This window comes from Amblyomma mixtum, chromosome 7, assembly GCF_055824585.1.
Source record: "Amblyomma mixtum isolate Tamu chromosome 7, ASM5582458v1, whole genome shotgun sequence".
Taxonomy (NCBI): Eukaryota; Metazoa; Arthropoda; class Arachnida; order Ixodida; family Ixodidae; genus Amblyomma; species Amblyomma mixtum.
This window is the reverse complement of record NC_143018.1, coordinates 110,546,675-110,618,763: the sequence shown is the minus strand read 5'-3', so window position 1 is coordinate 110,618,763 and position 72,089 is coordinate 110,546,675. Positions and strand designations below refer to the sequence as shown.

Below are 72,089 nucleotides of genomic sequence, written 5' to 3'. Positions count from 1 at the left end.
CGTTGCCTTGTTGAACAGCTGTGTAAACTAGCCGGAGAGCTGCGCACTTCTGCGTAGATGCTGCAACTGTGCCTGCTGTAAGCGGAGGTTCTGGCAGTGCTTCGAACATCAGAACGTCTCCTGGTGGAAATGGTTCGTCAACAGTTGCGTCTAGTGGCAGACGGCTTAGCGCATCGGCGTTTTGATGTTTACTCCCATTGCGGTAGACCAGAGCGTAGTCGTACGCTGAGAGTTTGATGGAATGCTGCGTCGGCTCGATGACACCTTGCTGCTCCAGTTCGTCCAACTCTTTTTCAACTGAATCTCGGAGAGCAAACGGCACCGGCCTGGCCTTCAGAAATTTGGGTTGCGCGTTGTCCAACAACTCCAGTGTGACCGGGGGCCCTTCGTTTCCTGGAATCTCTTCCGAGAATACTCTTTCGTATTTCTCTTGCAGTTGCTCAACCATGTTCTGGCTCGGCGTCTGGTGTATGCCGCATATCATCACGCCTAGTGGAGAAAACCAGTTTCTCCCTAGAAGGCTTGATCCTGTGCCCTTCACAACAAGCAGAGGTAGCGTATGGGTCTGGCCGTTGTAGTTAACCTGCACGTTGGCAGAGCCCAATAGTGGCAGATTCTGTCCTGACCACGTTCGCAGGTGCGTGTCGTCTTGTTGCAGGGCGGGTGCGTCAGATGGCCATGAAGTTCGGAACGTGTCCTCACTGATCAGAGTACAGGCTGCGCCGGAGTCCACCTCGAACTTAATCAGCTGGTGATGTACGCTTACTTCTGTAAAAATCTTCGGTCGCGTGCCGAGATTCATGGTGTTCAGGTCGTACAACACAGATGGTGTTGCTGATGTTGTTCCATGGAGATCAGATAGCGGCGTATTCTCTGAGGCGTTGACGCTGTGATTAGGCTGGGAAGGTGACTTTATCTTGGCAAGTCTCCGTTTCGTAATGCATGCTCTTTCGATATGCCCTCGCTTGTGGCAAAAATTACACGTGGCTGACTGGAATCGACATCCCTGGGGGTTGTGTTGGTCGTCACACCGCCAGCAGCGTTGTGCCTTTTTGACCGATTTTACAACAACAGAAGGCTTGCGCACCTGGTTGCTTGTCTGGTGTACCGGCTCGGTGTTCCGGCGAATCCCTCTCTGCTGGTGACCGGCGCTCTCCGCTCGAACGGCGATGTCGTAAGCTTTGCTGAATGTGAGGTCCTTCTCAGCGAACAGGCGCTGCTGCAGTGACTCGTCACTCAGTCCGCACACAAATCTGTCGCGTAACATCACGTCCAAGGGAAGCATGGTGGTGTTAGCAGAAGAAGCTGCGTCTCCCTCCTGCCCGGTAGCTGTTGTCGACAGCGTTCCAAAATTGCAGTCGGCAGCGAGCTTCTTGAGCGCGGCTACGTAGGCGCTCACAGTTTCTCCTCCCAGTTGATCTCGTCGTTGGAAGCGAGCCCGGCTGTAGACCTCGGATGGCCTTGGGTCGTAGTGCTTTTGCAGCGCTTTTACGATGTCGTCGTAAGACACTGCCGCTGGTGTGCTTGGCTGAATAAGGGCGCAGACAGTATCGTAGGTCTGCTCCCCGCACAGCGTCAGCAGGTTGGCCCTCTTCAAGGCTGGGTCTGTGATGTTGTTAGCTTCAAAGTAGAACTGAAGGCGTCCAACCCACGATGACCACGATGAGCCGTTGAACTCTGGTATCTGATTGGGAAACCCTCGCGTAGCCATGGCTTGTCAATAGCGTTGCGTAGCGCGGGTCGAATCCACTTTCTCGTCGCCACTGTCGTGTCCGGTCGCTGTGTTGAATGCAGCGAAAGACGCACACGGTACCTTTAGACTTCGTTTATTTAAAGCCGATGAGGGTGCGACCAGCGTCGACCGAGGCAGGAGCCGAACTGGCCGCCCGAAGAAAGGAGGGAGTGGAGAAGCGTCCACGGCAGGGAGTGGGTTCCCAGAACAGGAGGAGGGTGCGGGGGCGCACCGTGGGGGGGCATCCGGCGACAGCGTGCGACGAGGGGCAAGCGGTCGTTAGGAGGAGGATGCGAGTGGTCGTTAGGAGGAGGATTGAGTGGTCGTTAGGAGGAGGATGCGAACTGTCGTTAGGAGGAGGACGCGGGGGCGCACACACACAAAAGCAATAAGGGGACACAACAAAAACTAAAAAAACATACTGCGCATGCCCAGCATAGTCGAGTCATGACATCTTTTGCAACGAAATACGAAGACTATATTCCATAGTAGACAGCAATTCCCTATCTTCTGGACCTCACACAGTTGCCAAGAAAGCCTGACTCCTTCTCTACAAATTGACGGATGGTGAAGCAACACGCCCATCTGCTTCCTTCCTGGTCATAAAGGCCTCCACCATGTCCCTACAAATTCGATCTGGGTGAATAAGCAGGAGACTTGTCTTTCTAAATGGGCAAGCAATGAGCATTTGTTCGAACATCACAGATGGGTGAAAAAGTAGCGGTGTCGTACAACTTGGCTTTGCATTGCAGCGAGTGCAACGATTGCTTACCCCGTGGATAAGACAATTGTCGTGTTAATAACCCTGTTTGCATAAGTAGGGAGTTGGTCGAGGCCAATGGGATCAGGAAAGAAGCCAATGAGTGTGTTGCTTCACCATCTATAAATTTGGTAGATACGGAGTCAGGCTTTCTTGGCAACCGTGTGAGGTCCAGGAGATAGCGGATTGCTGTCTATTATGGAAGATAGTTTTAGAATTTCGTTGAAAAAAAACGTCATGACTCAACTGCGGTGTGCATGCGCAGTATGGTTTTTAAGTTTTAACCTTTGTTCTTCTGTTTTTAGGGTTGTTCCTTGAGTCCTGCGCCTTTATATACTTTTCCCAGAATAAAATAACCAGCTGTTAGTCAGCGCTCGTATCGTCTCCCGGCTTTCTTTTGTCGTGTTTACTGCGTTAATTAAACATGAAAAATTGTTTAATGCGAGATGTTCTCCCTTTACCCATTTTACTTATTGTCCGCAGCAAAGACAAATTTACGGCAAGAGCCGTAAAATGAAATGAATTCGAAATTGATGAAAATCGGCTATGTATACTCTATAATCCACCTTATGAGGTGTAAGGCGAAAAGCCGGTGGATTTAAATCTACAAGACCCTCCTGCTTGAGCAATTTGGGAGACCCCGTTGCGCGAGTAATAGGTCTCTTTTGAAGCTTGAGTCAGTTGGGACTTTCTCGTACGCAGTGTAATTACTGGGCCCCAAGATTGCCGAAGCACGCGCGCTCTACGTTCCCGCGCACTACTGAGAAAAGAAACTGCCATGTATCGGTACCTACACACAGACGGACACCTTTCCGTCGCCCGAAACCGACTTGCCAGTCACCCCTCCTTTACTAAATGGTAAGAAAATGTGCGAGAATCCCTCCATCGCCCATCTGTCGCCCAACGAGAGCCTCGTGGGAGTACAGGCTCTCCCTAACTTGCAGAACTTACCAAACATTTTATTTAAATCACCTATTCGACATTACCTTTGTGACTCACGTTATATATCCCGAACCCATATAGCTCAGTATCTTCAAAAACACAGCTAATCGTGGCTTCTCACTATAGTACAGTAAGAAATTACGACATTGGCTTATTATGATGACGTCAACCTCCTCTCTTCTGATAAAAATAGTATCATAAAGAACGCACGCTTGGATGGGTTGAGAACGCTTCGTTTTTGCACGGACACAAAATGTCAACAGCCCCGCCGCGATGGCTCAGTGGTTACGGCACTCGGCTCCTGACCCGAAAGACATGGGTTCGATCTCGGCCGCGGCGGACGAATTTCGATGAAGGCGAAATTCTAGAGGCTTGTGTACTGTGCGATGTCAGTGCACGTTAAAGAACCCCAGGTGGTTGAAATTCCCGCAGCACTTCACTACGGCGTCTCTCATTGCCTGAGTCGCTTTTGGACGTTAAAATCCAATAAACCAAACCAAACCAAACCAAACCAAAGAAATTGGCAACATGTTTGTTGCGACGTTGAGCTGCAGCATTTTTGCAAGTGCAGCATTGTGCGAGGAAGGAGATATACTTGCACTACATTGAATGTTTGAGACTTTTCCTGGGGCGCTATCAAAGGGAACCTTTGCGTCAACAGAATTTTTTGCGCCCTTGATGGAGTGATAAAGAGTGGTTAATCTGGCGTGCACCATTTGTCCACCAATTTGTTTCACGCATTTATTTTCAAAACTACAAACAACCCCTTTCTGGCAGCTATGCTTTCTGGGCGTGATCACTAACGCATGCCAGCGAGCGCATATATTTCCGCATTGCCCTTTTGATTATCCGGTATTTAATTTTTTTTTCTTATTAGTGCATCTCCACCGTTGCCAAGGACCCGCCTTTCGTTGCTTATTTCCGTCGCTGCAAACAAGAATATGTGGATTCCAAAAAAAAAGAAGCTGCACCAATTTATACATCCTCCGTTTGGTAATACTAGTAGTAATATCGCAGGTTTAACGTGTCGAGTAGACATTGAGGCTATAGGATAGACGGTGTAGTGGAGGGCTCCAAATTAACGGAGATCAGCTGGGGATTTTCGGCACGCTGGTTTTTGTATGTTTAGAATCAGCAGCCGAGCTCCACGTCATTGAGCCATTTTTTTCTTTCTTGCCCTGCATCGTGAGGGGTTTTATTTAGAACCTGCTGTCTGAGACAATGAGCGCCTACAAAAGTATATGTTGCACTACCCACTGCGGTGGCTCAGTGGTTACGGCGCTCGGTTACTTATTCGGTGTATCCGGGTTCGAACCTGGCCCCGGGGGACACGTTTCGACGGAGGCGAAGCGCAAAAGGCACCGTGTGCTGCGCGATGTCAGTGCACATTAAAGGGCAACTGCGCCACTTTTTAAGAATATCGAGATACTCAAGGATTCAAATCTATACAGGCTGCAGGTAAAACATGCTAAGTTTTTTTGCACTACCATTTAAAATAGTGAAGTAATCGACGATTAAATTTTGCACTTTTCAAAACAATGGAGGAGCACGGGGAGTTTAGTGTGACGTCATGGAAGGTATGATTTCGAATTACCGCTGCCGTCAGCCACGCCCTGCCGTGCCTCGTTGGACGCGGCCAAACAACGTTCGGCGGGCTTTGCCTTCGGTGGCATTGGTTTTTTTCCTTCAAAGCAGGCGTTTATGCGTTGGAAATGTAGCGATACCTCCGATGACGTCATCATGTGTCCCCCACTTAGCGGTACGCTGCGGAGAAGCTTGAAGGCCGTCCCAATTTTAATTGGTGATTACGTCAGCGTTTCAAATGCTAGGCGAAAAGGACTTCGCATACTTTACCTGGAAATTTCACACATTCGACCCTTTTTAGCTCGTCGATTCCTAAAACCTATGCAGTTGCTCTTTATTAAGGATCCCCAGCTGGTAGAAATTATTCCGGAGGCCTCCCCTACTGCACCTGTTTCTCTTTTTTCTTTCACTCCCACCTTCCTCCCACTCTTACGGCACGGCTGTGGTGTCCATCAAGAATTGAGACAGGTACTGCGCCATTTCCTTTCCTCAAAAACCACCATCACAACGTTGTTGAATCCTCGCTCTAATATTTCATCTATTTGTGAGAAATGACGCAAATAAAAGGAAGGCATTCTCAATTGGTGCTTAAATGACTATGATGATGATGAAAACGTTTATTTAAGCCACAATGCCTTAGTTGAAGGGAAGGCTGATCGGGTCCCTAGTCCGGCTCTGGCAGCCTGCAGAAGTTTGCAGCCTGCGAAGGTGACATTCCTCTGATTTACTGAGGCCCTTAGCGGGCCTCGGGAGACACCCAGTTTTATTGCGTGTTTCACCTTTCAAATGACGCCATAGATATTAGAACACATGGATCACCGTGGTATTCGCCTACTGCCACTAAATAATCTAGAAACTAATTTTTTCTTCTATGCTGTCCCTGTTTCATCAACCGAATGATGGCTGTGATGTGAATAAAGCTAAGAAAGGCTGTGATACGAAGGCTGTGAAGAAAGGCTGTGATACGAAGAAAGCTAAAAACTGCCCCAGTACACATGAAAAAATCGGCTTACGAAACTTGTGTGCGGTCTTTACTTGAATATGCTTCAGTCGTGTGGGACCCGTACACGAAAAAGGACATAATGGTCCTTGAAAAAGTCAATAGGAAAGCGGTTAGGTTTATATGCGGAAAATACAAAAGGGAAGACTCTCCCTCGCAGTTAATGATGTCAAATAACACTCCTACACTAGCAATCCGCCGAAAGATCAATAGATTGGTATTTTTGTTTAATAGTTTAACAGGTAAAAATAAACTGAAGCTTCCAGAGTGCATTAAGCGTCCTCTAGTGAGAAGGACTCGGAACGTTCATGAACATTCACTTACTCCCCTTTTCGCCAAAACTCACAGTTTTAAATACAGTTTTTTCCCTAGAACAGCGCAAGATTGGAATTCGGTACTGGAATCTGTTTATTCCTTGGAAAATTTTTCTGATGCGTTAAATCGTCTACTTACCTGCTAATATTGCTTATATGTATGTTTTGTATCCGTGTGCTGCTAATATTGTATAAGTTTATTCTTTTGGTTTTATTCTTTTGGTATCCGTGCGCTGCTAACATTGAATAATTTTATTCTTTTGGTTATGTAACAATGTAAGTTCACTCCTTCTTGGGCCAAGCAGTGGCCTGCAGTATTCTGAAATAAATAAATAAATAAATAAATAAATAAATAAATAAATAAATAAATAAATAAATAAATAAATAAATAGATAAATAAATCAACACTAGGTCACGTGAGGCACGGGAAAACTAATACAAACACTGATGCGTTGTTTTGACTCACTCTAGCACTTAAATCAGCTGGCTTCAAGGCCTATAATCACAACGAACGACGTATCAGCGGTTGTATTGCCATTTTATTGCACCTCACGCGACCTAATTTCCTGTACACGTCACAGCCATCATTATGTTGGTGAAACCGAAACAGGGTCAAGAAGAAATTCAAATATAAATTATTTATTACCTGTTGGTGAAATACCACGCGGTGCTCCGTGTACACCAATGTCTAACGCATCGTTTGAAAGAAGAAAGCACGCAAGCAAAAATTTGGTGTCTATAGTCCTTCATTGAGTTAGAGCAGTGCTAACAATTTGATTAAAGATTTGCGCAAATATGTAAAAGGGGAGAAATAATAGTTCAAGATTTCACATAAACCTGAAGTACAAAGAATTGGCGGTAGTACATTACAAAAGCGTCAATTAGGCATCTTCCCAGGCCCGAGACTTCCTGTAAGTTTGCTGTCGCATATAATGGGTACCATTATCGCACTTCCCAGCGCAGACAGCTACGGGTGGTTAAATCTATGCGCCAGATCATCTCATTTTGTCCGGAAACAAGAAGTATGCCGAGATGCAAAAAAAAAATGGGGCTGAACCGGGTACCGAACCGGTTCGGAACGGTTCCTTTGAATCGTTCCGGTTCGGGTTCAGTTCCAAGATGGCGAAAAAATTATGGGTTCGGTTCGGTTCCGGTTCCGGGCGAAAATTCGGGTTCGGTTCCGGTTTAGGGTTCGGGTTCAGTTCCGGTTCGACACCCTGCTCTTGGTGCACACATGTGGTCATTACCAAGGCGTGGTGTTCTCTCAACCGCTTTTGGGCTAGTTCTGTTCCTTAGCGCTTGCGTCTGGCGATTTGCTCCATAATTACTGCCTGATAACGGTTGTCTTGCAGTTATTAACTGGCTTTGAGAGCTGTGCAAGTTCCATTTTACCTATGTAATAGGAACTTTTTTCTTTGGCGCTCCTCAATCAAGCTCTTGTCTGCTGAGACAGCTTGCCTCTATTCTGTTCAGCCACCCTGCACCCTACTTCAATTGGGCACTCTAATATTATTCGCGAGGTAATGATTCACCTTCAAAATATCAAGGTAATCGTCCTCCGTTAAGGCGGAGTACCTGCGCTAACGCGAGAGCTTGAATTAATTCACTTCCGTCTAACTGTGACTAAAGCATTTTACTTCTCATTCATTATTAGGGCAGTTTAACGCCTCACGATTCAATGCTCGTTATAGCACTTCATAGCCAGCACCTCCGTATTGTCGTCAATGAGTGGGGTGGCGCACAGTCCGAAGCCTGTGTTATTTTTCTCACCCTCCGTGCTCTTACACGTTACCTTCTGTTTGTACCGCTGGCGGAAGTCAGTATTCATTATCGCTAACTATTTTGCTATTCTAAGGGCACTAATAACGCCTGATGCGACTACTGCAAGATAGGCCACAGTCCCCAATCGCATGGTTTCCTGCATGCTTCTTCTCTAACCTCGCATTAAGTCTGGCGCCGTTACTGTCCACTCCGCTACGCGGCACGATACGCAATGAAAGCACGCCATGATTGGTCATGGGCCAAATCTGTCTGTGTCTTCTTTCTTCGTCCCGTGTAAGCGCGCTGTTTTACGGTGTGACCACGAGCCAAGTCAACAAACCGAGAGTTTGCAAGGAAAGGCTTTGCATTGGATGGCTTGCCTTGGCTCGGTGCCTTAGCGGATTGGTGAAAACTAACCATTTCCAGTGCGACAGACAGTACAGAGAATAATAAGGACTAAGAAAAGGAGACAAGGAAGACCAAGGAAGATTTATAGCACGGAAGAAGCGAATAACAGCAAGAAGAATGAAGTAAACGTGCACAAGACTGAGATAATAGCATAGCCAAGAGAGATAAATGAAGACGGAAAGCAGAATGTAAAGTAGAAAGACTGAGCGCAGAAAAAAGAAGCTAAGCCAAGAGTGAAAAGAAAAAAAAAACAAGAGGAGAGCAACCAGGAAGCAGACCAGTCTAACCACAAAGAAGACGAGCGAGAAGAAAGCTAAAGAAGAAAAAAGAAAGGAAGAGAAAGAAAAAAGCGGAAATCAGAGGAATAGAAGGGTAGAACATCGAGAGAAAAACAGCCTACGTCATGTGTTCCAAATAAGCCTTAAGCTTATTTAGCGTGCCAAGTGTTTCAAATAACTCTTAAGCTTATTTAGCGTGCCATTTTCAATTTACTGATTTCCTTACCACTTCACAGCACCTCTCTAGTATATCGCTACTCTAAGTGAATGTAGGTGCTTGGGCCGGCCCAGTTCAGTTCCTCATATGCGGCTTATTACCATACCTGTAACGACGCTATTCACGCTTTAAAATTTATCTACGGCGCCAGGTAAGCCGTATTGACCTAAACTCTCACACTTCAATCTCATCAATGAGTTAAACCCCGACAGTGTTGTACGTGCCTGCCCCTTACCACTGTATTAGATTCGCATGGCTTCATAACTTCACCAAGCCCTATAGCATCCCATTATTATCCGCTAGTACCTTGCACAGCACCGCTAGGCCAGTCACCATAAGCAATTCTCAAGCAATAAACGTCGCATGTTTCCTTTTCCATTGAAGCTCTGTCCAGAACTGAAGGTTTTTTGAAAGAATAAAATACTTTAGACTTTTTAAGGATACAGGTCATGATCAAGGAAACAGAGAAACCAGCAAAACATTCTCAGGCTGCAAGTTCTGCCATTATCTTGTATACAAAATTCTTCTGGCGATATATGAACGTCCCGTTATCAGACACTGAAGTGCTTTCTTTTAATTCAAGGTGGGTTTATTTTCTTCTAAGAGAGTGCTATAAACCGGGAAAAAAATGCCTGGCGGTTAAGCATTAGAGTTGAAATCTGGGTTAGTTGGTACATTATACTGAAGAAAAACCAGCCAAAAAGACGGGGACAAAGGAGAGACGAGGCACACACAACGACTGGACTATCAACTGTAATTTATTGAAAAACAGCCAGTCTCCGAGAAAACCCAACAGAGCATGCGCAGCTCAACGGCACCGCAAAACCAGCACAAAAAACAACAGCGAGCTCGTAAGATAGTCAAGCTGCAGTGTCAACGGGACAAGTAACCTAATTCTTTCTGCATCAACGTGATAGAAGCCGTGCTAACACAGTTATCTCAATGATTGCAAATGTGAAATGCTTCGAGGATTTCCCGCTCAACCTTACCCTTGCCTCTACCGAGAAAAGTGACATTGGAAAACAACGGGTAGCACCCGCAATCGCGGCAATGGCGAGGCAAGTTTGCTCCGTCAGCCGGAGTCAGAGAGTTATGGTGCTGTGACGATTCCCCAAGTCAGCGGACGCGAAGTACACCGCAGGCGCCGTCTCAGCGGCACCCCCAGCTGCACGGGGAAGAAGGGAAAGGGAAATAAACGCTCCCTCGCTTTTCAAGGAGAGGAGCCAGCTTGACTCCCGCCAGCAACGTGTACTGTCGCTTTACGGGCGCCCCTTCCCGCGCCCTCCTCAGGGCACGTCGGTGACCCGTTTCGGCATGCGCTTCCAAGCTCGCCCACTTACAATACTATAAGAATTCTGGCGACGAGGTAAAAGTTTCCCGGCATCGCATCATCTGCAACCATGCCGACCTACGGAGCATTGGAGCCATTCCACGGGGAAGGAGGAGCCTGGACGGAGTATTTGGAGCGAGTCAAGCTCTTCTTCGACGCCAACAGTGTTCCAGAGGAGAAGAAAAGGTCCGTGTTCCTGACATGCTGCGGGTCCAGCACCTACTCCTTACTACGGAGCCTGCTGACGCCTAAGACTCCAGATCAAGTCTCCATCGACGAGATATTCACCGTGCTTTCGGGCCACTACATTCCTAAGCCTTCCGTGGTGGTCTGCCGCTTCAGATTCAACAGTCGCTCTCGCCAACCGGATGAATCTGTCAGCGACTACATCGCATCACTGAAAAAGCTTTCAGCAAACTGTGAGTACGGCACCTTCCTTTCTGACATGCTGCGGGACAGACTCGTTTGCGGCATTAATGACGCGCCAATGCAACGGCGACGCGCTGAGCCGGCTACCGCTTCCTACACAGCCCTGCACAGTACCCAAGCCTGCTGACATCTTCATGCTTGAACGTTCATATCCTCGACTTCTTTCTCCATCCGCCATTGCCAAAGCTACAGATCGTGATCCTGTTATGTCACGCCTACGCCAGGCGCTCCTTAGTGGTGACGAGCTGCCAAGAGGAAATGATTGGACACTATTTCACAAAAATCGTACAGAGCTGAGTGTTCATGAGAACTGCATCCTGCGAGGAACACGAGTCGTCGTTCCTAAAGAACTACAAGCAGAAGTTCTTGATCTGCTCCATGAAACTCACCCAAGTGTTGAAAAAATGAAAGCAGTCGCACGGAGCCACATTTGGTGGGAAGGACTCGACAGTAGCATCGCTCAGAAAGTGCAGCTTTGCGAAATCTGCCAAGAACACCAGAGAATGGGACGGAAAGCACAGTCTAATCCTTGGCCGTTTCCGAAGAAACCATGGTCTAGACTGCATGTCGACTTTGGTGGTCCATTTCAAGGACACTACTTTTTCGTCCTAGTCGATGCCTACTCTAAATGGGTAGAGGTGGTTCCCGTTCATGCACCTTCAGCGGATGCCACAATTCGATGCCTGCGAAGCATATTTTCCACACATGGCATTCCAGACATAATTGTCTCCGACAACGGCACCGCATTCACCAGCGAGAAGTACGCTGACTTCTTGAGCAAGAACGGCATACGGCGTATTCTTATCCCGCCATACCACCCGGCATCGAACGGAGCAGCGGAACGCGTCGTGCAGACAATTAAGGGGAAGCTCAAGAAGGCAGCGCCTGGAGATTTCCAAACAAACATCGACAGGATCCTGCTTTCCTACAGAACAACGCCGCACGCGTTTACTGGGTCCCCTCCCGCTGAGCTCTTTATGGGCAGGCAACTGCAAACGCCCATTCAACGAGTGCACCCCGGCCTAAGGGCGCATGTGGACTTCAAGCAATTGAAGCAAAAGATGCGCTGCGATAGCAACGCACGCAAAAGCTCTTTGCCTTTGTCCGGCGAGCCGGTCTTTGTTCGAAACTTCCGACCAGGCTCAGCTTGGATTGCCGGAACGGTTCGCCATCCCACAAGTTCTTCGTCGCTTCAAATACAGCTCGAAGACGGAACGCTGTGGAACAGACACGCGGACCATGTGCGACCGCGAAGGACCCCCGGCGTTCTCTCCGACGACGAGGAGCCTCTTCCTGCACTGGCAGCGACAACGGACACGGAACAGCTGTGCCCACCTCGCTGCTCATTAAGCACCGAGCCGTCTACAACAGCCTCGGCGCCGCAACAACAGTCAAGTGCGGCTCCTTTGCACCCCCAGCTTCGTCGGTCTTCCCGGGTCCGGAAGCCTGTTATCTACTACGGACTATAGAGGCGTAAACAAGCGCCGCTCGATGCTAGTGGCGTGCAGCAGGCTTCATAACAAAGGGAGGAGTGTGACGATTCCCCAAGTCAGCGGACGCGAAGTACACCGCAGGCGCCGTCTCAGCGGCACCCCCAGCTGCACGGGGAAGAAGGGAAAGGGAAATAAACGCTCCCTCGCTTTTCAAGGAGAGGAGCCAGTTTGACTCCCGCCAGCAACGTGTACTGTCGCTTTACGGGCGCCCCTTCCCGCGCCCTCCTCAGGGCACGTCGGTGACCCGTTTCGGCATGCGCTTCCAAGCTCGCCCACTTACAATACTATAACAGGTGCTCTCGTAGCCTTTCATTTATACACCGGCCAGTTTGGCCGATGTAAACTTTTTCGCATGTCAGCGGAATCTTATAAACCACCCGTGTCGCACAAGGAAAATAGCAGTTTTGATGCCGCGTCGAACAAACAGGTGGTCTAGTTCTGCCACGCGCGACACGTGAACAAAGGCTTGAAAGTTTGCAAGGAGCAGAAAAGACAAAATTGACACCTTGTCTTGCAGCAACTTTTTTGATGTTGTGGGAAGCCCCATGCAGATAAGGCATCACCTCAAATTTTCTTCTTTCAGCCCTAGTAGGGTCAGCCACCTTTTTGTCACGGCTCTTAATTCTTTGCAGCAACGACTCTGCCACAGCATTCAAAAGCGGTTTTGGGAAACCGGCCTCTTGCAAACGCTTAACCTGGTTGTCGAAACTTGACTTCATGCTATGGTGGCAACTCTTCTGCAGAGCATTGCGAAAGCAGCTCATGGCAATCCCTCTCTTGACGACTTTTGAGTGTGCAGACGAGTACGGTAATAAAGCCTTCTTACTCCTAGGTAAAAAACACCAGCATACATGGCCATCGTCACGAAAAGTTAGTTGAAGTTCTAAAAAACGAATCGACTGGTTAGCGGGTAGTTCAAAGGTAAAAGAAAGGGAGCTTGAGCAAGCTTTAAAATCTTCTAAGACATTTTCTACAACCTCATGCAAGGAGTCAGTCGGTGAAAGATTTAACATTATCAAGAAATCGTCAACATATCTAAAAACTTTGCACACTCGTTTGTCCAGAAAAGAGCCTAAAAGTGTGTTGTCAAACTTCGCTAAAAAAATTTGGCACAAGATAGGAGCTACGCTAGCACCAATACAGATTCCTTTTTTCTGTATGAACAGACCGCCCTTAAAATCTACAAGGGTAGATGAAAGATAAGTAGTTAACAGTTCTAAGAACGCATCGATGGAGATGCCACAAGCATTTTGGAAGGCAACTAGGCCGTTCTATTCAATCAGTTCACGCACTGCAACAAATAGTTCGTCATGAGGGATGCTGTAAAACAAGTCTTCGATGTCAATAGAAAACCCAGCGTTGGCTCCGGGAATGCCGTCGCTGAGTACTTCAACCACAGCAGCTGCGCTTGCAACGTAGCAGGGGTCCTGCACATCAAGGTGTCGCTGCAAATACTGGCCCAGTAACTTTTGCCAGGTGTCAGCCTCGGTCACAATGGCCCTCAAAGGGCAGTCCTCAAAGGGCAAAAACGCACAAGACGGACTGCCCTTTGAGGGCCATTGTGACCGAGGCTGACACCTGGCAAAAGTTACTGGGCCAGTATTTGCAGCGACACCTGCAGTCCCTTGATGTGCAGGACCCCTGCTACGTTGCAAGCGCAGCTGCTGTGGTTGAAGTACTCAGCGACGGCATTCCCGGAGCCAACGCTGGGTTTTCTATTGACATCGAAGACTTGTTTTACAGCATCCCTCATGACGAACTATTTGTTGCAGTGCGTGAAGTGATTGAACAGAACGGCCTAGTTGCCTTCCAAAATGCTTGTGGCATCTCCATCGATGCGTTCTTAGAACTGTTAACTACTTATCTTTCATCTACCCTTGTAGATTTTAAGGGCGGTCTGTTCATACAGAAAAAAGGAATCTGTATTGGTGCTAGCGTAGCTCCTATCTTGTGCCAAATTTTTTTAGCGAAGTTTGACAACACACTTTGAGGCTCTTTTCCTGACAAACGAGTGTGCAAAGTTTTTAGATATGTTGACGATTTCTTGATAATGTTAAATCTTTCACCGACTGACTCCTTGCATGAGGTTGTAGAAAATGTCTTAGAAGATTTTAAAGCTTGCTCAAGCTCCCTTTCTTTTACCTTTGAACTACCCGCTAACCAGTCGATTCGTTTTTTAGAACTTCAACTAACTTTTCGTGACGATGGCCATGTATGCTGGTGTTTTTTACCTAGGAGTAAGAAGGCTTTATTACCGTACTCGTCTGCACACTCAAAAGTCGTCAAGAGAGGGATTGCCATGAGCTGCTTTCGCAATGCTCTGCAGAAGAGTTGCCACCATAGCATGAAGTCAAGTTTCGACAACCAGGTTAAGCGTTTGCAAGAGGCCGGTTTCCCAAAACCGCTTTTGAATGCTGTGGCAGAGTCGTTGCTGCAAAGAATTAAGAGCCGTGACAAAAAGGTGGCTGACCCTACTAGGGCTGAAAGAAGAAAATTTGAGGTGATGCCTTATCTGCATGGGGCTTCCCACAACATCAAAAAAGTTGCTGCAAGACAAGGTGTCAATGTTGTCTTTTCTGCTCCTTGCAAACTTTCAAACCTTTGTTCACGTGTCGCGCGTGGCAGAACTAGACCACCTGTTTGTTCGACGCGGCATCAAAACTGCTATGTTCCTTGTGCGACACGGGTGGTTTATAAGATTCCGCTGACATGCGAAAAAGTTTACATCGGCCAAACTGGCCGGTGTATAAATGAAAGGCTACGAGAGCACCATAACTCTCTGACTCCGGCTGACGGAGCAAACTTGCCTCGCCATTGCCGCGATTGCGGGTGCTACCCGTTGTTTTCCAATGTCACTTTTCTCGGTAGAGGCAAGGGTAAGGTTGAGCGGGAAATCCTCGAAGCATTTCACATTTGCAATCATGGAGATAACTGTGTTAGCACGGCTTCTATCACGTTGATGCAGAAAGAATTAGGTTACTTGTCCCGTTGACACTGCAGCTTGACTATCTTACGAGCTCGCTGTTGTTGTTTTTTGTGCTGGTTTTGCGGTGCCGTTGAGCTGCGCATGCTCTATTGGGTTTTCTCGGAGACTGGCTGTTTTTCAATAAAGCACAGTTGATATGGTTTGGTTTATGGGGTTTAACGTCCCAAAGCGACTAAGGCTATGAGAGACGCCGTAGTGGAGGGCTCCGGAAATTTCGACCACCTGGGGTTCTTTAACGTGCACTGACATCGCACAGTACACGGGCCTCTAGAATTTCTCCTCCAAAGAAATTCCAGCCGCCGCGGCCGGGATCGAACCCGCGTCTTTTGGGTCAGCAGCCGAGCACCATAGCCACTGAGCCACCGCGGCGGCGAGCACAGTTGATGGTCCAGTCGTTGTGTGTGCCTCGTCTCTCCTTTGTCCCCGTCTTTTTGGCTGGTTTTTGTTAAGGTTAAGCATTATTAAGCGCAAAATATTAAGCGAAAGCACAGTTGCTTGCAGCTGGACACCACCCCCCGGAACATGAAATCGCGATTACGAAGTTCAGTAACCCACGGAGCCAGCTATACACGTCTCCAAATTTTTCGTCGTCAGTGCCAATATACCCAATATACCCAGGCGGCCTGTGACCCAGTGCCGCGTTTCTCCAGGAATGTTGTCAACACCAACGCGTATTGCTCTAGTGCCATGCTTCCGCCAAAACGTGGGCCACGCCAACGCATGCAACGTACATTTCTCAAAGAATAGCCGAACACAGCTCAAAGCGAGAATATAAGTTTTATAGTAGTATCAGTTAATGAACAACACGATGTGCATGGGACAGCGCGAGAGGGTTTTGCAGTTTAACACAGGGCGCGCTCGGCTAAGGCGACAGCCTAGTGCTGTCGCGGAGTGGCCAGGAAAACTGACCTCTTCCTGGCGCCACGGGTTTGACTCCCAGTCGCGTATATTTGCTTCATTTTGTTTATTTCTTTCACCTCGCGCGAATATACAAACATCGCAAACCAACAAACATCACAAGACCTTTCTGGGGTTTACCCATTAGAACAGTGTTTTCGCACTTATACTGACAGCGACATGTTCATGGAAGCTGCATGGGTGAATGAGTACAACACGTATAATCTGCACGGCAGAAATCCGGATAGCGGGACGTAAAATAAATTCTTAACAACATTCAGCTGCATCATGACAGAAATTGGGAAGGCTTGGTGAAAACAGTATTTTAGCTAGTGTGCTGACAGCTATTGGTCTCTTCCTCTCTGTAAATCTTAGCTTAACGAATAAAGCAAATTATCTGCATTAATTTTTTTAATCGGCTCGTCTGGTGCCCGGAGAAACTGCTTTTTACCAAACCCTACTTCAGGCGTTTGCAGAATTGAGCTTCTTCAGTGCGCTATCAATAACACTTCCAGTATTTAAAAAAACCCGCGGTATATTTGACTGCCTGAAGCCAGCTAAACCTGGAGACAAAAAATTAATAGGGCTACTCAGCAATTCTTAAGTGCAAATGCAAGATCAAATGTGACTGGCTCACTGGTTCAGTGCTCTGGCGTCCAACTACAAATTGGTGTAGTTATGCGCCTTACCAGCAGATTGTTTAGACTCCGCTGATTTTGAGGAAAGGAAAGCCACATAACCGCCTCCCTTGGTTAGTGGACACCTCAGTCGTGGTTTGAAATAGCTAGAAGCGGGGACGCCACCGGCCCATTACTCCAGAAAAGGTGACGTCATCTGTGCGCCGACTTTCGGCCACGGGTTTCTGATGCAGGCGATGATTTCGCGTTATAATGGCCGTGACTGTGCCAAACCCGGGTTTAGAATCCGTGGCTTCTAGAACAGGTCGGCAGTCACTGCAAAAGCGCAGTATGCTATCACCGCAGCTCATCACCCCTAGTGTTTAACTGTCATTCTCTCACGCTCTGCATTACATGCCATCGTCTTCATCAACTTCCATCAGCAGTGGATCCAGAACACACCGCTAACGCATTGCAGTCTTAATGTGCATTTAGAGGTCCCACATTTTTATGGGGCGCAAACACTAAGGTCCCCCACCATCGGTTCCGCTTATCTTTCCCTGAAGCCCAATTTTGAACAAAAAAATCGAAAGTAGCCGTGAACGAAAAAATCGAAATGACACACCAAGTGGCTAGCGTACATAATTCGCATTTGACCAAGTAAGGAAAATCGGCCGTAATTTTTTTTAAGTTATACCTCTCTCAGCATTATGGGTAAAGTGCATGATGTGCATCGCGCATAAATATGTAACGCATATTTCCAAACTCTTTTGTTAGTTTGGTTTGGTCCCAAAGTGACTCAGGCTGTGAGGGACGCCGTATTGAAGGTCTCCGGAAATTTCGACCACCTGGGGTTCAACATGCACTGACATCGCACGGTACATGGGCCTCTAGAATTTATTACAAAAAAGTACTAGACAAAGAGCGAAGCGTGCGAATAACGAAGTGACCAAATCAACCCAGAGCAAGGACTCCAATAGCGGCTGCAGAGTTATAAAGAGAGGAGAAAGGCAGTAGTTAAAAAAAGACAGTTATAACTCTGCCTTCAGTGTAGGACGGATAGCGTAGTCGGTTAGGCTTTCCATTCTGGGTAGTTGGACACCTTCGAACACGTTTTTCATTTTTTTCTGTTGTTTCAAATAGCGAATTGTTCCATTACATACGGTAAAATTTCTTGATTTCCATCATCAAGCACTGGCTATTCATTATGAGCAATTTCACCCTTTGAACACCGTTTTTACAATTTTTAATTTCTTTAAATATTCAGTTAATTGCAATGAATTCATTAACTCGTCATCGTCTATCAGACAACAGTCATTCAATTACTTGAACTACAAATTAACGTAATATGATTTTTTACGCAGCCCCTCATTATAGGCCGCCGATTCGAATCCCTGAAGTGAGATAGACTTTGACTTAACTAGTTGTTTTATGCTGCACGAAACGATGAATTGTATGACATCATCCGGAACATTCTGTGGCAAACGGTGGGCATGATAGCATTTGTTCTATGCAGCCCCCGATTACTTTCAACAAGCGGTGACGACTGCGCCGACGGCTTTTCGACCGAACGAGCTGTATACGCTTTCGCGTAAAATTAGTCTAGGACAAAGACTGACAAATGTATAGTTACGGCTTACGGATATCTGCATTATGCGTTGCGTTGTATAGTGTAGTGGAAGGAAATTGCACTTGGCAGGAAGCGTATTTTATCGACAATCTTTGTTGTTTCCTTCCAGTCGTTTATCCACGATTTAAGACACCTGTGGCGCCACACGTGATAGCTGGCAAGCAATACAGCTCCGCGGTTAAGCTATAGAAATTGGACATTGCGAAATGTAAACGTAAGACAAGAAAGCATAAGAAAAAATGAAGCACACTAATGAGCCCCTAATCCCTTGGGCAGCGTGGCGGCACGAAAGAGGATCCTAAGCCGCCATTATGTGGCATAAAGTTTTATGAGGTTTAAGATTTGAGATTAAACTAAACCTTAGCAGGCTGCAAGCCTCGGCTCCTCGGTTTTTGAATAACTCCTAACCTCCCCTACATTTTCAAAATGAATTTTGCTTCAACCAGCACCCCTGAACTGATTTTAAAATCTACTATGGCTTGACGGACCCATGCAGAAGGCAAATTGCATGCAGTGGCTTTAGACGTGTGAACATAAGGCTGTAACAGGTGGCAGCAAACACTTACCCAATCTATAGGGGCTGCCAGACGAGCGACTGCAATCTGTTGTCCCGGAAAATATGCTAGAATCAGCGACTGAGCCGCTGTCCGCGCACTCCACGCTGGACGCTATACTGTGCCGCCTCCCTGCACTCGCGCTCTCCGTGGCGGGCCTGGCGCCGCTGGTCCCGAACTGGCCGGCCCTGTAGGCGGCGATAGGGCGGCTGACGTAGGGTACGTCTCCTGCCACGTAGGAAGCACGCCAGCTGCTCATCTTGACACGTCCGTGAACGCTAGGAGGGAAGCCTAGCGCTGCGGAACGCAATGATGATGATGATGATGATGATGTCCTCGGGCTGAATGGCACATACCCACGGCTGGGGATTGGCCAGGGTGCATAGCGGATAGTGCCAGCTGGCGGCGCGCGCTCTTCTTCTTTTCTTTGCGGAGGTGGCCAGATGCAGCCACACAACGACCACATGGGTGGCGGATGAAAAATAACAAATCAATTATAAATATCCATGTGCTTGCGTACGCCTGTGATACAACCTTGTGGTACGCTCACCCAGATGCGTACATCCATCAGTCGGCCCTGCAGCAAGCGCTAGATGTCTTGACATCTCGCCTCCCTCCTCTGGGTCTAGCCCTCCCGCTTACTAAATAATGTTTGATTCGCATTGGTAATAAAGCCGGCTTACGGAAAGCTCCCCCTTCAAAGTTTACGATAGATGCTTCTCCGATTCCTAAGGTAGAAAGTGTTCGTATTCTTGGCCAGGTACTTCCGCTACTCCACAGGTAGAAAGTGTTCGTATTCGAGGCCTTGTCCTTCATACATCCGGGACTAGCACCCGTGGCTGCTCGAGGTCTGATTCGTCGTAAAGCGTAGAACCCGAATGCCGGAAATGAAGTCAAGTCACGATAATTTTACAGCATAGCTCTACTCACCGGGGTAAAACTTAAGCTGGCCCACTAACTTATATTCCCAATTCCCATTCATGCGTCTTCAATGGCAGGCATGCTGCTATATTAAGATAACATATAAGCTGATGACTATCACGCATCTTACTAAACCACTTATGCCAAGAGCATGCTATAAGATAAAGTCCTTTCCTTAGTGCTCACCTTAAAGAGTTCGAGCAACCGGGTCCAGGTGATCGTAATTATTCCTGAGCCTTCCATGGAAATATTATTCCGGAGCCCTCCACTTTAACGTGCACTGAAAGCGCACAGTACATGAGCCTCTGAAATTCTGCCTCCATCGAAATTCGACCGTCACGGCTGGGATCGAACCCTCGTATTTCGGGCCAGCAGCCGAGCGTCATAACCACTGAGCCACCGCAGCGACCCCAGGTGAGGGCAGCAGTTTGCGGAAAAAAAAACGAAGCGGGCTTCGGTAGTTGATAGCAGCTCCCTCTTTGAAACGGGTAGTCCACTGACCTCAACTGTGGGGCTGGATGACATGTCTGTCGCATGAAAGTGAAGTCACCGGAAGTAAGTCGACTCGTCCGAGAAGTAAGCCTTTCGCAGTGCACAAAAACGGACACACGGTTTTTCAGCTCCAGCTTCGGTTTTGCACTTGGTAATTCGCTTATTTTTCGTTCAGGTCTTTTTCCACGACAATGCCTAGCTGCAGCGCCGTCTACTGCATGGGAAGCTCAGCAAAGTCTTCGGAATAGAGGTGTTAAGAAACGGCTCCTTTGCATCTCAATAGGATGATACTACAGACGACAGGACAAACAATACGTAAATAAAAAGTAAGGTGCATTGCCTGCTCAGGTTTGTATATATTGTGACTTTGCGCTGTCGTCGCCAACGCGGTCCTTTATTGTGATGCCCGTCACCAAGCTCTGATCACCGGTTATATTAGCAATGGGGCATGAATTTTACTCCGAATAGCTACAAGCCTAATTTTCGGTGACCATTTTACCAAGTTATGTTTCGATCGGGTGGACCCATACCACAGTTACTACCTGATGGGGTGCCGTCGGTGTTCCGAGTGCAACTGTCGTGGTTAGCCGGTCCATTGTGTCGGTGGCTCCGGCTTCTGGCACGTTCTTGCAGAACTTTGCGCAATTTTCTCATCTCGACATCCCGTCCACGAGCATGTAGGGGCCCGGAACCATTTGCCGCTCGCGCTTCACGGGAAAGATGCCCCGAATTTTTACGCGCTCGTCGCCTGTGTTCGAAACGATGATAGCGAAGGCTTTTCGGATAACACCTTCTAGTTATTTATATACTAAGAAATGGTGGACACGAGGAGTTATCTATACGCTAAGAGATGTTGGACACAGGGATTCGGGACAAAACCCACGCACCCTCATTTACAACTTGCTTTAATTCTATAGCTTTATAAACACTTCATCAATTACTCAGCTGAGGTCAGTGCGCATAAACCCATATCGTGTCCAAAATATTGAATAATTGTCTTCAGTGCTGCGTTAAAATTCACCATTACTTGCGGAAGCAACGCGTGCTGCACCTTCGCTGTGACACGCTTTCACGTCCACATTCAGAGTAACGCCCCATAACGGACTTCAACAGAAGGAAGTTAATGATGAACTTTGCATTATGGTTTTTGGTGTTCTGTGAAGAGTGAGATTATTGTTTTCTTCGTATTTCTTATTTCAAGCTGTTTCTAAAGTCATTCATAAGCTTTCATTGAAAGCAGCGTAAAATGAAAGACGACAGCAATGTTTTGAAGCAGTTTTCTGTGTCGTTTATTCGTTGCTTATCTCCTATGGTTAGTCGCTAAACAAGGGGGTATGATGCATACGACGCAATACCGCACATGTTATTCTTGTCGCGGGCCAGCATCGCATAACCGTTGTTTCCCCAGTTCGGGCCCCAACTGCAAGCGAGAAATATATGTTGTTAGGGGCCACAAGAAATGTAGCAAATATTGCATTGGAAGACGACACCAATGCCCGATAAAGTTGCTTTAGAAGGCCCTGGCGCCACCCTAATTAAATCATGATGCCAGGGACGATAAATAGGACTCAATGAGAGGAAAACGTCTCAGCGGTTAAATAGCGATCCTTGGATTTAACGAAAAACATGAGCAATTCGCCCTGCATGTGACTGCAACAAGGAAATTTCTCTTTGCCTTTGGAAAAGCTATAATAGTAGCTGTGACATGAATAATATTTTTCGAGTTTAAAATGCTTGAACATAGGCGACTTTCATTCGCTAATTTTTTAAAATCCAAAACAAACCGAGGGGCTACTCGAAGACAGTGGCTAGCTCTTCCAAATTCAATTCTGCTATCCCTTTGTAGGTAAAGTTCGGGCTGTATAGTTTGAAAGCACTTCGAGCACATGTCTTTTACATTGCCTGAAAGAGCAGAGAAAACATTACCGTTGTGGGGTTTCTAGCATAGTTTGGACCCTGGGCTTAGGGTCAACAGCACTCCACTAGCTCGAACCCCAGCTCTAGGGGAGCGTTCCTGTCTCAGACCGCATTAGAGGCCCACACCTGTCCCAACAATTCAAACTATTGTCTAGGCTTAACTAAGATTAAAAAGGCCGCCGCGGCGGCTCAGTGGTTATGGTGCTCGGCTGCTGACCCGAAAGACGCGGGTTCGATCCCGGCCGCGGCGGTTGAATTTCTTTGGAGGAGCAATTCTAGAGGTCTGTCTACTGTGCGATGTAAGTGCACGTTAAAGAACCCCAGGTGGTCGAAATTTCCGGAGCCCTCCACTACGGCGTCTCTCATAGCCTTAGTTGTTTTGGGACGTTAAACCCCTTAAACCAAACCAAACCACTAAGATTAAAACTATTACCATATCATTCGTTTGGTAAATTGCGCGGATTAGAGAGGACGAGGAGGAGAAAAAATTTATTGCAACACTGTACTGAGCTGGGAAAGAGAGGCGGGAATTGTCGTTGAGCTGGGTGGCAGTCCGTACGCCGGTACGCCATTGGCCGCCGCCTCTGCCAGCTGGGATGCGGCCTTGTCCAGCTCGGACTTGGAGGCCCAGCGCGCCTTGGTCCAGAGAGCGGCTTTGAGAATAACTTGGGAGGTTCCTTAACGCTTCCAGTTTGTAAAAGTGACTATGAGAGGCCATTTCGTGAGGTCAGGCCAAGGCAATATCCTTCTTTCATTCCCATCTTCTTCCCTTCCCTTACGGTGCAAGTTAGGTGTGCACCGAGATGGCGAGACAGATACTGCGTCATTTTCTTTCCTCAAAAACCAATCTTACCAATATTTTCTCTGGCTACCGAGGTAACGCGCCCGTTAAAGGCATGACTAGCCCACTGTGCGCTAACAGCTGTGAAGGCTAGCGGCAGCCTCAGTGCACGCTTTCTTCAAGAACTGCAGCCCCTTAAAATGCTGCGTTCCGACCGCAGGCGTCACAATTGTATCGGCCTTTATTGGCAACTGATGACTGGTTGTTAAGGCCGGTTAGAGCGGGCAAGGGCAGGTCCGGTCCCAGAACAGTTGATGCTTTTGCCGCGCGTCAGTTCTGCTGCTTCAGCTGCCGATCGTCTTCTTCTCGCCTCGCGCCGCGCATCGGTTCTGTTGCTCCGACTGCTAAGCTTCTTCCTCTTTACATTTGCCCCCGGGGGAAAAAGAGCCATTTTGGCGGTTTAGGGAGTCGGTTCGTAATAGAATCCCCCGCCGTGGGTATGTGCCATTCAGCCCGAGGACATCATCATCGTAATACAGCTTCAAACGCGAAACGTGAACGGTCTCGCGCCCACGTCGTCGGAGATCGGGTGATGGCGTCACGGGCTCAACGATGTAAGTGACGGGAGAAGTGTGCTCAAGGACACGGTAGGGTCCGTGGTAGTTTGGCAGCAATTTGGTAGAGAGACCTGGTGCAGCAGAAGGCACACGGAGCCAAACAAGGGATTGCGGCTGAAAGGTGTCTGTGCCATGGGAGTGGTCGAAGCGGTATTTCTGGCGCCCTTGGTCGTCAGACGTGAATGACCGGGCGAGCTGGTGGCACTCTTCAGCGTGTCTGGAGGCTTCAGATACTGTTGTGGATTCCGACGAATCAGGATGGTACGGAAGAATAGTGTCGAGCGGCGAGGGTGGTTCACGGCCGTATAGAAGGAAGTATGGTGAGAAACCAGTAGTGCTCTGCGTAGCGGTGTTGTAGGCATATGTGACGAAGGGGAGGACGACGTCCCAGTTAGAATGGTCTGCCGCCACGTACATTGACAACATGTCACCTAATGTTCGATTGAAACGTTCTGTCACGCCGTTCGTCTGGGGATGATAGGCAGTAGTGGGGCGGCGAGTAATGTTGCATTCCTGCAGAAGAGATGAAACTACGTCTGACATAAACACCCGCCCACTGTCGCTCAACAGTTCACGCGGGGCTCCGTGCCGAAGTATGAAATGGTGCAAGAGGAAGGCCGCAACATCCCGCGCCGTAGCAGCTGGGAGGGCGGCAGTTTCGGCGTACCGTGTCAGGTGATCTACGGCGACGATGACCCAGCGGTTTCCTGCAGCAGTGTAGGGAAGTGGTCCGTACAGGTCTTCTCGCCTCGCGCGCGCATCGGTTCTGTTGTTGTTGTTGTTGTAGCCTTTGACAGAATGGCACATACCCACACTGGGGGATCGGCCAAGAATCGGGAGGTAAAGGTTGGTATGTTGCTCCGACTGCTAAGCGTCTTCCTCTTTACATAATGAATAGTGATGGTGAACATGAAAAATGGTTTATGTTTTATAGGGGTTTAGCGTCCCTAAGCGACTCGGGCTATGAGGGACGCCGTAGGGAAGGTCTCCGAGAATTTTGACCATCTGGGCTTCTTTAACATGCACTGATATCACACAGTACACGGCCTACAGAATTTTGCCTCAACCGAAATTCGACTGCCGCGGGAGGGATCAAACCCTCATCTTTTGGGTAAGCAGCTGAGCGCCATAGCCACTGAGCCACCACGGCGGCCTGTACTGTGAAAAATGCAACTGTTCAGTTGTCATGGGATATAAAGCACCTTGATAATGAAGAAGGAGAGATGGTGAAGATTGAAGTTTATGAAAAGCTATGAAATTTCTTAATTCCTTATAGATTGCTTGATATGCTGGGGATAAAGGAAAAACGGCTCCTTTCACTCCTCTGTACCTTTTGCTGCCGGAAGAAGATGCTTTTCATTCCTGATATCTAGGTTATGTCACATAATCCCAGGAAAGAAACACTTAATATACGGCTTACAGGGCAAAACGCTTGTAAAGAACGCGTTATCTGCGTGCTCTGGACGTCACTCTGGACATATATAAATAGCGTCCTGTTAGAGACAGGCCGGGAATGAGCACGTACGGCAACATTGACGGGATGGCCACATTTCTTCTCCCTTCGATGACATCCGCGGTTAGTGCAGCTTCTTTTGTAGCCGGTCGAGCAACAAAAACGGAGCCGTAGAGAGCGAAGTGCAGTATTTTTTGTTTCCGCCTCAAAGAGCTCTTGCCTCCAGAATGGCCCCCAGGCTCCCAGACGCTAGCGGACGTCATACGGCTTCAGCCAGGTGATGTGAACAACTTCAAAGCTCGGCCGTTTAGAGGAGCAATTTGTTTCTTGGAGCCGAACTTAACTTCGTAGGCGACCTCACTTAGTAGGCGGATCACCTCGCAAGGGCCAAAATATCGGCGTAGAAGCTTCTCAGAGCACCCTCGCATGCGGGTCGGGCTCCACATTAAGACTTGACTGACGGGATGGTAGCACGCGTCTCTGTGGCGGATGTTATAGCGGCGAGCGTTGTAGGCTTCGTGGTACCAGATGCCCCCTCGAGCGAGTTGGCAGGCGGCCTCAGCTTAATGAATTCTACAGCACCTATCACAAAGCAGGTAGCACTAGCTGGAAGAAGCATTGCTTCCAGCATGGTCGCTGCTTCGCGACCGTGCACTGAACAAAATGGAGTGAAGCACGTCGTTTCCTGGACCGCCGTATTATAGGCAAATGTGACATAAGAAAGTATGGCATCCCAGTTCGTGTGGTCTGCGTCAAAATACATGAAAATTGAGTCGGCGATCGTCTTGTTGAGCTGTTCAGTGAGGGCGTTCGTTTGACGGCGGTAAGCCGTTGTTTTGCGGTGACTGGTCCCGCTCAGGCGCATAACCTCCTGCGTAAGGGTCGAGATGAACGCTGTTCTCCTGTCAGCACGATGGTGGATGCACCGTAGCGAAGCAAAATGCTTTGAATAAAAAGTTCGCAATTTCGTCCGCGGTACCACTGGGAAGAGCTTTAGTCGTAGATTATCGGCTGAGGTAGACGGTCGCGACCACCATGTTGCGGTTGTCCAGCGAGGACTCAGGAAATGGACCACGTAAGTTCATGGCGACTTGATGGAAGGGGGCCTGCGACGGATCAATAGGCTGCAGTAGGCTAGCTGGCTTAGTTGTCGGTGTCTTACGACGTTAGCACTCGCGGCATATTCTGACGTAACCCTTCACAACTGCAGCAACCCTGTACCGTATGCATGCTAAAGTTCGGCAGAAACCCATTAAACGTGACCACAAGATGGGTCATCATTGCAAGCCTGCAGGACTTCGTAGCGAAAGGCCGTAGGCACGAAGAGTAGATAACTTGCGTCGGTCTGTAGTTTTTCTTATATAGAACGCCGTTGCATAAACAGAACGACGTCAGTCAGCGCGAGAAGATTCTTGGTGGAGACTTAGCGCCTCCTCCCAAAAACTCGATGAGGGGCTATAGTTCACTGTCGTCTGTTTGGTGCTTTTCTCATCAGACGGGCGGTTCTGGTCCACGTCACTTTATATGAGAGTAGTTGGTGCTTCCACTGATCCACTGATTTCAGGTCTTCGGACAAAGCGAGGTGTCCCGCGCATTTTCTCAGTTCTTCAACATATGCAATAGTAGTTTTGCAAGACAAAAGCTGATGTTGACACCAAAATTGGCCAGCAAAAGCTTAACTCGCCCATTGTTCAGTTCAATAATTCCGCGAGCAACACAGACTTGCCGACCAAAGAGCGGTGACATGGTTTCAGCGATTCCACGAGTTCCGAGGCTGTTATCGCACCCTATGGTAACAAAGATGCTGGCTCTTGACGAGATGAGTACGTGGTTGTCACAGGTGGTGTGACATGAGTACGTGGTTCGTCCTGCGTGACTCGGTATTGTCGTCAACAGAGAGATGCGTGCTAAATGACACGACTAGCTCACGAAAGTTGATGATGGCACCGTACTCCCGTAGGAAATGCAAACCGAGTATCAGGTCTTTGGAGCACTCGGGCAGCACAGCAAAGCAACAAGGGAAAGTAGCACCGCGGATCTGCATTTGTAAAGTGCAGACGCCAATCGGTGTAACCACATGGACACCGGCGATGAGGATCTTCGGTCCAGACCAAGGGGTCAGAAACTTTCTGAGGACCGTGGCTAGCCGACTCCTCATTAGTGAAAAATTAGCGCCGGTATCCACAAGTGCAGTCACGTCGCGGTTGTCGGCGGCTACTTTGATTTCGGCAGAAAGCAGTCGATCGCAGCACGTCTTTGTCGCTGAGGGCATTTGGTACGGTCGCCGTCGGTCGGATCCCCGCAGCGAATTGTCGATTTCGATGGCAGAGCTAAATTCACAGCGCCAGTGCTCTAATGAGGCGGTGGTCCCGTGTTCGAACCCCGAACGAGGAAAAATTTTTCATCAACTACAAAGTTTCGGTAGCGCTTGTGCCGTCGTACTCCTTTGTCAATATTTTGCCACGCTGTTCTTTAAAGATCTGCTACCAAGGAGCCCGCTCTTCAGTCCTCACGAATTTCTGTCAAAGCTACAGAGCTTTCTTTTCTAGCCCTATGGCTGTGCGTGTGTGCATGGCAATGAAAAATTGCTCCCTTATTACACATATACTCCACCTTTGGGGCTTCCATCATAAATTGGACCGATACCATCCAGTAAAGGATTAGTTCGCCCAGAGGCTGGGATTTGTGACCGCTGTTTATATCGTTTCCTTCTAGCAAAGAAAATCTACAAGCATCACACGAAGCCTTGGGTTAGTCAAGCTTTTATGCAAGCGAAAAGAAAACAGAAGTGTCTAAGAAAGTATTCCCTGTACATGAGTGCGTTTGTATCCGCTATGCACCCTGGCCAATACCCCGCCGTGGGTATGTGCCATTAAGCCTGAGGACATCATCTTCAGCAGCACAAAGCTTCTACACTACACTTCATTCAATTGAATGGGATTTATTATAGAATATTAAAGACGCAAGAAACAACTTCCCAATAACATTCGCAGAGTTTATTGTGCCTTACCTCCCAAATTTTTGGCGTCAAATCATTTAATTAATTTCAATAGTTTGTTATCTGTAACCTTCACGTATACGTGGTAGGGACGAGAGAAGTGAAATCACGGATATATTTGAGCATTATTTGCGAGACTATTTTTTAACTGGAAGAATATGTCTATCAGTGTTGCCAAACGGAACCACCGAAAGCCCATTTAATTACTCGCGACGGTGCTACTTAATTTGAGCACTAGATGTCCACAGGACTTCGTGACATTGCCGACACCTTTCTCTGACGTTATGCACAGCAGACTTCAGGCTTTCTGACCGATATGTTCGACCTGTTGATAGCTACAAGTGACAAACCATCTTGCCACAGTGCTAGTGTTGCAACAACCCATTAAAAGATCGAATGGCTTTCTGCAAATAATTATCGTCGTATTTTAATCACACGTACTTATTGCAACTATTGGAGCATGCTATTGCATGCCATGTCCAAGTTTTTTTACCAGATCATAAAGTGGTTTTTCGTATCAGCACGCCTTGAGAAAATTGGCATATATGGTTACACAGCTGGTTTGAAATGCGCATGAGTAATCGGGTATACTTGTTCTGCTTCTGGGGTGCGAGGAATTATCTCACGTTAAATTTCTGCGTAAATTAGAACGCATTCAGCCGCCTTCTTCACTTGTTGGATGGCCGGGTCAGTGAATACCTTTCAAATGGAGACCAATTTGAAATAAATATTGCTCATCTAGCGTGCTTGTCGTAACTGGGGCTGTTCCGCACGGTAGAGTTTTAGGTCCATTATTTTTGTCTCATGACTCTTAACGACTTAGTAGAGGCGGACTGCGGTGGTTTACGTGTTGAGTTGTTTGCCGATGATTGTGTTGTATTGAATAAAATATCACTTTCTAACATTACGACAACTCAGTATCCTTGCAAGTGTTCTTGCAAAGGGATAATGGTGCAATCGTTGCAGCATGGTACTGAACACAGAGAAAACGGTACTTATACGCGTCACTGGGACCAGTTCAGAGCTATAACATCATCACTCTATCACAGTCCTATCTCAGAAGCTGATACGTTTAAGTACCTTGGCGGTACACTAAGAAGCTGACCTGGTAAGAACATTAACCTCGTATTCATATAAGCACCCTTAGAAAACTGTGGTCCTAAACAAACACTTCTAGATGCACCAGTAGTGCTCATGCCAATGAATGCATAATGCCAAAATTAGAAGAAGCCTCCGTCCTACTGTTATTGCTCGCTGTATTTGTTCTTTCTTGTTATTGTGCGCACTAAAGTATAAAGTATCAGATTAGCTTTTCAGCAGCTGTAATCTGCGTCATCGATGCGATGACAGAGTGAACGGCTCGTGTTGAATACACACAAACAGTTGTGAGGCGCAGAACTGAAACTTTTTCAGATAACAAGTTTGTTAGTTTTGCTCTACTTACAATAGAAGAGCGAGCCTAACATCTATGAAATATTTTTATATGAAAGAAGACAACAGCCACTGAAACTAAGGAGCATTGGGGATATCTTTTATATGACCACGCGCCACCGGTGGGATCCGAAACCACGACTTCCGAATCTCATGTCTGGTGCTCTACCATTTGAGCTACGGTGACGGCTGTCCAATCTGCCGCTTTCTAGGGTATTTATGTGTACTGTAAGAGAACCTTGACACCCTCGTTCATAGCGATGGACATAGTACGTCTTGTATTAACGCGAGTGACAGGTAGTAACAAGATGGAATGGTTAAGACAGACGATGTGCGAGAGCACTCTCATGCTACCGTTGGGATCAAGGCTACTAGATTCGAGGCCCTCGTTAAGCTATTAAACATACGAGTTAATTCTTGGAGGTATTCGTGAGCGCGCTCAAAATACGGAAAAGGGACGAGCACACAGGACGAAGCGCTTTCTAACAACTGTTTAATCTCAGAATCAACATGACTAAATACACATACTGACGCCATATCATACACAGAAGTGGGAGGTGCGCACGCACTGACAAGAAAGAAGGAAAAAGAAAAAAAGGAAAAAGAAAAAAAAGGAAAAAGAAGAAAGACGGAAAAAGGAGGAAAACAGGAAAAAAAGAAACGGGAAAAAACGATCAACACGTGCGCTAGTATGCGCACGTTTATATAATCAACACGTGCGCAATTAGATATTATGAACATATGGCATCCCAACAGGGCGTCCCTCGTAGCTCGTTTTCCTAGTTTTGTGAAACCCAGTAACTACTCTTAATAAGCTTTCAGCAATGCCGCAAAGTAACTGCTCCGGATAACCAGTCTCCTTCAATCGGGAGACCTATTGGTCTACGCTGTGAATTATCGAGTGGGGGCAAGATTTTTTTTATAGCTGGTTTGAGGCAAGACGTTCCTACAGCTCGCTTTACAATTCTAGAATGACCGGAGTCAAACCGCAACAGCGGTTTTTCTTCTCTGGGCATACAAGCCCAGCAAGTGTGGTTGTCGCTGCAAGCCACCAGCAGGTCTCGGAATCTAATCTGACAGTCCTTTGGGGTTTCGGAAGTGAACTGAAGGCCAGGAAAATCTATCTTCCATTCATTAAGAATACCTTCCACGTTTATGGAATCAGTTGCGCTGTTGGGAAGGAAAAGCAAGTAATCATCAACGTACCTAAAGCAAGTTAAGATATTCTAAGTATTTAGAGTGCTCGATTTCCTTCGATTACCCTGTGCCAAGAAAATGTCGGACAACAAAGGCGCCAAACAAGATCCAATACTTATGCCTCCTTTTTGAAAAAAAATTTACCTTCAAATTCTACGTACAAAGAGCATAGGTAGCATTCAGTCAATTCAAGAAAGCAGTTAAGATTCATTCCACAATGGTTTTGAAACTTGACATTTCCGAAGTGTTCAATACCTTCTTCCACAGCTTTCAAGGCGGCGCTCCGTGGAATGCTATAGTGCATGTCCACCACATCAAATGAAAGGCACACCACCGGGCAGCTCGATTTAAAAATATCTATGATTTTCACAGATCCTTTAACCACACCTTCAATACCAATAACTTCAAGAATGTAATTCCAAATAGCTCCAGGAGTAGCTCTTTTGATACAAGTTAAGGGAAAAGAGGTGCTATTTATGGCATACATTGCGGAAGGTAACAGCCACCGAAACCAAGGAGCATAGTGAATATTAGTTTTTCATCAATGGCAGATTAACAAAAGCACAAAAAACACGCACAAACCGCCTTTGGGATCCCAAACCACGACCTCTGAATTTCGCGTCCGGTGCTTTACCAACTGAGCTGTGGTGACGACTGTACAATCTGCTGCTTTCTGGGGTTTTTATGTGTAGTGTATCCGAACATTGAGAGCGTTCACCAGTGCCATCGCCACTAAAGCAAAGGAATCGGGATCAAAAACTTCTGGCGCAGCCATATTTTATATGCTACATCACTGTTAAATACTGCAAAAACAGCAAATTCCAAAAAATATATCGTTCAAGATGACGTCATCAACCCCGATTTTTTCTCCACAATTGTGTAAGACGTTTTATTTGAGTAATTTGTGCCTACTCCGATTTTCCCCGTGCCATTTTGTCTTTCGTCTGTTTCGCGCTGTCCCACAATCAGATACGTTTACATTTTGTTAATGCAAAAACAGTCTCACCGGAACGGCATTTATTTCTGATAATTACAAATACCGCAAAGCTATTGTACATACAAAAAGTCTTGCATAAGGTAATAGTGTTTTTCTTATATTTCTTTGTATCCCCTCGCTCTAAAATCCCAGTCAGAGATAAAATATAAGAAGAATAATATCAACGTTTCAGTCAGCTGCACATACACCTTGCCGCCTGAGTGGATGTGAATAAGACTTCAAGAAGGGGTAGTATAGAAAGTATAGTGCAGTAAGGCTTGAACGATAGTAAGGATGGAACCATGGCTACGTCGTGCTTCGTTAATTTGTGGAAATGGGTTAATTAGACAACGAAGAACAGGACAGAATGAACAAAATGACGCAAAGGAATGCAGCTCTAATCAAACGTTCAATTCAATCAAAATGAATGTTCAAGCTCTCAGTAGAACTGTCTAGAGTAATTCTGCAGTGGCTGGCGAATAATTGCCGCTCTTTATTTTCTGTTGCATGCGGACGTGGCGAGAGCATGTGACTATCAGCACACCCCTCTTCGTGGGATAAGCATAGCGCGCGACTATTAATGCCATAGAATTTAGGTTGTCGTCTTGAAATAGACACCGGTTTGTCCGTATTCCGACGGTTTGTCCATTCTCTGATTTTTCGAGCGTCGTGACGTCATCAGCAGCGCCAACATTGAAAATCTCAGGAGTAGAATGCCCGATTAGTTTCCTTTGATTATGAACTGAGATTATACAAACCCGACCACTCTTCCACCTTAATCCACCTACTAATCTTCGCAATATCCACCAAGCAATCCCCTAATCCACCTTAACCCGTCCAGTCATCCCTACATTTCCGCCTTAATCCATCCACTTATCGCCACTTTTTCACCTCGATCTATTTTCTAGGGTGCGCTTATTTCTAAATTTAGGAGGTGCCTTGGAAAATAGAAGTGTGCACCAGCTGCCAAATTCTATCGCATTGTGTTCATTAAGAATGTGGTTAAGAACTCTTCAGTTGTTTGAGGGCTTACAGTACATACCTTTGTCGCCTAGTGCGCGGAAAATTTACTCGCATCGTTAAAGGGCACCTTACCTATTTTTAATGAGCCAGTACTTTTTCCCATTCTTGACTCCGTAGCCGACCACAAGGACGACATGATTTAGGTATTCATCGGTGCCCCAGCAGTTTGGATCATCGACGATACCTGTGCAGAGAAGAGGCGAATATAGAGTGTACTCAGTAAAGAGCGATTGATTTGGTTTTGTTGACAGTTTTGATGGCATATATATTACTAAACTGTTTAACAGCTGAATTCCTGCCTGGATGTGTTCTAGTCAAACTGCGTAAGGGCTTTCAGCAGAACGCGCGATTGATCTGGCTACGTGCTCAAGACTCAAGTGTCAACGCGAGAAAACTTCATGTTTATTGTCCTCATTGCGTTTATGCTGCGTAAAATATCATGGAGCGCTTAAGCCACCTTAAGAGAGCACTGCGGTTGCAGTGTGATCTATATCCATCAAACACACTTTTGGCTGGTGCTCTCGGACGCATGTCCATACTTGATCTGTTCAGTTAAGAACAGTAATCGAGATCCCATCAGCATTTTTTGTTTTAAAATGGAATTTTCATATGTGCCTGCCATATGCCTCGACAAAAGTAAGTTGTACTTATTTTTCCAACAAACACTATAGCTTTCTTGAAAAAAAAATCGATGAGAAATACTTCGCGTTGCAGAGCCGGTCCAGTATGTCGTCGATGCGGGGGAGGGGTAGACGTCCTTAGTTGTGATGTTGTTCAAGCGGCGGTAATCAACGCAGAATTGAAGTGCACCGTCTTTTTTTCTGACTAGAACAACCGTTGCCGCCCAGGGGCTCTTTGAAAGCTGAATAAAGTCGTCGATGCCCAAGATCACTTCGAGGGAACATTGCCGTAGCACTACGAAGGTCGCGGGATAGGTATGTCCCTTGAGGGGCACTCGCGCGGTGCATCGTCCTGATGGCGTAATGCAGTGGCTCCCTGCGGTGCGAATTTGCGGGTAGTCCCAAGCAGTCGTTACTTTCCTCAGCTTCGCAGCGAATGGTCCATTCATCACCTAATAATCGGCTCCTGTGTCGACAAGAGCGGTGACTTTCCGACCGTCGATAACCACTTCTAAGTGGGATGTCCTGGCTCTGGCATTGCACATCGTTCTCGGCGTCGGGTCACGGCTTCGTCGGGTATGTGAATTGTGGGTGGGGCGTGTGGTCGAAGCTTTTCTTGACGACGGCGTCGTTTTGAAGGCGGTTCGCGTCGAGTTCGAGGTTGTGATTGTATGCGGCGTCGGGGTAGTGGGTGCGACGTCTTCATACGGCGCGGTCGCTCGAGGATCTTCGTCGTTTCCTCGGCAAGCAGTCTGACCTCCACAGGTTGCTTTGACTAGTTTCCCCTACGGGGGCTAGGGGACCTTCCTCGGACAGCCGCGGCGTGGCTGCGACCCGATGATGCAAAACGTGCGGTGGACGGCGACGGCGAGCTCGAAAGACGGCTTGACGACAGGTATTCCCTCTGTGCAGGTAGTCGTCGATTTCCCGTCGCCGCTGGCCGGGGAGCGGTCGTGGGCGTCGATGACAAAACCTCGCAGGCCGATGCGTTTGTATGGGCAGTGGCGAAGTATATGACCGGCTTCGCTGCAATGGAAGCACAGCGGGCGGTTGTCGGAAGTACTGTAGGCGTCGCACTTCCTGGGGCTTGAGCGTCGTTCGTAGGCTGGGCGGGGGGGGGGGGGGGGGGGGGGGGGTCAGGGGCAGTATGTTGTGGTTTACTGCAGTGAATACATTGTCATGCGCCTCTCTCTGTGAACTGTTACTCTTAAAATTGAAGTAATGCTGCAAATGAAGATGTTTTCAACAAGTCTGATGAAAAACTAGACTGTTTATTAATTTATCCCGAAGGGCACTTAGGGAACTGACGTTACAGGAATAAAATCTTACTGCTTCAGATGTGAGATTATGATGGCGCACGCTTAGTGTAGAAGCAAATTATTGGCGTCGGATTTAGAATAAATCAACTTAATATTGTTATAGTCAAGACACTTAAGTTCCTTAACTTTTTGTTTGGTGGAGTGGTCCGGTCTTCGTTTTTCAGCTTAGACACAAAACAGGAGTTGCACGTGAGAAGTTTGACACTACACGTACGGATCACATCGTTTTTTTATGATCTGTATGTTTCTCTAGTCCGACTAGGAAATAGCTGCGCTCAAACATGCGGTATTTTTCTCCTGACTAATCTGGCAGCGCAGTATCACTCACGTATAAGCAATCGGATAAAAATTTTGTTTGGAGGAATTTGACAAGCCAGGATTTTCAGTAAGAGTTGGTCCTTGAGTTTCGCAGCGCTTCATGTACATTTCTTCCTTGTCACCTCATTTATAAATAAAAGCAGCACTCAGGATGCAACACAAAAACACGCATCGACATTAAAGCGCTTCTTTTGGGATGCCTACCGTCAGAGTAAAGCGATGGCCCGCTGAAATTGGAATTTATGAACACGGAGACGGGCCCAACAGTCGCAACGGCGACCTTCAGCTGCTCCTCCGAGCCATACTTGAGAATCACGTAGTCTGTCATATTGGCACCCACATTGGCCCTCTTGAACTTGCATTGTTGCTTCTGGGCACAGAGAAGGCAAGGTTTATGTTTTTATCTGTTTCTTCGCATGCATAGACTTGTTATGCCACGCCGCTGTATAGTGATCTGCCGCGAGCAGCAGAGGAATTGCGACAGAACTAGCTCATATGCATGCGCTATTTCGAGAAATAAAACTACCTGCTATCGCCTGCTTGTAAACAGAGCGCTGTTGCTGAGCAGAGTATATAAAGGTCATGTGAATAAATGAAAATGTTGCTCGTTTCGAGCGAAGGTTTTGAGAATGAACCCTTCAAACGAGGTAAAAATTCGTGAAATGGGCGTCAGTTTCCTATTTCGAATGCGGAACGAATCCCAAAGTTGTAGAATCCCAAAGATTTAGTGCAATTAGGCGATAACTTCCGTGGCAGAGATGAAACCCCCGTACAGCGGAACCAGAGTCCTCAGCTATTAATTGGCATAATCATTACTCTCAACAAATGGTGGTGCACTAATATGCGTATATCTATTAGTAATTTTAGCTCATTTTAGCAGGGATTGTACAATAGACGACTTTTTGAAAAACAAAATATCCTGAATGAGACAAAGCAAACAGGACTATGGCATGAAAGAGTCTGTCATGCAGTAAAAAAATTGTATCTATCGATTGAAATCATCCTGGGAGACAGTTTTCGGAGGGTTGGTGAGAAAAGCAAGCCAAAAGAGCTCAACATAGGGCGGGCACTAACGCGCACAACGCAGACTTGTGTAGTAAACTGTGCGCGTGAAGGGTTAAGCTGCGTGCGGTTATTTAATGTACTTTATTTAATGCGCTAGAAGTCAAATTCTTCATGCGCAACTACTCGAACGTTTTGGTGATAATAGTCTAAAACTTTAAAGGGTCATTGAGGACGGCACAGCAAAAAAAAACGTATATACCTATGAGAAAATTGGATTTAAAAATATTCCTGCCAGCGGATTTAAACTCGTGAAGTCCTAACCAACAAGAACGGGTTTCCACTGTTTGATATAAATGGTGTCATAGCGGGCATACGCCACCGAAAGTCGCTATCGATGCATGTATTTCACTTGCGAATTCAGCCGGTAATGGCGGCACATACATTTCATGCTTAAATCATTTATAGCTTATAAAATATTCATTTTCGTGAGCGTGGTCTCTTAGTGACAGGAATGCGGTATCCATTGATACAGGCCAACTTCTATTGGTCTTCAGGGTTCATTCAATGCCCAGTTTCACGATATTACGACAGCCGAAATGTACGCCGTGTACTTATGCCCACGTGGTGCATGGCTACCAGAGAGAGAGAGAGAAAACGTTTATTGCCTTCTCTCAGAGACTTGAGGGTATCCATGAATACAGGCCCTAGCCCAGGATTCCTGTGGCGACGGCAGTGGCTTAGACCCGCTGGACGAGTGATAGCTGAGCTCTACATTCTCCGCTAGACAGCGCTGCCTCCCGCTGCTCCAGCGTGACATTGTGTATGACTGGGACTGCTGGATTGTGTTGGTGTCCCCATGTGGTGTGATATAGTACGGCTTTCTCTGCGCACCATGGGCATGAGGGCCCCTATGTAGTGGAGTGTATTTTATTTCAGATAAGCTCGGATATGTGTTTCTTTGGAGTTGTATCCAACGATGTTTGCTGTTTATGGAGTTGTCTATGGAGTGGGAGATAGGCCCACCTTAGCCCCTAAGGTGCTCTAGTATGTCGCCCTGTGTACGGTAACTGGATTGAGTCCCAATGCATCACCCCTCGCTCGTATAGTATGTAATCTAGTGGTGGCGTCCGCTGAGTGATTCCAGGCCACACCGGCGTATCCCTAAGCCCACATGATGGAACTTTGTTCTTCGCTTGAGCCACTTCGGCTTTCAGCGCGAAGAGCCCTGTTGCCAATTCTGCCACTCAGGACATTCCGACAAGCTGTCTGTTGGTCCGAGATTATTGCCAGATTCGGCTCTTCTGTTCCTTTCGTATAGTGCGAGAACAATCTAAGTCTGGTCTGCCTAAGTAGAGGTATGATCCCTTAAGGTGAGGCTGGCAGATTCTTGTGAGTGAAGTAAGTTGCCGCTGCCACGAGGGCTGTGTCCTGGGTAGCTGGGTGCGTCTTTGAAGATTGATTCTTTTTTTCCAGGAGTGCGCTTTTCTAACGCCTCAGCCTCTGCTCCCCCCCCTCCCCCCCTGCCTCGGTGCAATACTAGGTGCACGTGCTTAGGGATGGGTAGGACTGCGTAGGTCGATATGATGTCGCCCGCTACATCCTCAGCCTCTCAGATCTTCTTATCGCTTTGAGGGCAGCCTAGTCGTGTAAGTCGGTGCCCGAGGTAAGATGTAAAAGCCTATCTTTCTGAGCGATGAGGAGCGCTTCCTGATACTCAAGGGATATGTTGGGGGCACGGAGGTCTATTAATGTGTGCGTAGATGTGCTCAGAGGTAGACCCATCGCATCTTATATACCTTCCGCAGCATAGCCTCTACCTACTTGACCTGTTGTGATGTAAGGATTTGGCACGGCGAGCTGTACATGGCTCTTCTGACCGCTACAGCTCACATCAATCTGACCGCGTCCTCCTTGAAACTTTGCCTTCTGTAGACTTCTGGGGTGATAATCCGAGTCACTTGGGCTTTAGAGTTGGAGAGGAATCTGAGCGTGTGGAACACTCAGGGGTCTGATGGCAGCCACATGCCCAGGATTCTTAGTGTTGCTGTTTCAGGAAACTCTGGTCCTGTCCATGTTGAGTCGGACGTTCTTCTTCTTGTGTCTACGTGAGTGCGTCCGTATAACTTTGGACTTTTCTGGTGAGCAGGAGGGATCGCATTCCTTGCTGTACTCAATAATGAAAATCATAGCTGCTTGGAATTGATCCTTTTTCCCCAAGGGATCCCTTGTTCGATCACACCTTGATATCGTCCGCGAACATGACAGCGCTGACGCCTTAGATGCAATTGACTTTCTCAGAAATCCCTCACATAGCTACCTTGAAGAGTTGAGAGTAGATAACTGAGCCTTGCGGGGTGCCTTTACTGGGCCTTCCTACCTTCTACAACCTCATTTCTCTTGCTTCGATGGTTGCTGATCGGTCTCTTAGGAAGGCACGAAGGTAATCGTAGACCTTGCCGTTTCCTAATTAGCTTAATGCTTTCCAGGCCTTAGTATTCTGATTTGCTAGATAGGTAGCTGGTGGCTCCAATGTACACTCCCAGTAAAAAGTATATAGCCCAAGCAGTTTGCTTGTGAGGCCTGCAGCTTGCCTCGTTATGCATACTTAGCTACCATAACCTCTCAAAAAAGGAATGGCTTTGCGTCCTCAATCCTTCCAAGCTTTTGATTTCTAGATGTGCTAGGGAGCCTCGCAAAAAAGCTTAGAAGCAAGTCCTTTGGGCTGTATACCTTTTACAGGGGCTGTACGCTCAGTAATCTCACTCAGAAGGCCTCAATCGCCATCCTGGAAGTCATGGGTGATGCGTTGCAAGGTGCGAATTTAGATTTAGTGAGATGAATCCTGTACCTCTGCAGACCCCGGGTTTCGGCCATGCCGAATCCCGGCACGAGTTGACGAGTTGCCGGGTTTCCCCGCCGCGAGTTGCATAGCCAGTCCTTGTACTGCCAGCCAGGGTTAGGGTGTGTTTTGCAGCCTGAGCTGATAGCTGGGCTATACGTAGCCTAAGTGCCTCTTGTACTTCTGCGTCTTCTATCTCTTGTCTAGGCTTCTACGGGCCTCCCAGAGGTGCAGTAGACAGCTGGGTACTAATATTCAGGATAACATGTTCTGACTATTCAACACTACTCATACATCTATCAAATTCATGGTGCTGTTCAGAGAATGTTCTTTGAAGGCAAAAGGGGAGCGAGGGCTTGACAATCAGCCAGCGTTCTACATCTTGTGTCTAAATGGCTGAGAAATACTTACGTAAAAATAGAAAATAAGTTTTGAATCAATACGCAACAACTCCTCAGTAAGTGCATAGCACGAGCAATTCATCGAAAAGCTGGCCTCGGGGCGGCGTTCTTGCAGCAGTTCGACTTAGCGAGTACGGTAGGCTACGGCTCTATCGGCGCTTAGTGAACGCCCAAGGCGTTAGATAAGCCGTGCGCATTCCTCTTACACTTGTGACACTGCCGAACATATGACACGTACATCTGAAGACGATGTTCGGTTCGGCCACGAAGCCTGGGTGCTTGGATTTCGGATTTTGCCGACGCTTGTTCTCACGCTCTTGAACACGCCGAATCTCAGCTGCTCACCACTGCTGATCTCATGGCACGCGTCTGCCATGACTTCCACTCTAAGCAGCAAAAACGACGAATCTTGACGGGCGCGTGTGGTGCGCTTGATTCGGTGACCTGATCTTGCTGCAACACACCGAGCAGCACCAAGGTTCAACCGGCATGGGCTCCATTTATAGCCTAGAGCCCACGCGACCCTCTGAGTCGTAAAACGGACGAAGCGCCCATAAATATGTGAGCAGCGGAGCGCACGTGAGGTGTGCTGTGTTCACATTGATTCTCGGATATAAATGGCGGATAAGCCCTATAAAACAACTTTTGCCTGTAAAATTGTTGGCGCTCCCTGGTCCTCACTGGAATACACAACAAAGGACGCACTGGCTAATTACAGCGAAATAGCACAGCTTACAAACTAGGCAGGAGGGCATACCCCCCACCTGATCCAGAACTAGACAAAGGAGAAGACGCAACATGTAGAAGACCCCAAACAAACGCATATATAAACCTGGCTCTGGTCAACCATATATGGCCAGAAGTACGCTCGGAGAGACGCATGCAATCGGAGGAAAGAGGGTCACTGGACCATATTATTTGGGAATCTGAGAAGAGTCCACGTATAAAAGCGGGGACAGCAACCAATACTGCATGAGCGACCCTTCTGCAAAGCACAGAAAAGAAAAACCAACTCAAAGCAGTCCGACTGGCGGAGGGTGCCACAAGGAGTCAAAAAGTTCTGTCCTGCACCTAAGCTCACCGCCTGAACACTGGGGCCCTGCCCCGTGGTTTATTCGCGGTCGATGCTTTTGGACAAATAAAGTTTACTCTCTCTCGGCGTTTGGCTGCGTTTGGCTGCTGCAAGAGACGCACTTACATGTGCAACGTAGGGGTAGCTCTCCTCAGTGTCGATGCCACCGTTCGCGTTTATGTAACTGAAAGCCGTCCAGGCGTTAGACGGGTAGCAGTATCTGTAACCTTCTTCCACGCAGTCGAGAAGATTTTGTTCGCTCAGGGACACGAGTTTACCAGTCTTCTTAAAATGCTGACCTTCGAGGGACCCCGTCTAGAGAAGAAACAAATTGCGAAGAGGTTACCCAGATGTTTCTGAACACATGCTAAGCGTACATAGAATCAATCTCACGAGGAGCACTTGCCACAGGTTATCGCTGGGATCGTTCGTTCTAGGTATCTTAGAAGTAGTTCTTCCTGGCGAGTTGGATCATGGTTTATAACTGACTACAAATTACGCTAAGACAGACACGGGAGACGAGGTTCATGGTACAGGCGTAGTCCCGGGATCGCATTAGTACCGTTATGAAGCTCCACAAGACCAAGTCTAGGTGCCTGACAGTGCTAATGGATTTAAAGAAGGGCTTAATGAGACGTGTGTTGCAAGCGGAAAACATAGTGAGCGACCAGAAATCTAATAAAATCATTTCCTCGCTTGGTAAAAAGCGGAAAAGTCACGTAAGATAAGTCTCCCGGGTTGGTAAAGTCCATGTTATCGGCTTACTGCACTGAACGCCCAGCAGGCGCCACAGTGGCCCTGCTGCTTGACTGGCGTCACGTAACCCTCCTTGCGCCAGTCCACGGTCTCCGGGAGCTTTCGGAGGTCAAGGTCCGCTGGCGGCGAAAAATCCGCCGCGGGTCTGTCGGTACTGGTTACGACGCCGCATCTATGTGCCTCCATAAATTCGTGATGATGCTGAACAGAGGAGTGGGAAAAGTAAGAAAATAGTAGAGGGAACAATCAACAGCAACAAAGTACCGGCTACCGCCGCAGCAGCTTTTATCGTTTTCTCTAGAACTTTCAAGGCAACCGATAATTCTCATGTAGCGCGTCGTTGTAAACGACACTGCCTTTAAGTAAAACAATGCTGCCCCACAACATCCTATTTCCGAAGGTATACCATACTTCGGAAGTCTGAAATCTGTTTTTGTTGTCGTATTTTGTAGCCATTTTTCAACCTGATTTGTTTTTTTGCTATCAGTCATTCCTCTCTTTTATATCAACAGGCAGTGCTTAGCAGATACTGTAGCCCAATTGACGAAAAGAGGAAAAATTGTATTTATTATAAAAGGTCTATACTGTAGCTTGCTAGTCTCTCCTAGGCAATAGGAAGACGGGAAGGAAGATGGATGAATAGACAAGGGTGGGGGAAAAGTATGCCAACGCATAACCAATACGACTGGTGTCTCAAACGCTAGTCGTTCTCCGCGCTGCCTAGGAAGCAAAGGAACGTTCTAAAGGCATGGATAGCTTCCTGATTCTCTGGAAGCATGCCATTATGATTGTCGAAACGCACTGATGAAGCGGTAAGCGCTCGTATCTGTCGCCTACACGTGAGGCCGATCGAGATCGCGCGGTCGACAGTTGCATAGATATGATAAGCGGTGCAGTTCGAAACTGCTCAGTCCACTCAAATACTGACAACTCTGGTATTACCGTGCTTTGGGGAAAAAAAAAATTGCCACTTCGGCGGTGCCTGAAGGACGGAAGGGCAGGCTGCTGTTGCCACATAATTATAAACAATGTCGACAGGGTCAAGGTGGCCCGCCATTCTTCAGTATTAATGAAAGAAAGCTATCATACTTTGCTTTGAAACCGACTTCTACGATTGCATGAGGTCTCGTATTCCCAGCAATCCTAACGTGACAAGTTCCGGCAGCAAAATGAAAATGATTGCACAGACGCCTTTGCGTTAGCTCAAGACTTTTGATGAGTCATTTTTTTCCTGGCCCGCTATCCGTACATATTAAACTGTCCCCGCCGCCGTAGATTCAAAGTTTCTTGTTTGATTGAAGTATTCGCCGGTTGAATTTGCTGCCGCAATGGCTGCGTTTCAACGGAGACGAAAAGCAATAGGAGCCCGTTCTTTGCTCAGTATGTTTTAAAAGACCCGAAGTGGTCTAAGACCATATGCCATTTCTTAATGCTCTTTCTCATATATTACAGGTGTGTGTTTTGAAGGGGAACACATGAATTACAAACAGCCTTGTAACAAACGGCTGTCCGTCCAGCAGCCGAATAGAGATCCTCCTACAACATTTTCATGAGGTTTGAAATTTCCAGTCGGGAGCGGTAAAGAAAAATAGAGCATTTGCAGAGCGGGTTATGGTAGGAGCGACAGCGTATGCTCGCTGATAGGTCAAACAGCCCAAGCCAGCGCTGCTGAGTGTTTTAGTTGTATAACGCACTTGTGCATATGAGCCATGCAACAGGCGTTACAAGCATCACAAACAATACAGCATTTTTTTCTGCCCGGTTGAGGATTTTGCGTGAGATCAGGCTTTCGCTGCTCCTCTTCAAGAACTGAAAGTGCCATTTAATTTGTTCGCTTGTATTTTATTAAAATGGCAGAGCGCGCGCCCTAATTAACTTGGACATTGCACTCTGTGTGAGGCTGAATAAAGGTGGTCTATAATTAAATTAGCTAAATTTCACTGAATTCTCGGCAACGAATAACTTTCTGAAGAAATAGTGGCACCGAGATTCCTTTATTCCCTAGAAGGTCCCGACATCGGGCATAAATAGCACTACTGTTTCTAATTACTTTTTCTCTTGTAAGAAAATACAATATTGCTCAAACACTGAATAAAAAAATAATCGCTGAGCAATTCATTGTTCAGGTGAGAAAAATACTACTCAACACACACCAAAAAATAACTAGGGGTGAGTATTCTCTTTTTTTTCAGCCTACACTATGGCGCTGTTTCATATGCGTCGCTGCTAGAACACCCTATTGTACTCGTTCATAAAAACCCCTATAGACTTTTACACACCTATTTTACGGAGTGTATTCATACAGATACTTTTTCTGTTTATTCGTAGCCTATACACTCTTATACATGTCCAACATTCTCAGACATAAAATTTTGAAAATGAAAAATTGTAAGATACTGTGATGAAAATATTAAACGTAATGGTTCACTGTTCTGATACGAAGCAAAACCTTCGTTTTAGAGATTTTATAATGATCGCATCGAACAGCTAAGGCTGCCATAGAAAACCAATACGGAAAACTTTTGACGATATCAAAAAAAAAAATAATAGAAACAAAATGGAAGGGTGCAGTCGGGTGGTCTGCGGTATAGTACGTGTTATAGTGAAATCCTACGTTATACGAAAAAATGGCGTTCATAAATTTCCTCTGTCTAAAAACAGATTTCGTCCAGAATTATTGGGTATGACCATGTCACACGGAAACCTTCGATCCTAATTGAACTCGATCTGCAGCGAAGTTTTCGAACATAATCGAAGCGTCTGGTGCTACGCGAACGTTTTCAATGCTAATAGAGAAGTAGAACATGTCAGGCTATTTAGTAACCTACTTCTTACATGGTAAAGTTCCGTGAAAAGAATGCACAAACGAGACAAGGTACAGGACGACCGCGAACTGACAATAAATTTTATTCGTAGAACGCGGTATTATATCAGAGGAACACAAAAACAACCAAGCATTGAGAAGTAAGTTGCCCTCGTATGCATAGGGCGGTGCCAAATGTCCCGCCAACATTCGTAACATCATTATGTCCGGTAACACTGTGCAGCGAAAGGCAGTGGTTTCGTTGCAAAAATGCGGAACGCTTGCGTTTATGGCTCTTTCGTCGTCGGGGTTGCCTTCAAAACCCATCACATGTGAGTGGAATCGGCCCGGCGGTATGCGTTCTGAGAAAGCTGTCACGGTCCCGGATGCACGCAGCTTGCTTGTCGCCGAATACAGCAACAAATGTAGGTCGGCGTCTCCGACGCTGAAACGCCGAAAAGAGCTCAAAAACGATGTGTGAGGTCGTGACGGTTGCGGCTCATCAAAGTTCGGTAGTTCCGTCAGGCGGTAGAGAGCTGTATAGACGTCGGTTGCTCGCTAATGTAGCATAGCCGAGTCCGTAGCCTGCGCGTGGGAACGTTACGTCGGAGTACATCAAAGGATTTTTTAAAAACAGCTTGCGAACGAGAGTGACTGCCGCTGCTGACGCAATGTCACAGCACTGCCGACACTGCTGACCTTGTGCCGCAATACTAACATAGTTAAGGTTCAAGCAATATATTGCTGTCCCTCTTAACATTTTCTACGCAGGGTAGAGAGAAAATAGCGTGTAATTTGCTTGACAGTGGGTTTGGAAGTAAACATGCCATATTGGACAATTGGTTAATATCTTTTGAGGACACAGAGCAAAAGCGACGCGATTAAACTAAAATCGCGCACCAATTAGCACAGAAAGAACTACTGGCCCGATATATACCCGTCATTGCGCACCAAAGAGAATATTACAATATTTTCATGTCCCACGACGTCTTCCGCAAAAGTTCAAGCATGAAAGCACTACTTCACGATGTCTATATGGCTCACCGAGTTTGTGTGAAGCTTGACCTTGAAGGTGACTTTGCCAAATTTTGCATAGCAACCGCCCATGCAGAAATAAAATAGACATTGTCACAACTGGGTTTAGAACTCGCAGCGGCGTGAACTGATGAGCTTCGCTGATCACTTCACGAGGGCACTACGAGGTCTGTTAGAAAAGTATCCGACTTTTGGCCGAAGAAAAAAAGCTAGCATAACTGGTGCGTTAAAAACCTCATCACCTTCAAAGTATTCTCCTTGGGACTCGACACACTTCTCTCAGCGGTGCTGCCACTGTTGGAAGTATTCCGAAAAGGCCCCTTTCGGAATGGAGTTTAGCTCAGCTGTCGTTGCAGCCATAATGTCCTCTATTGTCTGAAATCGCGCTCCTTTCAATGGCCTCTTGATTTTGGGAAACAGCCAGAAGTCGCAGGAATCCATATCAGGAGAATAAGGAGCCTGCTGAACTACAGGAGCCTAGTTTTTCGCCAGAAAAGTCTGAATCAAGTGCGAGAAATGTGGAGGAGCATTGTCGTGATGGATGCACCAATTTCCTGTTGACCTCAACTCCGGTCTCTTGCGCCGCACAGCGTCACGTAGGCTTCGGAGGACATCCCTGTAGTACTCTTTGGTCAGTATTTGACCCTGAGGGGTGCGTACTCGTGGCGTACCACACAGAGGGAGTAAAAAGAAGCAGTCAGCATCACTTTGACATTGCTGCACACTTGGCGGGCCTTCTTTGGTCTTGGTGACGTGGAATGCTTCCACTGTGACGACTAGGATTAGGTTTCCGGGTCGTACCCGTACACCCAAGACTCGTCACCAGTGATTATAGTGTCGATGAAGTTGGGGTCACTGTTTGTGGAATCCAGCACGTCCAGTGAGACTTCAACACGAAGCTGCTTTTGCTCCACTCTGAGCAACTTCGGCACGAATGTCGCTGCACTCTCTCCATGGCTTAATCTTCGGTGATAACGGAATGTGTAAAAAAATTGCTGATGTCCACCTCTTCCGCAATTTCTGGGATATTCACACGGCGGTCCCGTATCACCACAGCGTTCGCTTCGGCAATGACCTCGTCATTTCTGCATGTTGATGACCGACCGTAGCGTGGCTCTCTCTCCACCGATGGGCGGTCCTCTTTAAACCGGTTTTACCACTCCTTAATCTGTGTGCTGCTCATGGCATCGTCATCGAAATCCGTCTGCATATTCCGAATGGTTTCCACTTGGCTGTCGCCCAGTTTCTGCCAAAATTTGAGGGAGTAGCACTGCTCCCGCCGCTCCGCCATTTTCCTTGCAATAAAAAACAGACGAGAGCACTGCGCGCTGCCTCACTCAAACGCTGCGTCCCAGCGACTGACGTTATCGGCAGGGGAGAAAAAATTCGTGCATGCGCCCGAAGGTTGAAGGTCGGCTGATGCAAGCGCGCTTCTTTCATATCCGTCAGGTGTACGGAAAAAAAAATAAAGTCGGATACTTTTCTAACAGACCTCGTATGCTATAGACGCAGCCGGTCATGCATCCTGTTGAACTGAAACACACCCTCGCGCTGTGCATTGCACATCGTCGGCGGCGCTAGCAAATCAGGTGAGCTTAACTACGATCAGAGCTTAATCTGAGTCTAATATTGTCGCCAGATATGCCGATGACCCAGCAAAGCAAAACCATGAGGCAACCAGCCTGAACACATGCTTTCGCACATCCACTCAGTTTAGCTGCGTTGAAACCCTACCACTCTTTCTTTCTCATTCAACAACTAGCTTTACTGATGACTTTTAATCATCAGTGGACCCAGGCTTTTACGTTTACTCATTATCCTTCGAGTTTTGTAGAGCATTCGATCAGGTTCTTCCTCCACCACAGTCCTCTGCAGAAACAGTTTAGTATATTACCCTGACCCTCCTCTCACCTAGAAAACAGTTCACTTTAGTTCATGCCTCGTCTTGAGTACCTCATGACAGTGTGCTCTGTGCCCTGCTTTTTTAATCTATAATAGCGAATGACCTAACTGTGTAACATCTGTAGTTCAATTAAGGTCGGCACTTACCGCACAATTAGTGCTGATACTCGTCGCCAATTCTTACACTCAGATTTGGTTGTTGCTTATCATGCCTAATCAAAATATTCGTTACTTAAACAAAATTTGTCTCCTCAACTTTTCGTTCATCTCGCATTCGTGCCGCCTGCATAATCGTAGTCGGCAGCTGCTTTTCATGGCAATTATGAGAAGGTTACAGGGGCAGAGCATCCGTTACTGTGTCATTCCTCCAAAGACTTGGGCTCTACGGTAGTGCGCCTGGACGATTTGCACATTGCTGTTTTGATGGTAGCTTCACTCAGTTGCTGGTGTACCTGGCGCTGCCTAAAGAAACTTCTTGCAACTGAATGTGCCTAGCAAATTTGTGGCAATAAAACAAAAATTCATTTACTTTCCAGATTTTATACCTGACAGTTGTGTCAGAAATGTGCCTATTAGTTGTAACATTGCGCCTTTTTTTAAAGCAAATCTAGTTACTACTAACGACGGCTATGATCCGTTGCGTTGGAAAAGAGGGCGTGCTTCGGTTCCACAACTTCCGCTTAATTGACAGAAAAAGTTATCGGGGAGTGTAGCGACAGTACTGTGCAATTTACGACTACTAATAAGTAAACTGGGGTGCATATTCACTTTCACCCATCATGTCATCACGATTTTAATACCATCAAAGAGTCTGTTAATTCTGTCTCAAAGCCAACTTTAGAGGCCCCCGCTGTGACTCAGTGGTTATGTCGGCTGCTGACCCGAAAGACGCGGCCTCGATCCAGGCCGTGGCGGTCGACTTTTGGTGGTGGCGAAATTTGGAGGCCCATGTACTGTGCGACGTGAGTGCACGTTAAAGAACCCCAGGTGTTCGAAATTTCCGGAGCCCTTCACTACGGCGTCCCTCATAGCCTGAGTCACTTTGGGACGTTAAACCAGCGTAAATCATAAACCAAAACCAAACTCAAATATGCAGCCATTCACATTAAAACTTATCTGTACCACACCAATCGGGCCAAATATCGAATACGCCGCAGCCATTTTTTCTATTACCGAGCGTACCTCGCCACCAACATCGTATCTTGACAGAGAGAGTTTGGCTTATGTTCAGACACTACTCACGCTTTAGCAATGTAACAGCTCTAAAGGAATGTGCCAAATTGGTAAACTTATCATATCGCCGTAAAGGTGCTCGTTTGACAGTTTCCCGTGAAGGTCATCTCCATCTAGTACATCGAGATGATTTCTTTAAGATACGCTGTCAACCATCCTCTACGTGACCGTCTCAAAGTTAGACACAACCTGCCATTGCTACCTTTATTATAAACAAGATATTCCTCGCACTATTATTTAAGGGAACAGTTTGAGACCCGATATTGCCACAGAAATTGACAAAAAAAATTTCAACCTCTCATTTGCTGTGCGAAAATACGTAATAAAGTTACTGCATGCTCTGTCATTTTTTTCTGCAGCGATCTCAACTGCTGTTGCTCGTATTAAACGGCTTTTTGTTTTCTGGGTTTCTAAGCAGTTTTTTTATTTTGTGTAATGAGTTCGGTGTGCCATTATTCAAAATGTGTCACCCCAAGCACGTAGTACCCTCAATGTGAAATGTTTCGAGGCTGAGGAATGATACGCAAAGTCTACTGGACTTGATGTTTTTCTTTTCGCTCACTGCTATTACTGCTGCCCCAGGCCCTCTTTTTCGCGCTTATTTCCACTTGCTGCGTCTAACAATGGCCGGTTTCTGTGAAAGAAAACTTCTACGATTTATACAGCCATCGTTTTTAATCTGTTGTTTGAGACATCCAATGCCTTCGAATCTAAATTCGGCCCAATTAAGTACTATCGTTGCAGCTGAGATTCATGTATTTGTATGGCTGGTACATTCGGAGCCAAAAGCCTATGAACCCCCTTCCTCCAACTTCCGAATCGTGCCGCGCTGCATGCAGGCGCCAGGTGATGATGCACTCTTGGGATCGACACAGGAGCAGTGGGCCGGTCTCCCCCGACTGTGCATGAAGCCCCTTGGTGACTCAGTGCCGTTCGCATTCGGCTATTGATTGTAGCGTCGCTGGAGGGAATTCCGGCAGCCGCGGTCGTATTTCTAAATTTCTGAAATGCAAGAATACCTGCGTGCTGCATGATAATAGTACGTGTGATGAATTCCAAGTGGTCTAAATCAATCCGGAGCCCTCCACTACGGCGTCCCTCAGAGTCTATGTCTTGCTTCGGGAAGTTAACCACAATGTACAATAACATTCACCTGACGCAGAGGAGAAAATGCCATGCCCACTCTGTTTTTTTTTTTTTTTGGAGTCGGAGCAGTTCAAGCAATTTCATTAAAATATTCTGCAAATAGGTTGGTTGGTTGGTTGTGACTGAGAGAAGAATGAAAAGGAAAGTGCACGGGCCTGCCAACTGGCTCAAGCCGAGCCATCACCGCTGCAGATAGAAGAGAGTTGAAAGATAAGAGGAAAGAGCAAAAGAGAGAGAGTAGAGACGCGCGCCGCAACATCCGCGTCCGCCGGAGCGGACGCTGGCTGAAAAAACAGATACACGGCCGTAGCCCGAAGGCTACCGACCTCGTGAATGGGTAGGCTGATAAACTCAAGGTTTCCATCGGTGTGCTGCAAAATATTTTTGGACAGCCATATGCATGTTATGAAAATTCGAGGCTTGTTTCCTAGCTGCCACCATCATCTAGTGCTGCAGAATACCTGGCAATGGCCCTTTAAGCAGCGAGTTTCAGTTTTCTTCGAGGGAAAATATTTTTGCGGCACAGTACTGCATTCAAACCTCAAGAAAGATGAGTTATTTTTCCAGTCTTGGATACCAGAGATTAATAACAGGTGGAGGTAAGCGTGAGTAACTTCCGTGCCGGCTAATTGGAAAGACCTCCACTGAAACCCTAACTGGTCCCCCTACCGCTATGAGCGTAACTAAAGAAGGAATTGGCGCTAGTTAAAGAGTGAGATCTAACCCCAAGCACTTTCTGAAAGTACTAAATATCTCTGTTGCCGTATCACTTTTGAATTTCTGACCCGCGCGGCCGTTGCGAACGCGCCTCATCCTTTGCGTGATTCGCGAACTCTGTCAGTCGCGCCTCATCTCGCGCGCTGTCGCCTGCTTTGCGAAGCCAGTTTGGCGTCGTGTTCCTTCATGTGTTAGGAGTGTCGGAGCAGCGACAACTACGGTGGTGTTTTTTTTCTGTTCGCGACAATTGAAATGGCGAAAAGTGCGGCCAGACCCTCATGGACACGACGGGAACCTCTACCTGCGCTCGCTTTCTCTGGCACCATCGCTCAGTTCGGTGCAGTGGATCATGAACTATGATTTATTCGCTGCTGCTGTTGAAGCAGTCATCGTGTTTGGGCCACAGAAGAGTCGGGACATCGTGGGAATCCATTATGTAAATCTGCGTTAGCTGGATTCTATTGGGGTCACGTATGGAGATTGAAGGCCATTGCGTGACAATGGTCTGTTTTGCAGTATTCACCTAAAGACTGAACATTTTTTGCAAAAATCTACAATTTTAAGGTACATCCTGCAGAGATTGAATTGCGTGCACTTCAGCAAAACGGCGAGTTGGTACATCTTGAGGAAAACAGCGCAGGAACAGGCACAAGAGAAAAGAAGACGACGGGACAGGCGACGTGCACTCACTGTGCACAAAGTAATCGTTCTGTACTGCGTGAGCAGTATGCACGCAATGATCCCGCATGTATTGCGTGAATGATGCATGAAATGTACTGAAAATATCAGGAGAGAAATTCGACACCTCTGGTGCGTCGACACACATTATCTGTATTGTATGGAATGTTGTAAGGTGGTCATATAGTGTATTTTCAGAAACGTGTGTTTTACACTGTAAGTACCGGAAAGGATATGTGTCTCAAACAAAACAAGAAAATTATGTTCTCTGTTCTCCGTACATTGGCCCAGCGCTGCGGTTACCATTGTTGACCAGCAGCGCAAACAATTATAAAATACAACAACAGCAAAGAAATCTTTCACGAAAACCCAAGTAAACCGCGGCGCGCAGCCGCCTGCAGAGCATGCGGACAGCGCTACGTCCGCCCACCTCCCCTAGCGGGCCCGATTTTGAGGCAGTCTCCGATTGAGGTAGATGCCATTCGAACACGCCTTGCTCCCACGTGTTTCGGTCGTCCATTGTCATGAAGTTTAATAGCCGTACGCCGTGATTCGTGCGCCAACCGCTATGAACGCAACTGAAGGATGAGTCCGTGCTAGCGTCTGTAATTCTTGGATGCTGGAAGGTATGCGTAGTTTCACTCCCCGGTTAATAATTTACATGGAAGTGCAGAATATCGTACAAAGTGTCATAATTCATGCACTAGCAGAATTGAAATGCTAAGAGTTGTCATGTAAACATCTAATGAACCGCCGATTCAAGTTTTGATTCGAAGATGCGCGTTAAAATGAAATTATGAACAAAAATTTGATTTTAATATTGCTGACAAATTATTTCTTCACAGAAATTGCGGACCACGTGCTACCCCACTCACTGTTTATCGAAATATAGTTTACTGCTTTCGCTATATAGGGGGCACGAAGAAATAAATTGCACGTTATGTTCTCAGTTCGTTGAAGCAGTGGATGTAATGCATATAACGACTGTAAAGCACCTGTGAAACATTTCTTCTAGTTGAATTCATTTCTCCTCTTATCATCGCCTGCCCCACTCGCTGACTGATTCCAGGGACAGAGAGGAATGGGCAAAAGGCCGAAACTATTAATTCTTTTATGTTTGGGTAATGCAATATTATTCGAAGCTGTTTATGGCTTTACGGGCAGTTTCTAGTGGGGCTTGAGAGAACCACGCTGCATATCCTGAGCCGTTCCTGAACACCGCCTGCCACGTATGCCGAGGTTGGCAGATGGAACCTTGAGACAGACAAACCTACTTTCGTGATGTGCCTGACGTTTATATGACGTCATGCCCGGGCAGGTGAGGTCACTTTCCTCTCGCCAATTTTTCCAATCTCATGACATCATTGGTGTCGTCACAGGTGTCGACATAGCTAACTAGAAGCTCCCTGTACCAGACTTCATGGTACAGAGGCGGTGGGTGCGTAAAGTTTCGTGCGTAAAGCACGAAAAGTTTGCTGTGTTCCTCTAGAACTAGGGCTTAACCGTGCACTCAAGTGGTCTGGAATGATTGCGGGTAATCGTTCCGGGTTGGGTTCAGCGACAAAATGCCGAAAACAATACGGTTTCATCTCCGCTCCTGTTGAATGGAAAAATACTGGTTCGCATCGTGCTTCGGCTTAATTCCAGTTCGACCCCATGGTTGGCTTAATTTATTTATTTATTCAAAATACCCCCAAAGGCCCTCATTTGAGGGTATTACATGGGGGGGGGGGGGGGAGTAAGTACAAAGCATTGTTATAAGCTAAAAATATTGCACTAAAATAAAATAGAAATCACAAAATATTAATCATAAGTAGGCATTCACAGAAAGGGTCGCAACAATGCACATAACAGCAAAATTTGAGCATAAATAACAGCACCGCTAGAAAAAGAAAAAGACGACACTGGAAAAGGTGCGCTGAAGTACAAAACAAAAAATATAAAATAAGAAGAAGAGAAGGCGGAAGAAAAGAACGCTCAAAAAATACCTTTTTAGTTGTTGAAACATGAGTGCATAAGATGTTGGAATTTATTTAGATCAGATTCTGTGGCAATTTCTGATGGCAAAGCGTTCCATTCGGTTATTGTGCATGGTAAAAAAGAATAGGCATAATGGAATGACTGGCAGTTAATGCGTTTAACTTTGTAAGGATGATCGCGACGTGGAAAGATAACTGGCGGTGGCTGAAAGAATTCATCATGAAGGGTAGGATGGTGATAAAGCTTGTGGAAGAGTGATAGACGGGAAATTTTTCGGCGCAGTGCTAAGTTATCTAACTCGGCTTTAGTCTTCAATGAGGTGACGCTGGTGTAACATGAATTATCAGAAAAGATGAATCGCGCAGCACGGTTTTGCAGGGCTTCGATGTTACTGATGATATAATTCTGATGAGGATCCCAAATGGCAGACGCGTATTCGAGTTTCGGACGGATTAATGTGGTGTACGCTAGTTTTTTTACATGTGTCGCGGCCTCTTTTAAATTATGTTTGAGAAGTCCGAAAGTACGGTTAGCGGAGGCAAGAGTGAGATTAATATGATGATTCCATGATAAGTCGGATTGAAGGTTAATGCCAAGATACTTGTAACTTGTGGTGAATTCTACACTATTGTTATCAAGAAAGTAGGCGGTACGAATACGTGGCTTGTTGGTGAAAGACATGAGCTTAGTTTTGGAAAGATTTAAAGGCATTAACCAATTAGAACACCATGTGCTTATCGCTTCAAGATCAGACTGCAGTGGCTGGCTGTCAGTGTTACAGTTTATACGTCGATAAAGCACACAATCGTCAGCAAATAGTCTGATTCTGGACGTCACGCAATTGGGTAAGTCATTAATATAGATGAGGAAAAGTAAAGGTCCCAGTACACTGCCTTGTGGAACTCCAGACGTAACATTAGCGTAACATGAGTTAGAGTTGTTAACTGATGTGAACTGAATTCTAGATGAGAGAAAATCTGCTATCCATGCAATATTATTAGGGTGAATGTTCAGTTGGGAAAGTTTAAGCAACAACCTTTGGTGTGGAACGCGATCAAATGCTTTAGAAAAATCTAAAAATATTGCGTCAACTTGAAAACCAGCGTCAATCAGTGCATGAATATCGTTAATAAAACCGGCAAGTTGGGTGTCGCATGAGTAGCCCTTGCGAAAACCGTGCTGATGATCGAAGATAATGTTATGATCTTCAAGGTAGTTGATGACCTGAGTATGTATAATATGCTCGAGTAATTTACAAACTGTGCTTGTTAAGGAGATGGGACGATAGTTAAGCGGAGAAGCACGATCACCTGATTTGAAAATGGGTATTATCTTAGCTATGCGCCAGTCGTTAGGAATGGTGCCAGTTGATAGCGACTGGGAAAATAATGCGGTTAACATGGAACAAATGCTATGTGATGTATTCCTTAAAATTTTATTATTGAAGCCCATATGATCAGCGCTAGAAGATGTTTTGAGATTGTTTAGTAGAGATAAAACACCAGGCTCACTGATGACTATCTCGTCCATAGTTAGTTCCACTAGTGCGCTTAATGTAGGCAAGGAAGTAATGTCTTCATCTGTGAACACAGTTACAAACGCATCGTTAAGAAGTTGAGCGCACTCTGAATCAGGGATGGGAACACCAACAGAATATGTAAGAGTGATGTCAGGTCGAATTACTGGGTTTACCACACGCCAAAAACGGCGAATATTATTTTTCAGCATGGAAGACAAGTCATGAGAAAAATGTTGCGCCGAGTAGGTTTTAATAGTGCCTTATAATCCTTTTCACATGCTCTGTATTTGTCATGTGAACTCACAAGACCATTCAGTTTTGCCTGCCTGTATAGTTTTTTCTTTTTGTTGTTCAGCCGCCGAAGACGGTTGGTAAATCAAGGAGAACTGCTATCACAGGTAATGGTTAACATGGGAATGAACTGGTCGATGAGATCATTGAGGGCAGTTTTAAAAAGGATCCAGTTCTGCTCTATAGAGCGAGAGCAGAAATCATGCAAAAATTTATCAGAAAACATTAATAATTCTGCATTAATTGCATCAAAATTTGCTTTGCCGTAACATCTTATTTTCTTTTTAGTAGTTATCTTTTTACTAGCGCGAAATTTAATGTACCCAGTGATAACATCGTGGTCAGAGATGCGTTCCTCATGAGTTATGCCTGAAAATATATCAGGTTTGTTTGTGAGAACTAAGTCAAGTACATTGGAAGAGGCTTTAGTTGATCGTGTTGGTTGGTTAATGAGTTGTGTTAATGAAAAATCAAGGCAAGTGCTGAGAAAAGAATGTGCTTCTGCATCTGTGTCCACTACGGAAAGTGTTGACCAATTAATTCTTGGAAAATTAAAATCTCCAAATATAATAACAGCGGAATTGGGAAAACGCGCATACATTTCACTGAGCACCCGATGATATTCATCTGAAAACGCACCAGACATGTCGGGAGGACGGTAGAAAACGCCGATGATGACGCGAAATGCACCATCATTCAAAGAAACCCAAACACATTCAAGGAAAGAATCGATAACGATAGGTGTGGCAATGAAATCTTCCTTTATCGCGATGAGAACACCGCCCCCCCTTCGCAATTGTCTATCGCAGCGAAAAAATTTGAAATTGCATGCACTGGTAAAGATGTTGACATCATGAATAGTGTCGTTCAGCCACGTCTCAGTTAGTACCACTAAAGAAGCTTGACATGAATCTATGAAAGATGATAGTGCAATACCGTTAGCTACAACACTTCTAATGTTGGTGTACAAAAACAGCCATTCGTTATCATTACCACAATGTAATTTGGCAGGTGAGGTGGTCGATGAACTCAGGTTAACGGAAACGGAGGGAGGACGTCATTCGCCATCCTCGCGCCCTGATACAAGAATGGCTCGACTTTCGTTGGTGTTCCACATGTAAAGATCATCGTTAACGAAGAGCTTATTGAAAACGAGTCGCACTTTATCCCCATCTTTCTTAATAGATTTTGAAAACTGGGGAAGCTTCCGTCGATTTTCGCGAACGGCTTCGGAGTAATCGCGCGAGATGCTTAAATTAGTGTTTTTTAACTTATAGCCGCGGCTCATGACAGTGTCAACTTCCCTTTCATTAAAAAATTTGGCTATGATAGGCCGCTTTTTCTCGGAAGAAAAGCGGCCCACGCGATGTGCTCTGGAAACAGATTCAACAGTAAGCCCAAGTTTTTCTTTACAAAAGTCATTTACGAGACGTTCAGACTCCTCCCAAGTTTCCGACTTCTCTGAATCATCTATACCGTAAAATAGAACATTGGATCGCCTAGAGCGATTTTCAAGGTCGTCAATTTTTTCCTGTACAATTGCGAGACCCTTGTCACTGTTCACCACGAGCTCAGCAGATGGTGCGGTTGCAAATTTCTGCTCTAGATCGTGAACTCGCTTTGTTAGTTTTTCTAAGTCAATTTTTAAGTCTGCGTGAATCTGAAGCACTTTGTTGACAGAGTCTTGAAGGACTGCATTGCTAGCTTCAAGGCGTAAGATGGAACCAGCCACAAGGTCCAGCTTTTCCTCTTGAGCCTTAGTCATGGGTCCCGGGTTTAGCTCGACATCGCCTCCCAAAACTAGCAGACACCATAAATAGGATACACCAGCGCGGAAACTTTTCAAAACATGAGGTGGCCACGACACCGCTAAAAGACAGACGTCATCGTCACGGTAAGAATAAGCGTCATAGTAACCAACCTGTAGATACATCAGTGGTAAGCGTGGGATCGCAGTGGCGGTGCCGTGGCCCAGAGGGGCGTCGAAAGGCGCGCACTTTTGTACCGCCCGATCAAACAAAAATTAAAGAATTTTTGTTTATTGTTGTTTTATACATCTTTCACTACAGACTCCCCATCAAAATTATTATTTACATATTTATGGGTGGTGACTGATTCTAATGCAGTTCTCAATACCTCGGTGTGAAAAGACAGTCTTAACTCATCACTAAGTTCAGTCTCAGGTACACACCGAAGACGGCTGAGATATTACTTCCTGAAGTTTCTTTACGGAGCGCATTGTTCGGCAGCGTAGATCAACCAACTAATGATCTCACCTGTTATATATATGACTTTGTAGTATTATGAAGATCTACATATCAAAGCTTGTTAGCAAAATAAATCCAGCACCGTGGTAGTGTTGTTTTCAATTTCAGTGTCTCATGCGAAGGTGCCTAATGGAATCTTTATTAAACTTCAGCCGGAGTTGCCCCGGAACAAGTCCGGTGCGCAGAAGCCCGCAGTAGTTTAGTCCTATGTGTGCCATTGCTAATTACTCAATGTAAAATTGTTAATGCAAACCACTGCACCAGTGTGCAGTGGTTTGCATTAATGGGCGCAGCCATGCGTTATTGACGATGCTATCAGACTAAGCGAGCGCGAACATTTCCGAATGAGAAGCTTTTTGAGGCGCACGACTAAGTTTGCGTAAACAATATTGCTAAATTAACGGGAGCTAATAATGTCACTATTTCTACAGCAAACGGCCCCACATAAGCTAGTAAACTAGTTTTCTTTTGCGAGCGCCGCGGCAGGGATCGAACCCGCGTCTTTTTGGTCAGCAGCCGAGCGGCATTACCACTGACCCACCGCGGCAGCTCACAGTAGCAGAGAGATAAATACTGAGGAACAATGTCAGCCTCAAACAATTGCTCTTATTTGTTCCTGAAAAGCACCCCTCTTGAAAACGCAACTTTTCCAAGAAGTTTTCGTTTTGTTTGCTGTGAACTGTCAAGAACCAACGACGTTTACAACACTATTTCCAACAAAAAAATTCTTGCATATTATTAATGCAGTTATAATTATGAATAAGCCTCCACGAAATTGTATTTCCCTTTCTTCGGTGATCCAAACGCAATTTATAAAAATCGCAAAACGAACATTTTCCATTTCTTGTGATATACGGCACTTTTTTAATAAACCTACAGCGTTTCTTGAAAAAGTAATGTTCATTCACGTGTGTCAGCACATTAGGACATGACAAATTAAAATTTATTTGAAAAAAAAAATGTTCATGAGGCCTCGATTTCCGTCCTCTCAAACACACCCTGTGATTAGTTTGCATCAGAAAACTTGCAAATAAACCTAGTTGGTCTCGTCAGAATTGTGACTTCACATCATTCTCGTCCCCACAATCGGCGAGCGCCGGGCACGGAAGAACGACAGCACCCCACCCGCCTCCCCCGCTTTGTCACGCAGTAGCGGTCTTAAAGGGACACTGAGGAGAAATTGAACTTGGCTTGTATTGATAAATTACCCGCTCCTTCTTACAAAAATGCCACTCATAGTGACAACAAAGCTCTTGAGACGTAGAAAAGAGCAAGAACCAAAATACAGGTATCGCCGCTACAGGCCAAACTCGCAAGTACAAGCGTGATGACGTCATAGGGCAACACAGTGTTGCTAGACCCTATGGTTCTAGCAACACTAAGGCACGAGAAGTCATGAATCACTGAGGCGCAGCCAATGCATAACGCAAATCTCCTGACGTCGCCACATGGCGCCACGTACCCGGCAACTGCGCAACTCGGCAATCAGCGCAACTAAATCAGGTCTGATGATTTTTAACTATACAACTGACCAGGTGCTTACAATACAAGGCCACGAAATACCCAAAGTGGCCGAATACAAATACCTCGGGATAAGGCTAAGCGAAGGGCAGATATATACACGGAAAAGCACGAACAGGCTCTTAGGGCAAAAGGACGGAGAGACACCGTGATAATGAAACATAGGGCATTATGGGGGTACAACAAATATGAAGTACTAAGAGATATTTGGAAAGGAATAATGGTGCCGGGACTTACTTTCGGCAATACGGTTCTGTGCTTAAGGGCAGAAGTTCAGTCGAGATTAGACGTAAATCAGAGAGCAGTTGGAAGATTAGCACTATGTGCCCACGGCAAAACCACAAACGAGGCAGTACAAGGGGATATGGGCTGGGCATCGTTCGAAGCACGGGAAGCTAAGAGTAAAATACTATATGAAGAACGCCTGAGGAAATTGGATGATAACAGGTGGGCAGCTAAGGTATATAAATATTTACACAGAAAGAGCGTTGACTCAGAGTGGCGGAAAAGAACTAGAAAACTAACCAGTAAGTATGCAGGTCATGAGGATGGAGAAAGAAAGAGCATTAAACGACAGGTTAAAAACACAGAAGTTAAAAATTGGATGAATTCAATGGAAACGAAACATAGGGTAGAACTATATCGATACTGGAAAAGGCAGATCAGGAAAGAATTTTTCTATGATAACTCAAGAGGCAGTGCCCTGCTTTTTGAAGCTAGGTCAGAGTGTCTGAGAACGCGCAGCTACAAAAAGAAATTTAACGAAGAAGACACATGTGCCGTGTGTGGTAGATCTGTGGATGCAATTGAGCACCTCATAATCAAATGTGATGGTATCCATCCGGATGTCGATGCAGGCGCAGTCACTCTTCCTGAGGCCCTAGGGTTTAAAGATAACAATGGTCATGTAAATAAATCTGCAGTGGAAGTTAGCAAAAAGCGATTTGAGGATTGATGGCTGAAAAAGGTGTGGCATAAGGTTAGAATTGTCGGAAAGATGATGGCGATGCTTAATGAGAATTGCCAACACAGTAAACAAAAAAATAATAAAGAAAGAAAAGCTGACCATGGTGACAATTGCCACCACCCCGTTTCAAAGGGGGCGCTCCTATCCATCCATCCATACGCGCACGCCTGCAGCGTCGGGACCAATCAGCGCCTGCTCACCAGCAGTAGGCGGGATCCCGGTACTCCGCTAACGGTAACAAGCATAGTAACAAGGTACACGGTATGCTAAATGTGTATATTTGCGATAACTTCGTTGACGACTTCGGGAACGGGATCCATCGTAACGCCGGCAAAACGCCGGTACAAACGTAAACGTAGCGACGGTAGAGATGGCCGCAATAGCCGATAGATGCCTTCAACGTGCGGCCGGCGGTAGCTTTCTTTTCGGCTGCTGCTAGGCCGCACTGCTGGTTGTCAGAAATCACGGAGTCTGCGTTACGTCATGTTCACGTCATGTTTCACATCACTTAATCCTGTATCGTCATAAGAGGGTCCCAAGTTTGAATCAGAGCGGCGGGAAAAACTTTTTCAACTTCGAATACAAACTTCTTAGAAATAAGTCAGCTCCGTCAGCTCCGCAAGCGCAGCTGACGCAGTGTAAAATTCGAAGTAAGATAAACTATGTAGCACTACGTGAAACACTAGAACAAGCCGACTTCACTACGGCATATGATGAAAACGTCAATACTGAGTGTAATAACTTTTCAGATATCCTTAAAAATGCCATTGAACAGAGCTCTCTGCCGAACACTAATAAATACAGCCAGCCAACGTGTCCTTGGATGAATACTGAAATATTAGCCGTGTTAAAAGATAAGGACAAATGGTATCACAAATGGAAGCAGTTGAGATCAAACGAATACTACCTAACCCAGTATAAGCGTTGCAGAAACTTGTCTGTATCTCTTATGAGAAAAAGAAAAAAGGAATATTATTCATCACTGCTGAAACAGGCGCATGGAAATATAAAAAAAAAATTGGGATATAGGGAACGACGCAATCGGCTTGCGATCCAGTACAGCAACACTCCCTGAGACAGTTGACGAAGGCACAGTAGAATCATTTAATACCTATTTTACCTCCATTGGGCCTACGGTCGCCGCGCAGGTTCATGCTGACGCTCCTACGGCGAAGATGCCGGAACGTGTTAACAACAGTTTTGCTTTGCCTGACATAGACATAGAAGAAATGATCACTGCAGTCGGCAGCCTTTCAGCCGGCAAGGCGGCAGGACCTGATGCAATACCCGTTAGACTGATAAAAAACAACATTGATATACTATCGATACATTTACTACACATTTTTAACCATTCATTGGCAAATGGAATATATCCTGACGAGCTGAAGGTTGCAAGGGTTGTACCTATTTATAAAGGCGGTGAGCGATCTGATCCGCGAAACTACAGACCAATATCGGTATTAAATGCAATTAATACAGTTTTTGAAAAGGTTCTTTGTAAACGTATACAAAATTTTCTAAATAAATATAACATTATATGTCATAATCAGCATGGCTTCAGGCCCCAAAGGTCAACGTCATCCGCAGTTCTTGTTCTTTCACAACTTATAAATTCTGCACTGCATAATAATAAGCTGGCCATAGTAGTATATTTAGACATATCAAAAGCTTTCGATACGGTTGATCACACAATACTACAACAGAAATTGGAAACCTACGGTGTAAGAGGGAAAATTTGTGATCTAATTAGAAGCTATTTTACAGGACGGAAACAATATGTTGTCGTGAACAATTTAGCCTCACTACCACAAAGCATTAATCTAGGTGTGCCTCAGGGCTCCGTGCTTGGGCCGCTATTCTTTTCCCTGTATATTAATGACCTTCCATCAATGCTGAAATATTCGAAAGCTGTAATATATGCCGATGACACTGCATTACTTTTTACAGGGGAAAATTTAGAGGCACTTAAATGTATAATTAATGAAGAGCTTAGTGAAGTTTCGCAGTGGTTTAGAAGTAATCGGCTAACCCTTAACACTGAGAAAATAAAGTACACCGTGTTTCACTTGCGCAGGAAGAACATGAACTACGAACATATATCTCTAACTATCGATAACACGACTCTGCTGAGGGTGCCTCAATACAAGTATCTTGGTGTCCTGTTCGCGTCTGATATGCATTGGAAAGAACAAATTAATAATACTTGCTCCAAATTAGCCTATGGTTGTCATGTTTTACTAAAGGCCAGGGACTGCTTTGATCTTCCAATTCTACGCATTCTGTATTTCGCCTTTGTGCACAGTCAATTATCTTATTGCCTGGAAGCATGGGGTGGTACATATAAAACATACCTAGATCCTGTTTCTCGCCTTCAAAAACGAGCTATTCGTATGATAACTTATTCAAATAATACATACCCCAGCAGGCCACTCTTTCAGCAGCTTCGTATCTTACCCCTATCAATGGCATATAAACTGAAGATAGCTGAAATAGTAAACAATGTAATAAAATCTAACAACCCCCTGCCCCTTAGTTTATTTAGATTACCAATGAAACAAACAAGAGCTGCAACCAACAATCTATTTAATTTACCACCTTGTTACAATATGTACGGCCGGAGACTCCTAGAATACAGCGGAGCCCATGTGTGGAATGAAATCCCGAATGAAGTTAAAGAAAAAAATAACTTTTCGGCATCTTTAAAACACTATTTAATTTCCATGGAAATGTAGGAATGAATTCAATTGTGCGTGTTAATCTTGAAGTTTTTTTATTTTACACGGTCTGCAGTAATATTGTACTTGTTTTGTATTGGACCCCTCACTAGCCCTAAAGGCTATGGGTCCAAACAACAGTTTGTGTACTGTTTCTGAGAATAAATAAAGAAAAAAAAAGAAAATAAAAGTGCATCTTTCGCTGCCTACCAAGTGGCAACAAAGCCATGAAATGCCGAACTATCGAATTTTGCTATTAAAAAAATGTTAATAGAGCACTCACCACTGTCCCTTTAACGAGCAGCCTGTCGCGCTTTAAATCCTGATCTTTGCCGCGCGTCGCACGAAACGTACACCAGCTCCCCTGAATAAATGGAGGGTGAGGGATGGTGTTTGTTTTTGTTTGTTTTTTGCACGGCACAAAACTACTGCTCTAGTAGCGGATGCATTCTTCCCGCTTGCTTCTAGTTGATAATTAGAATGTTCCACCAACTTGGCCGAGCTTCTGCCTAAAAAAATTAGTGACAACCATGAAAATCAGCATTAGCATAACGATGCTGAATTTTAACGCGATCGTATTAAAGGCCCAGTCACCCATTAAACCTGATGTCGGCGTTGTCGGTGTTGAGCAAAAAAATTACGAACAGGGCCCTGGCAGCTGGTGCTCAGACGGCAACAGGGGAGCTAGCTTTGTAACTACGTCGGTCACGTGACCTAGATGGCCCAGCTACTTCACCACAACCTGCTCACCGTCTTGTGAGCAAACAGGCCACCATGGCAGGTGGCACTTTACGATTGGTCGCTTGAGAATATTGTCACGTTGTAGTGACGGCAGTCCAGCGGTCAGGAAGGTACCAAGAAGTCTTGTAAACGAAGATCTTTATTTGGGCTGACTTGCGCCCGCAAAAGAACTGAATCACTCGGCGGCGGCGTAAGCAACAAACATGCTCGTCGGTCGTAGAAGTACGAATGCCCGCTGCTCGCGGCATCGTTCAATTTAAAGCCGGCAAGTAAACTTCGAGATAACAGGTCGAGATCATCTAGAGTAATCAGGAAACACTTAGATGCCACTCTTCGTGGCTGTGATCAATCGAGATTATACCGGTCGCTTCTCGCGTCACAAACAAAAATGATAACACCCCTTTCGTGCGACCTTGCGCGAACGAATGGACATTACAATGATACGTGGCAATATATCAACCTGGGCAGCACAAGGCCCACCGCTCGGAGCACCTGCCATCGCAGGGCACTACCGCATCGCTTAACCGCTCCACCACTGTACCAGGGTTGGCATGTGGACTCCCAGGGCACTATCAATGTAAAGTAGGGAATCACATTCTCCATATATGAGGAATTACCCATGAAGGTATTACGTCATTTCCTTATGACCGAGCTTAAGTGTCTGATCCTATTTTTATCTTTCTTTCTTCCTTCTTGTTTAACACCTGGAAATGGGAAACGTCAGTGACCTCTTCCGTAGGGATTCTATTCAAATATAGCTTATAATGAAAATGCCACGTAGGATTGTCAGTACATAAGCACATCCTCAACAGCAAATCAATTACTGATTGCGCTTTCGAGTACTCACCATGTCACCAAAGTGATTCATAGCGAGGCGGTAGGATACGTGGCCTCGGCGAAATTTTTTGTTGTGCTCTGCAATGTACCGCTTGTTTTCGACGAATATTTTAAACCTCAAGTCGTCTTCTGAAGCTGTTAAGTACTTTTTTCCTAGTAAAACAAGAAATGGCGTATTACTAAGGATTCTTTCGATGGAAGGCGTATTGAAAACTTATTGTTGCATCTACAGCTAACAAGGCCAACTGGCTACTATTTGCATGGTTTTTGGGTTTCTCGTGGTTTTCGTAATATTATAAAGCTGCTTTGTCTAGCTTGTTGACGTGCTGTCTTTCCCGCCGTTCGATACTCGCTGGGAAATTTCACCTTTTCAAGATGGTTAAAAGAGGTAAGCAGCCTTTTTATTTCCTTCTACGGATCTCAGTTCTAGACAAACTGTTCGCTGCCGATTCAAAGCGTTCCAGCAATAGCAAGTGGCTGTTCTCATACCATTGCTGCGAAATACCGCTTCGTCTTATTTAACGGAGCCGCGCAAGACAGGCCAAGCGAAAAGGAAGGACCGGAACACAGCACTGCTTTGTGCACCCCCCCCCCCTCCTTCCCCCTGTTTCGTGTGCTGTCTTGTGCTCTGGCCTTGATTGCTTCTAGATGAAAGCCAACAAGCTCAAACGCATAATTTATATAGGAAGAGAGTTTGCCAAAAGAAATTGCCATCACGTCGAAGTATAAAACATTAGGCACTCACCGTGTTTGGCCTTAAAGGCCTCCCACTCAGTACGCATACCCTTTTTATGGCATGCAGCAAAAGCAACGGAAAAGGCAGCGCACGCCAAGATGCAGCGCAGCATGATGGCAGAGTGAAGCGCCGCATACAGAGTACTCACGGACAAGTTGTGTTTTTTGACCCACAGCTTGGCTCGAAATTTATACGGTACTGATTCTAAAATTGCTGTCGGCCTCTTACTACGCAGGGCTTGCGCTTCGGCTGGCTTCAGTTTATGCAGAGAAAGATTTAAGTTCGGGATGATTATGGCTCTGGTTTGTCCGCTCTCTTTATTTTGCAGTTCTGGACTGAAGAGCTTTTGCATCGCTATGTTACCCGCATAAAGGCGCTTTCACGCAGCCACGTCAGTCTAGATGAAAAAAATATTTCTTTACCATTCCTCACATTTGATACTGCAGCATTTCGTTTACCATTCCTTCCTTTTGATACTGCAAAGTTTCGATGCTCGGTAGTGTAAACGAAAGCAAGCCCAGGGCTCTCTGGACCGATAAGAAAGGCTGACCATCCGTATCTCATTATGATTTATGCCGTACACACGAAATAAATTTCCTCTAGCGAAACGAAGTGTCTGAAAATAATAGGTGTTGCGGTCGTAACTAATCGAAGCAGAAATGAGGATGTGAACTCGCTTCGGTTGGTTCAGCGATGCAGCAACGGCCCGCCACTCAGGACGAATCACCGGGTATGCAAGCAAAAAATTCGGAGCCGTTTCTTGCTGCGTGTCGATGTTCAAATGGTTTCGCACGCCGTTCGGCACTCCCCAATTGTGGCCTCTGAAAGGTCGGGCGCTGGGAGCGTCGTATGGCGAAATAGAAGACACAAGCACAGTTGTTAGACACTCTCTTTAGTTGAAATTCATGGTGGAAAAATATTTTTACGAGGCGGTGGGCAATAGTAAAAGCCCCCTCAAGCTTGCCAGTCACTGACAAGTGAGACTGAGGCAAGGTTTGGGTGAAAGGGGGAGGGGGATGGTGTATAATGGAAATACGGGTGAATCGGCAGGAGGGTGCGTAATAGAGGGTGCAGTATAAAATACACATGTGGTGTCTCATAGAGCACAGAAATTTCTGTTTGTGTTGTTTGTGTTTGTTAGCAGCAAGGGCTCTTGAGGTTACATACCTAGGCTGTAGATCAAGAAATAAGGGATCATAATCATTATTATTATCATCATTATAAGAAAGAATTTTTTAGACACCTGCGCCGATTTTAATCTAACCCAGCTAATTAACAAACCCACACGTACCACCAGCACATCGTCTAATATTTTAGACCTCTGTTTTACTACAGCTCCAGATTTGGTCTCTCCGCCAACGTACCTAGAAGGACTGAGTGACCACTCACTGCTTCACTTCACAATTAGGAAGAATGTTCGTCCTAAGAAAATAGTTAAGACCATATGTGATTACAATGCCGCCGATACCACGTCCATCACAGCTGAACTAGAATCATTCATTGCCGACTACACTTAGAACTTTTCCGAACTTACTATTGAAGAAAACTGGTCCTTGTACAAAAATAAACTGATCGAATTAATAGATAGATACGTACCTAAAATTAGGATTCTCTCAAATACTACCTCTCCGTGGTTTACCAAAACCCTACGCCGCTTATGCAACAAAAAGAAGCGTATTTTTCGTCGCGCTAAAGCATCTAACCTTCCTGAACGCTGGGCAGCATATCATCGCATTCATGCTGAATATTTAATGGCTGTTAAAGATGCTAAACAGAACTTTTTTGACAACACCCTCCCATCACTTCTGCAATCTAATCCGCGTAAATTCTGGAATATTGTTGGGGGCAAAGAAGATAAGGTAATTCAACTAACCCGTTCTGAAAATATTTCCATTCCTCCGAACCAGTGTTGTTCCGTTTTAAATGATGTGTTTGCTTCCGTTTTCCAGAAAAGTGCTAATATTTTACCGTCTGTAACTACTTTCTCTTATTTTCCAATGGACCCTATCAGTATTGACTGGGTCGGTGTGCAAAAGTTGGTTGAAAACTTGAAAATGTCTTCTTCGCCCGGTGACGATGCAATAAACTCTAAAATGCTGAAACTCTCTGAACCCTACTCTTCTATTATGCTTTCAATGCTTTTTTCCCAGTCACTCTGTTCCTCAGTACTTCCAGGCGATTGGAGGGTTGGCAAGGTTGTTCCAGTACCAAAATCAGGTAACACTCATTCTCCCGATAACTATCGTCCTATATCACTCACAAGTATACCATGTAAAATTTTGGAGCATATCATATACTCTCATCTGATTGATTTCCTTGAGTCTAATTCCTTCTTTTCAGCAGAACAACACGGTTTCAGGAAGACATTTTCATGTGAAACACAGCTTGTATGTTTTACTAATGACCTTTTTGCTTACACTGACTTGAACATTGATGTAGACTGTGTGTTTTCGGACTTCGCGAAAGCTTTTGATACTGTTTCCCACGATCTCCTAATTCTTAAGCTTAGCATGCTTAACATTGACCCTAACGTACTGAACTGGATTAAAAGCTTCTTATCGAATCGAACTCAATATGTCTCTGCTAACGGCTGTTCCTCCTCTCACACCTCTGTGACATCCGGTGTACCACAAGGGTCGGTACTGGGACCTCTTCTCTTCCTAATTTACATTAACGATATTCCTGAATGCATTTCTCAATCTTCTATCAGGCTTTTCGCAGACGACTGCGTCATCTATAACAAAATATCTAACCAAACTGATTCTATTTATTTTCAGGATGATCTCACAAGCGTATCTAACTGGTGTGATAAGTGGTGCATGCGACTAAACGTTAATAAATGTAAAACGATGCATGTGTCACGTCGCACTAACATCACTGATAACAAGCGTACTTATGTTCTTCACGACATTCCACTTGAATCAGTTAACTCCTACAAATACCTAGGTGTTCATATCTCACGTAACTTATCATGGCATAGACACGTCGAACATGTCGCAAATAACGCCAACAGGACTCTTGGATACTTGCGCCGAAATTTCTCTACCGCGCCTCTGCCGATAAAACTAACCCTTTATAAAACATTAGTACGACCAAAGCTAGAATATGCATCTGCAGTTTGGGATCCTAATATAATCACACTGATAAACACACTAGAATCCATTCAAAATCGTGCAGCACGTTTCATCTTAACTAACTATTCCCGTTACGCCAGCATTACTTCTATAAAAAGCACACTTGCCTTACCAGACCTTTCTTCGCGCCGGAAGTGTTTTCGACTATGTCTTTTCCACAGACTGTATCACCATAACCCCCTGTTAAAGGATCATCTTTTTTCGAGCCCTTCATACATTTCATCCCGTTCCGATCATATATTTAAAGTCGGTGTTCCATTTTCGAGAACCAAATTGTGTCATGATTCTTTTATTCCTAAAACCAGCGTTGACTGGAACGACCTTCCGCCCTCCATCGCTGCCATTACCGATGTTGAGAACTTCAAGAAAACTGTGTTTTCTGCCATCATATAACTTGTTTTGTATAACTATGCACTGTATTTTTTTGTTGTTGTACCGCTCCTTTCTGTAATGCCTTCGGGCCCTGAAAGTATGTGAAATAAATAAATAAATAAATAAATAAATAAATAAATAAACTACATCCACTCCAGTACAAGAGGTGCTCCCAACTGGCATCTAATAAACTCGTTGTATGAAAGCTCCGTCCAAAATATACGCTCAAACTTTATAATCGCTTCCACCCCTGTGCATAACTGCCACCTCATGCTACAGATCCGTTGTGTTGGAATTCACTCTGTTACCTTAAGAGACGATATGTTGTGTTCCCTGGGCATTACATGCCCTGTCCATTCCCATTTTTTTCTTCACGATTCAAGCTCGGATATCCTTAGCGCGCTTCTGTTCCCTCTCAATAAAAGTTTTGTTCTGTTATTCGTTCATTCCTTCGTTTTTCTCTTCCTTGTTTCCTTCCTTTCTTCCCCTTTTGCCTTCTTCGTTGCTTCCTCTTTTCCATTCCTACTTTCTTACTATCTTCTTTCTTGTTTCTACTTCCTTCCTTTCTACTTTCCTTGTCTTTTTTTTTCCTCTTTTGCTTCATTTCTTCCCTCCTTTCTACTTTCCTTCTTTGCTTTTTTCCTCTTTTGCTTCATTTCTTCCCTCCTTTCATCCTTTCTTCCTTCCTTCCTTCTTCCTTTCTTTTCTTTCCTTTCTTCCTTCCTGTTTGCTTCCTTCCTTTCCTTCATGACCCATTCTGCTTCAATTCTGTCTCATAACCTTAGCGCTGTGGCTTTGCTCTCAATAATCTATCGCATTGTCCTTAGGCTAATGTCAAGCCTTTTGGTTTGGTTTTGGTTATTTTTGTTAGGGACACTCACAAGCTCTGATTCATGACCTAACGGGGCCCGCCAGCTGCATTCCTTTCCACTCTTACTAATGCGAAAGCATTACTCTCCTACGTCGGCAGCTTTCTGTCATCAAAATAGTGTCCGCAGCGATTGTGGGTAATTATAACAAAATATCATCTCAAAAGCGGTTCTTATCGAAGGAGGATGACGTGAGGATGCTGCGCAAAACTTTGCCTCACTGCCGCCTCCATGAGCTTACTGGCACAGGACGCGAGAGATATTGGCCTCAAATTTTGATGTTATCTTTTTACCGGGCTTGGGGATGAACGTCAGTACGGATGTTTCCCAGACGTTAGGGAACTCCCCCAATTGCCAACATTCGTTCATGTAGTGCGTAAAATCTTCTAGAGCTGGATCTTTGAGGTTGGCCAGAAGGCCGACCGTTATCTTGTCATCTCCCGGTGCCGTCCCTCGCCTCATCTTATCAGTCCGGCTTTTATTTCCTCGACGGTAAATTTTGCGTCCCACTTTTAATTTTTCTCTCCGATGTGTCTTTATCTTCAGATCATCATCTACAGTCGTACATAAGTACCTTACTTTCAGTTCATCGGCAACTTGTTCCTCTGTGCCTTAAAAGTCGTGCAGTGCCCTCCTTAAATTTCTGCTCTCTTCACGTTCGGTTTTATAGGCCCAATGAGGCACGAGATGAAGCTCCATGTACCCTTCGTGATGAGGGTACCCTGTAGGGAATCGCATTGAGATATCCAGTTAGTCTTGGCTAGAGACTACGCTTACTCTTCCACTTGTTTGATTAGCTGGTCAATTCTCATTTTAAGCTTCCGGCTATGTTTTTTTTTTCATCTTCTAGAGATCTCCTGGCTTCCCACAAGTGTATGAGATGGTTGTCTACTGCCGGGATGCCGTCGGTTGTCTGAAATTTGCGCGGGAAACGATTTTTGGTTTCAGTGAGCGTTTTGTCTCAATCCTCAGAGCTTGCCGCGTCGACTCTCAGTGCTGGTGGTTTCCGCATGACTTAACTTGTTCCAATCACTCAGACAAGCCTCTCCCCTCCTTTGCAGTATTTTATTTGACTAAAATGCGATTTGTAGGATGCAGAGGTCACTGTCGAGAGTTCCTTCTGTGTTGTGCCATCCCTAATTTTTAGCGTTCCGGCCTAACCAGAGGTCATTTCCTCTTCTAGTCGAGTAAAGCGGGTCCGTGAGTGTGGTTAGTGCTGCGTCGGCTATGGCTGCGGCTAACTTCCTGCCTCTTTAATGCCGATGGTGGTGGTGAAAAAATTTATTTGGAAGGAACTGGAGGTATTTTTGGATCAGCCCGTAAGGGGCCGATCCTTACAAACACTAGGGGAAGGTCCCTAGCTTGGGACCCCAGTGACGGTGGCCGCCGCCAGGGCGCGCCCGACTCAGGTTTGTTGGGCTTGTAAGTCGTGGCAGCCGAGAAGGGTCGCCTCCCAGTCCTCCCGGGTTGAGTTGGAGATGGGGGGAATAGCGGAGTTAGAGGGGAGGCCCACACCATGTGATAGGTGTCAGAAGACAACGCACTGAAGCATTAAAGGCGAAAGCCTTTAATGCCTCATCGTTGTCGACAGAAGGCTGTCAGCACAAGCTTGTCAGCAGAGGTGTCACGCTTTTGAGGGGTGTCCACCGAGGTATGTGAGACGGTTACTGCGTAAGTTCCCTTCCTCAAATACAATATTCATTTTCTCCATTACGGCCTCTTTCTCTTTATTCTATCACTCTCACTTCCTCCCTTCCTGTACAGTGAGGTTCAGGTGTCCACCGAGATGACAGAGAATTACTGCGCCATTTCCTTTCCTCAAAAAGCTTTCGGAGCTCAAGGCGTCGCACCGCACGGGTGGTGGCGTTCGTTCCGTGTGCTCCCTAGCAGTGCTACAATACGCTGTTGCGTTCCACTCCTAAAGGCAAAGCTTAAGCTTCACTAATTAGTAGTTAATTCGTATTTAGTAATGAATCAGTAATTAGCCCTTAATTAGTAATTTGTCATTTCTCATTAATTGTGACTTCATCCAGTGGTGACGTGTCCAGTGCAACAGAGGCAGTCAAAGTGGTGAGGAAAACGCTTTCACCTGTATGCACTTTAGACAGTCAAAAAGCCCCCTGAATTCTTTACGTCCTCTTTATCATATTCCTATTGGTAGCTGTATGCGTTAAATTCTCTACCACCAAAATCCCGCTAAATCCCCTATTAGCATTAAATCGCCTTAAAGGCTCGCTATTCGCTTCGCTTCGTGAAAGATTTCGTCTACCGTCGAACGTTGCTCTGCATTGTTGCGGTCTGCTATAGACATGTAGAACGAACGCACCTCTGCAGGACCGTTTGTTCGGTAGTTGCTGGATAAAAATGTACTCGATGGAAAAATGTACTCGATGTACTGGATGATGGGAAACCTCGAACCAGTTTTAATAAGGATGCAATCGCAGGAGATCAGAATTGACCGCAAACTTCAGGAATTATCAGATGTTTCTCACAACAGGGGCACAAAGCTGCAGGGTAAAATGGGAACTCGTAGTGTGCCAAGCACTCAGCCAGATCTACAACCTGAGGGCGCACCACATGATGAGGCACAAGTTTCTAGTGTTCAGCATGGCTCCACAACGTAGACATATACTTACAATCCTACAGTGGAACTGCAGGGGACTAAAACGGAAGAGGGAAACATTACAGCAATACATAGACTCTCATCCCGATACGCCGCAAATAATAGCCCTGCAAGAAGTGAATATGGAGGCTAAGATCAGAGGATACTCAACACATCAAACAAATCCCTCGACATGCATCTTGGTCCACAAATCATGCACGGCAATCACTGTAGACCATAATCTAGACAGCGACATTGAATATACCTTCATAAAAATACTGCCACAGCACAGAAACAGCAAGAGCACCTATATACTCAATATATATAGTCGCCCCAAACAGCACCGCGTAGCCTTCGACGTGATCTTTCTTAAAGCCCTAAGAGAAGCCCAAAAAGCTCCCCTAGCTATAGTTGGCGACTTTAATGCTTCTAGCCCCCTATGGGGATACCCCAGGGAAGACACGAAAGGCAGAAAACTAGCATCCGCCATCGCTGACATGGCCCTGACCCTACTCACGGACCCGCAGCACCCGACGCGAGTCGGCATCAGCGTAACGCGGGATACTTCTCCCGACCTCACTCTCGTCCGCAATGCCCGCAACTATGAGTGGCTCAATACAGGAGAGACCCTAGGCAGCGATCACTACGTGCTGCAGACCATCTTCGAAAGCAACAAGCACAGCAAACCACGAGGGCAAGCCAGAATTACAGACTGCGAGACATTCAGAAAGGACACCAAACTAACCACATCCGAACAAATAACCAGCTACGAAGATTGGGCGGCTTCCATTCTCGACCTTAAAGAAAAGCTCACAAAGTCTCTTGCCACCACGGAGGACCACCCAGCTGTTGACAACCACCTCCTACACCTTTGGGAAGCAAGACGTAGTCTTATAAAACGGTGGAAAAAACAAAGACACAATCGGAAACTAAGACTTCGAATAGCCAAGCTTACTA

At 46.0% G+C, this 72,089-nt stretch overlaps 1 protein-coding gene across 1 annotated transcript; it reads right to left on the bottom strand.

The window, feature by feature from the left end:
• Positions 1–21,665: 21,665 nt before the first annotated feature.
• LOC149337207 (cathepsin L-like) lies at positions 21,666–64,201 on the bottom strand. The gene is made up of 7 exons (XM_089554348.1): positions 64,165–64,201; positions 63,430–63,572; positions 41,078–41,269; positions 40,439–40,627; positions 35,200–35,365; positions 32,811–32,922; positions 21,666–21,765 (listed from the first exon to the last, which is right to left on the bottom strand). The coding sequence occupies exons 1-7, from the start codon at positions 64,199–64,201 to the stop codon at positions 21,666–21,668; spliced, it is 939 nt and encodes a 312-aa protein (XP_089410474.1).
• Between the last annotated feature and the right edge of the window lie 7,888 nt (positions 64,202–72,089).

Bases quoted from the DNA above. Each gene is read 5' to 3' on its own strand.
- LOC149337207 (XM_089554348.1), bottom strand. From the start codon at position 64,201: ATGCGTACTGAGTGGGAGGCCTTTAAGGCCAAACACG. The intron at 40,628-41,077 runs GTAAGCCGATAA...TTTCTTCTCTAG, and splicing joins CCTGCTGGGCGTTCAGTGCA to ACGGGGTCCCTCGAAGGTCA. The intron at 35,366-40,438 runs GTAAGTGCGTCT...CTCTGTGCCCAG, and splicing joins GCTACCCCTACGTTGCACAT to AAGCAACAATGCAAGTTCAA.